The following is a 68,519-nucleotide window of genomic DNA, read 5'->3' as shown; positions in this document are numbered from 1 at the left end:
ACTCTGTCATGTCACGTCACACCACCAAACTCTGCAATGTCACGTCACAACATCACAACCTGGCATGTCACGTCACACCACCACACTCTGCCATGTCACATCACACCAGCACACTCTGGCATGTTACGTCACACCACTACACTCTGCCAGGTCACTCCACAACACCACACTTTGGCATGTCATGCCACACCACCAAACTCTGCAATGTCACGTCACACCAGCACACTCTGCCACGCCACGTCTCACCAGCACACTCTGCAACGCCACGTCTCACCAGCACACTTTGGCATGTCACGCCACACCACCAAACTCTGCAATGTCATGCCACAACACCATACTCTGGGTCACACCACCATACTCTGCCATGTTGTATCACACCACCACACTCTGACATGTCACGTCACACCACCACACTCTGCCATGTCACATCACAGCCGCACAATCTGGCATATAACGTCACACCACCACACTCTGGCATGTCACGCCACACCACCAATCTCTGCAATGTCACGTCACAACACCACACCCTAGCATGTCACGTCACACCACCACACTCTCACATGTCACGTCACACCACCACACTCTGCCATGTCACATCACACCAGCACACTCTGGCCTGTCAGGTCACACCACCACACTCTGCCACGTCACGTCACACCACCACACTCTGCGATGTCACGTCACACCACCACACTCTGCCATGTCACGTCACACCAGCACAATCTGGCATGTCCAACACACCACCACACTCTGGCATGTCACGTCACACCAGCACACTCTGGCCTGTCACGTCACACCACCACACTGTGCCATGTCACACCACAACACCACACTCTGGCATGTCAAGTCACACCAGCACACTCTGGCCTGTCAGGTCACACCACCACACTCTGCCACGTCACGTCACACCACCACACTCTGCGATGTCACGTCACACCACCACACTCTGCCATGACACGTCACACCAGCACAATCTGGCATGTCCAACACACCACCACACTCTGGCATGTCACGTCACACCAGCACACTCTGGCCTGTCACCTCACACCAGCACAATCTGGCATGTCACGTCACACCACCACACTCTGGCATGTCACGTCTCACCAGCACACTCTGCCACGCCACGTCTCACCAGCACACTCTGCCACGCCACGTCACACCACCACAGTCTGCCATGTCACGTCACACCAGCACACTTTGGCATGTCACGCCACACCATCAAACTCTGTAATGTCACATCACAACACCACACCCTGGCATGTGACGTCACACCACCACACCACACTCTGACATGTCACGTCACGCCACCATACTTTGCCACGTCACGTCACACCAGCACACTCTGCCACGCCACGTCTCACCAGCACACTCTGCAATGCCACGTCTCAACAGCACACTTTGGCACGTCACGCCACACCACCAAACTCTGCGATGTCACGTCACAACACCACACCCTGGCATGTCACGTCACACCACCACATTCTGCCATGTCACGTCACACCAGCACACTCTGCCACACCACGTCTCGCCAGCACACTCTGCCACGCCACGTCTCACCAGCACACTCTGCCACGCCACGTCTCACCAGCACAGTTTGGCATGTCACGCCACACCACCAAACTCTGCAATGTCACGCCACAACACCACACCCTGGGTCACACCACCATACTCTGCCATGTTGTATCACACCACCACACTCTGACATGTCACGTCACACCACCACACTCTGCCATGTCACATCACAGCCGCACAATCTGGCATATAACGTCACACCACCACACTCTGGCATGTCACGCCACACCACCAAACTCTGCAATGTCACTTCACAACACCACACCCTGGCATGTCACGTCACACCACCACACTCTGCCATGTCACATTACACCAGCACAATCTGGCATGTCCAACACACCACCACACTCTGGCATGTCACGTCACACCAGCACACTCTGGCCTGTCACCTCACACCACCACACTCTGCCATGTCATGTCACACCACCAAACTCTGCAGTGTCACGTCACAACATCACAACCTGGCCTGTCACCTCACACCACCACACTCTGCCATGTCACGTCACACCACCACACTCTGCCAGGTCACATCACACCACCACACTTTGGCATGTCATGCCACACCACCAAACTCTGCAATGTCACGTCACAACACCACACCGTGGCATGTCACGTCACACCACCACACCCTGGCATGTCACGTCACACCACCACACTCTGCCATGTCACATCACAACACCACACCCTGGCATGTCACGTCACACCACCACACTCTGCCATGTCACATCACACCAGCACAATCTGGCATGTCACGTCACACCACCACACTCTGGCATGTCACGTCACACCAGCACACTCTGGCCTGTCACCTCACACCAGCACACTCTGCCATGTCACGTCACACCACCACACTCTGCCATGTCACACCATCACCACCACACTTTGGTATGTCATGCCACACCACCAAACTCTACAATGTCACGTCACACCACCACACTCTGCCATGTCACGTCATACCAGCATACTTTGCAATGTCACGTCACAACACTACACCCTGGCATGTCACGTCACACCACCATAGAGGCAGTTAAGGATAGAAAGCTTGGCGTCCTCCACGCCCTTCCCTGCCTGGTAAGCAAACTGGAGTGGGTCCAGTTGAGTGGGTCCAAACTGGAGTGGGTCCAATCATGTTCTTCATAATTTTGTCAAAGACCTTCATGCACAGTGGTGTGAGTGCTACTGGTCTAAAAACATTGAATGCCTCTATATTCGCTGACTTCTCCTCAGCCTTCAATTTGATGCAGCCGCATCTTCTGCTTAAGAGGCTAATAAGTGATTTTAATCTCCCCCACCAGGTTGTTTTATGGTTGTTGGATTTCCTAACTAACAGAAAGCAGAGAGTTTCTGTAAATGGCTGTGTTTCAGACTCCTTAGCTCTGTCCACTGGCTTACCACAAGGGTGTGTCCTCTCCCCCTTACTTTTTATTTTATATACAGATGAATGCAGAAGCGTTAGGCAAGGAAGATTCCTGGTCAAATTTTCTGACGACACTGCACTGCTGTCTCTTCTTCAGGGATCTGAATCAGGACACGGAGAGGCTCTTGTTGATTTTGTTTCATGGTGTGACAAAAACTACTTAGACCTAAATGTTTCCAAAACTAAGGAGTTTTTAATTGATTTTAGACGCGGCAAAAACCCAGCCGTAGATAGCACCATCCGTGGCAAAACCGTAGAAAGGGTCACTTCATATAAATATGTTGGCACCTTTTTTGATGAGAAGCTGAAATTTGATGTGAACACTGCAGACATTGTGAAGCGAGGGCAACAGAGAATTCATCTTCTCGGCAAACTGAACTCTTTTACTGTCAGCCCTGTTATTCTTTATCGTTTTTATCAGTCCTTTATTGAAAGTCTCCTGTGTTTCTCCTTCATCTGCTGGTTACCCAGCCTTAAACTCCATCCATCCATCCATTTTCTTCCGCTTATCCGGGGCCGGGTCGCGGGGGCAGCTGCCTGAGCAGGGACACCCAGACTTCCCTCTCCCCGGATACTGCCTCCAGCTCTTCCGGGAGGACCCCAAGGCGTTCCCAGGCCAGCTGAGTGACATAGTCACACCAGCATGTCCTGGGTCTTCCTCGGGGTCTCCTCCCGGAGGGACATGCCAGGAACACCTCCCGAGGGAGGCATCCCGGGGGCATCCGAAACAGATGCCCGAGCCACCTCAGCTGGCTCCTCTCGATGTGGAGGAGCAGCGGCTCTACTCTGAGCTCCTCCCGGGTGACAGAGCTCTTCACCCTATCTCTAAGGGAGCGCCCTGCCACCCTGCGGAGGAAACTCATTTCGGCCGCTTGTATCCGGGATCTTATTCTTTCGGTCATGACCCAGAGTTCATGGCCATAGGTGAGGGTCAGAACGTAGATTGACTGGTAAATCGAGAGCTTCGCCTTTCGGCTCAGCTCTCTCTTCACCACGACAGACCGATACAAAGACCGCATTACTGCGGCCGCTGCACGATCCGTCTGTCAATCTCGCGCTCCGTCCTTCCCTCACTCGTGAACAAGACCTCAAGATACTTAAACTCCTCCACTTGAGGCAGGAACTCTCCTCCCACCTGGAGGGAGCAGGCCACCTTTTTCCGGTCGAGAACCATGGCCTCGGATTTGGAGGTGCTGATTCTCATCCCAGCCGCTTCACACTCGGCTGCAAACCGCCCCAGGGCATGCTGGAGGTCCCGGCTCGAAGGAGCCAACAAGACCACATCATCCGCGAAAAGCAGAGATGAGATCCATTGGCTCCCGAACCAGATCCCCTCCGGCCCGTGGCTGCGCCTAGAAATTCTGTCCATAAAAGTAATGAACAGAACCGGTGACAAAGGGCAGCCCTGCCGGAGTCCAACATGCACTGGGAACAGGTCTGACTTACTGCCGGCAATGCGAACCAGGCTCCTGCTCCGGCAGTACAGGGACCGCACGGCCCTTAACAGAGGGCCCCCGACCCCGTACTCCCGGAGCACCCCCCACAGTATGCCACGAGGGACACGGTCGAATGCCTTCTCCAAGTCCACAAAACACATGTGGACTGGTTGGGCAAACTCCCATGAACCCTCGAGCACCCTGCGGAGGGTATAGAGCTGGTCCAGTGTTCCACGGCCAGGACGAAAACCGCATTGTTCCTCTTGGATCCGAGGTTCGACTATCGGCCGAATTCTCCTCTCCAGTACCCTGGAATAGACTTTCCCGGGGAGGCTGAGGAGTGTGATCCCCCGATAGTTGGAGCACACCCTCCGGTCCCCCTTTTTAAATAGGGGGACCACCACCCCGGTCTGCCAGTCCAGAGGCACTGTCCCCGACTGCCACGCGATGCTGTAGAGACGTGTCAGCCAAGACAGCCCCACAACATCCAGAGACTTGAGGTACTCAGGGCGGATCTCATCCACCCCCGGTGCTTTGCCACTGAGGAGCTTACGGACTACCTCAGTGACTTCGGCTTGGGTGATGGATGGGTCAGCCTCTGAGTCCCCAGCCTCTGCTTCCTCTATGGAAGGCGTGTCAGTGGGATTGAGGAGATCCTCGAAGTATTCCTTCCACCGCCCGACGATGTCCCCAGTCGAGGTCAACAGCTCCCCACCTCCACTGTAAACAGTGTTGGTGGAGGACTGTTTCCCCCTCCTGAGGTGCCGGATGGTTTGCCAGAATTTCTTCGAGGCCGACCGGTAGTCCTTCTCCATGGCCTCCCCGAACTCTTCCCAGAACCGAGTTTTTGCTTCCGAGACTGCCCATGCTGCCGCACGCTTGGCCTGCCGGTACCCGTCAGCTGCCTCAGGAGTCCCCAGGGCCAGCCAGGCCCGGTAGGACTCCTTCTTCAGCTAGACGGCAACCCTTACTTCTGGGGTCCACCACCGGGTTCGGGGATTGCCGCCGCGACAGGCACCGGAGACCTTACGGCCACAGCTCCGGACAGCCGCGTCAACAATGGAGGTGGAGAACATGGTCCATTCGGACTCTATGTCCCCAGCCTCCCTCTGGATCTGGTCAAAGCTCTCCCGGAGGTGGGAGTTAAAGATCTCCCTGGCAGAGGGTTCTGCCAAACGTTCCCAGCAGACCCTCACGATACGTTTGGGCCTGCCAGGTCTGTCCAGCTTCCTCCCCCGCCAGCGGATCCAACTCACCACCAGGTGGTGATCAGTTGACAGCTCAGCCCCTCTCTTCACCCGAGTGTCCAAAACATACGGCTGGAGGTCAGATGACACGACCACAAAGTCGATCATTGATCTCCGGCCTAGGGTGTCCTGGTGCCACGTGCACATATGGACACCCTTATGCTTGAACATGGTGTTCGTTATGGACAAACTGTGACTAGCACAGAAGTTCAGTAACAAAACACCACTCGGGTTCAGGTCGGGGAGGCCGTTCCTCCCAATCACACCCCTCCAGGGTAACACTGTCATCGCCCACGTGGGCGTTGAAGTCCCCCAGGAGAACGACGGAGTCCCCGGTTGGAGCACTCTCCAGTACCCCTCCCAGGGACTCCAAGAAGGCCGGGTACTCTGCACCGCTGTTCGGCCCATAAGCCGAGACAACGGTGAGAGCCCTATCCCCGACCCGAAGGCGCAGGGAAACGACCCTCTCGTTCACCGGGGAGAACTCCAACACATGGCGGCTGAGCTGGGGGGCTATAAGCAAGCCTACACCAGCTCGCCGCCTCTCGCCGCGGACAACTCCAGAGTGGAAGAGAGTCCAGCCTCTCTCAAGGAGTTGGGTTCCAGAGCCCAGGCTGTGCGTGGAGGTGAGCCCGACTATTTCTAGTCGGTACCGCTCAGGCTCTTTCCCCCCCAGTGAGGTGACATTCCATGTCCCCATGGCTAGAGTCACCATCCGGGGATCGGGCCGCCGGGGCCCCCGCCCACGACCGCCACCCATATCCCTCTGCACCGGCCCCTTCTGAACCCTCCTGCGAGTGGTGAGCCCACGGGAGGGAGGGCCCACGTTGCTCGTTCGGGCTGCGCCCGGCCGGGTCCCGTGGGCAGAGACCCGGCCACCAGGCGCTCGCCTGCGAGCCCCAACCCCAGGCCTGGCTCCAGGTGGGGCCCCGGTGACGCCGATCCGGGCGACCGATCTTAGTCTGACCCGTCACCTAGGACCTGTTTGCCTTGGGAGACCCTACCAGGGGCATTAAGCCCCGGACAACATAGCTCCTAGGATCATTCAGGTGCTCAAACCCCTCCACCACGATAAGGTGCCGGTTCAAGGAGGAGCCCAGCCTTAAACTGAACGATAAAAACAGCTTGTATAGCATCATCAAAACATGTTCCAAGATCACAGGAGTGAAATTTAGGGACCTGACCAGTTTTTGTGACCAACAAAATCTGAGGAAAACAAACAACATTTTGTCTTTTCCTGGAAACGTGCTTGCAAGTGAATTCTCTCTGTTGCCCTCAGGTCGTCGCTATGTCTCACCAGTCGGTAAGACTAACCGCTTTTTAAAATCTTTTATCTCCTCTGCTATTCGTCTCTTAAATTCTTCATGATGATTTTATCTTATTCCTTTACCATGTACATCGTATAGGTCAACATGTGTATCCATTTATCTACTTATTTATTCACTTTACTCAACTGTTCATTCTTGATGACATTTTACTCCTTGGCATTTTATTTATTTATTTACTCTACCTTATTCCCTATTTATTATTGTGTGTACTGTGTTGTTTTTACTGTGCCATTATGCAAGCTGCTCAAACCAATTGCCCCTGGTGGGATTGATAAAGTTGTCTGCGTCTGAGTCACGTCACACCACCACACTCAGCCACGCCACGTCTCACCAGCACACTCTGCCACACCACGTCTCACCAGCACACTTTGGCATGTCATGCCACACCACCAAACTCTGCAATGTCACGTCACAACACCACACCCCGGCATGTCACGTCACACCACCACACCACACTCTGACATGTCACACCACCACACTCTGCCATGTCACGTCACACCACCACACTTTGGCATGTCACGCCACACCACCAAACTCTGCAATGTCATGTCACAACATCACAACCTGGCATGTCACGTCACACCACCACACTCTGCCAGGTCACATCACACCAGCACACTCTGGCATGTCACGTCACACCACCACACTCTGCCATGTCACGTCACACCAGCACACTCTGGCATGTCACGTCACACCAGCACACTCTGGGTCAAACCACCATACTCTGCCATGTTGTATCACACCACCACTCTCTGACATGTCATGTTACACGAACAACACTCTCCACTGTCACGTCACACCACCACACTCTGGTATGTCATGTCACACCACCACACTCTGGTTTTTCACGTCACACCACCACACCATACTCTGTCATGCCACATCACACCACCATACTCCGGTATGTCACGTCACACCACCACACTCTGCCATGTCACGTCACACCAGCACACTCTGTCATGTCACGTCACACCAGCACACTCTGCCATGTCACGTCAAACCAGCACAATTTGGCATGTCACGCCACACCACCAAACTGCAATGTAACGTCACAATATCACAACCTGGCACAAGACAGGTTCCAGCAGTAGGCACGGCAAGCAGCAAGTCATCCACATATTGAATCAGTATGACGTCAGCCGGCAACTCCAAATCATGGAGGTCTGCACGTAGTGCAGCGTTGAACAGTCCTGGGCTGTCTCTGAAACCTTGAGGGAGACATGTGTAGGTAAACTGTTGTCCTCTGTATGTGAATGCAAACAACTGCCGTGATGCAATGGACAGAGAAAGGCAGAAGAAGGCGTTAGCCAGGTCATTCACAGTGAAGTATTAGTGTTCAGGTGTCAGGTTCTGGGAGCTTGATACTAAAGGGTTTTCTGCAACCTCCAATCTGTGTTTCTGCTCCAGGTCAGAAATGCGGTGTATGATGTCTGTCATTGTAGCAGATTGTGTCTCTTGAAGAAACTGGGTGGCGTCTCGGTTAGGGTTCTCAACTTCCAGTTGCCCTCCTGTGATGGTGAGGGTGGCAGTCTGCACTGGGGTCTGTATATCTGCCTGTATTGGGGTGACAGGATTTGGGTCACAGCTCAAGACTGGATAATATTGAAATGGGTCAAGGTGGCTGTGCCCGCCATCTTGCCGCATTGGCTAAAGCCATAACAAAGACAGAACACATGGTGATGTGTCACCCACTCAAGATCAACACAAACCATGGTGTAGTGGCATTTCTAAACTCCAGTGCATTCACTTTCTCAGCAGCAAGGAGAATTAAAATCACAGAAGCACTAACGCAGCCACATCACCTACACCACAGGAGGAATTAACATGGCTGCCAACATGACAACAGCAGAACATCTTCCACACAGGGTTCGTACACATTTTTCAAGGTCAAATTCAAGCACTTTTCAAGCACTTTTAAGGGTCATTTTCACATTTTTCCAGCACCTTCTCGCTGGGGTAAAATACATATCTACAGGAATATACACTCATTTTCATTTTTTTCCACTTTTTTTTATCACAATTATGTATATTGTATTATGCTGTAAATTATGTTTCATGATAGCGAAAAGTTTCGAAATTAAAGGAGAACACAAAGTTTTATCCAAAAAAATGGAAGCCACTTGGCGTTCTTCAGGCACACTTGCACCGAGACAAAGAGAGACCTGAGAGCCCCCTGTAATTTTCTTTTTTACATACATTTTTATGTTTCAAAATGCAGTGTTGGGAGTAACGCGTTAGAAAAGTAATGCAATTACTGTAATGCATTACTTTTTGCTGTAACGCAGTAATGTAAGGCATTACAAAAAAAACTATTTTACTCGTTTACGCGTTACAATGCATTTTAAACCCGAAATTAAGTGGTGTGTTGTTTTTATACAAATTCGCCAACAACTTCCTGTTAGTGCTAGAGAACTATTGATTGAGGAGAAGACGACTGCAGCAGCAGACAAGTTGGACTCTACGTTCGCGAGATGGACATACGCTCATTATTTTCAGTTCCTCAGAGACAAGGATGTGAAGAACATCATAGTTAAGTGCACTTAATGTGCAAAACCAAAAGATCTCTCTACCTCGCGAAATAGCACAAGTAATTTAACAAAACATCTAGAGCGGTGCCACACTAACATTAAGCTAATAACCAAAAGAAAGCAAACTGAGGATGAGAGCGGAGAAAAAAATAAACAGCAAAAACTAACATTCTCCCGTTCTGCGAAGCTTGAACCTCGAGAAGTGAGGAGACTGTGGCAGAGTATGTTGTCATAGATACGCTGCCACTTTCAACAGTGGATTCTCCGTCTTTTAGAAAAATTGTGTGCAAGATCCCCGTCCAGGCTAGCAATAACAAGGTATGCTATCATTGCCTCAACAGGTTAGTGCTGCTGGGCTACTGACTATAATATAAACAGCCAACAGAACGGCGACATAACGTCAATCTGTTTCATGTCAGTCTGTATCCAGAAAAAAAAAAAAAAAAAAATCATAAACTTTAGCTAAAGGGCCTTACAATGTAGGCCACACACACACACACACACACACACACACAACCAGCTGCTTTTGAAAGGTCTGCCCAAGCTAAATTTGAGTGTTAACATCGAACATTTTGGGATGCATGACCAGCTTCTGCCCCATGAATAGATTCAGGCTACATTGAAAATATATGTGTGTGTTTCAAAAATGTTCAATACAATGTAGATGCATTATAGGAATCTGTACTGTCCCTGATATATAGAGGAAGGTGGGACATGTCCATGCATCATGCATAATCAAATCTAGAGGACATAAGCTTTTAGAAAATGTATGGAACAATCAGCTTTCCCTTATATTAATAGATACCAGGGTGTTGACATACAAAACGTTTTGACACATATTGATGATGTAAATCTTCTTATGGGACTGAAACAGGTAGTGCACCCCAAATGTTTCAATTTTAACACTGAAATTCATGTTCAGCATGGCCAACCCTTCACAAACTGTTGTTTTAGTGGTGGTGGTTATGAATTTTGGTGAAAGTAACTTAAAAGTAAGTAGTGTAATGCCTTACTATTCAAAGACAATTATATTATAATGTAATAAAGTTACTGAAATGACAGTAACAAGTTAAAAAAATAATGCATGACATGTTTGGAGTAACTTGCCCAACACTGTCAAAATGTGTCATCTATCTGTAAGAAATCTTGGCTTGCCATCCAATCTTACTTTATTAGAAGTAAGTCATGAAAAGTGGAGAAAAGTGAACATTTCCTTTTCACACGTGACTAGTGTGACGTTACAGAGACAAACTGAACAGTCCCGTTTCTGACGCTGGCACTTTCAGCTCTGGTGTTACTGTGCTGCACAGAGCATCTCTCCTGCTGCTGACACAGAGCGCTGGTCGCTTATTCATCAAAGTTTGTTAATATTGAACGTGTCATCAGTCCAAATTGCATCAAATTTGACCTTCTCCTCAGCCATCTTTCTACCAGGCTGCATGTGTAACGACACACCGACATTCAGGCGCTAACTTAACGAGGTCACTTAATGTGATTAATGGTGCATCAATTACTCTTTAGCGTGTTATGGTTTAGCTAACGTTAGCGGTTAACATAAAGTGTTAATGTGCAGCGTTGGCCTAAGTTACTCAAAAAATCTTAACTTACATTTCATGTGACTGGAGAGCGCAGACTCTCCCATTGCACAAATCTGCAAATCTTTTTTGCAGACCTTGCATGATGCCACTCTTTGATTCAGTCCTTATCTTAACCATTGTTTGTAGTTATCATTTTCAAGCCAATGCTCATTAAAACGGCAGCCCCCTGGCATTCTGTCATCTCCTGCTGTCTGTCTTCGGAGGGGGCGGGGTCACACACAGACCGGCAGGTCGCAGAGAGGAGCAGAGAGGCTCAGCGGAGCCCAGGAGAAAACATCTCCACATATAATACGGTTGTCTTACTGATTTTATTTCTCCTTGTAATAAGCAAGCTATCCAATCTGATCCCAATTTTGTGAAAGACAGAATTATAATGTAAAGCACTTTCAAGCACTTAAACTTAAATCCAAGCACTTTTCAGACCTTGAAAACACAACATTAAAATTCAAGCACTTTCACGGATTTCAAGCACCCGTACGAACCCTGTCCACATGACTGCGCTGAAGTGGCAGCAAAAGACATGTCAAGATTTATTATTTTTCTGTCTGATTCAAGTTCTTAACACTATGAATTGATAACTATGCACTTATATGAATAAAATCCAGCACACTGAGAAATTAACTGATTTGTACTAACAGACTGTATTATTATTATCATTGCACTGACAATCGATATTATTTAAGAGTTGTACTTATCCTGTTGATCAAATGAGATTGAAACAAGCATAAGCCCCATGTTATGAAGGGTTAATACATTGGAGAGAAAAGCCAGGATATGAGAGAGAACACAGCTCCATTCTTGTTTCAAACAGAAAGTGTTTTCCACAAGAAAAGGCCAAGGTCACATGAGATTGACGGAAGATGAACATGCTACACTAATATTGTTCTTAATGTTCTTGAAATATAATAAGTAACAATTAGGCGCGCAGGTGGTCGAGTGGTTAGAGCGCATGCCATAAAATGCAGCCGACCCCGGTTCGATTCCGGCCGGAGGTCCTTTGCTGCATGTCACCAACCCCTCTCTCTCCCATGTTTCCTCTCTGTCTACTGCTAATAAAGGTGTCTATGCCACAAAAAATCTTTAAAAAAAAAAAAAAAAAAGTAACAATTAAAAGCACGAGGCACAGCCAAAGGTCAGGGATGCTGACAATAGAGTGATAAGGAAAGCAGGACAGATGGAGGTTTTCCCAATAGATTGATGAGGAAGTTAGACAGTAGAGGGAGGTTCTTTCAACAGGGTGCTGTCTCCGGAGATTGGACTGGACAGTGCAAAGAGGTTGGGACCAACCTAAACGCACCAACAAGGGAGAGCCAAGTCTAAACCACAGTCACTCCCCACCTGTTTGAACCAATAATGTAATCCACACTGTTGTTGGAAGATGTACTGTAATGTGAAATTCTTCATCTTTTTCTGGGCGACTGTGCCATGTCAAACAGAGAAGATCCTTGATCAAGCTTTGCTTAATGATTCTATTCTAAAATAAATGGTAAAAAGTTCGTCGTAGTTTGTCTTCTCTCTCAAATAAAAGAACACGCCTGACACTTAACACCACCACACTCTGACACGTCACCTCACACAACCACACTCTGGCTTGTCACGTTGTGATATGACATGCCACACTCTGGCATGTCAAATCAAACCACCACACTCAGCAATGTCGCGACACACCACCATACTCTGGCATGTCACATCACAACACCACACCACACTCTGTCATGTCACATCACACCAGCACACTCTGGGACACACCACCATACTCTGCCATGTTGTATCACACCACCACACTCTTGCATGTCACGTCACACCACCACACTCTGGCATGTCACGTCACCACACTCTGGGTCACACCACCACACTCTTGCATGTCACGTCACACCACCTCACTCTGGCTTGTCACATCACACCACAACACCACACTCTGGCGTGTGACGTCACACAGCCACTAGCCCTTTTTAGATAGAAAAGGCGGCACGTGTGCCTTTTTAAAATGGAGGCGCACTGTAACTTCTTTCCCAAAAGCCACCACCGGGGCAAGCGTAAACATGTAACGTACTGTGAAGCATGACGTATGGCTGTGAACGGTGACAACGAATTTATATACACCTGACTGACATATGCATCTGTTTTTGAGTCTAAGACACTGTGACTATCATGCACCAACAAACTGTTCATTAAAAGTGGGTTACTGTGACTGAATTGGTATTTACCAATAAACTATATTATTAATTCTGTTTTACCAATAACCTTTATCATTAAAAGAGTTGTACATATCCTATTGATAAATAAGATAGGTCGAAAGCATTAGTCCTTTTTATGAGGGGCTAATACATTGGAGAGAAAAGCCAGTGTATGAGAGAGAACACAGCTACATTACCGGTGGAGGCCAAGGTCAAAGATAACATTGTTTTCCCAGAACCATTGAGGTGTGATTTAGTAGGTCAGCCGAGAACTTAAACAAGTGCAGATAAGCATGAGCACAAGCCTGTGCACCCATGATGGGAGGGCCAAGTCTAAACCACGGCTCCACCCCACCTGTTGAACCAATGAAAGTTATTCACCTTATCTATCTGCTTTAACCAATTATACGTCTTCTGTAAATGAAAATATAAAATACAACGCAGAGAGAAATTGTGCATCTTTTTCTGGGCGATTGGCTGCAGTTAACGGCTTTGCTGCCTGCGATTTTCGAATAGAAAGTCCTTAATCGATCAAGATTTTCTTAATGATACAATTCTAAATAAATGGTAAAACGGTACGTCGTGTTGAGTGACAGAACAGTAGACACTATAGGAGCAGGAGGTATACTAGTAATAGAAATTTTTCCTACACCTCTATCGGTATTTGATTTGGAAATGGAAAAGCAAGTAAGAAAATATTCTTTTTAGTTTTCATCCCCGCGGCCCTATAATTTTGATGGCTCATGATTTCATGTGTGAATTTTTTTTATCATAGTTAAGTGTACAGAAGAGGGTTTGCAAATAAAGCATGGAGATGATGCTCCAGTTGACCATTTAATGATGGATTTCATTGAACTGTCACCATGTGAATGAAAGAAATTTTGTCTGGTGATAGCTGATGTGTTTTCTGAATAGATTTACGTTTTTCCTACTGCAAAAACGGATGCTACAGTAGTAGCAAAAGTGCTACTGGGAACACCATGTTCAGCAAACCAGCCAAGAGGCAAAACATTTTACTCAGTTTTTTTCCCAACAAACCGTGTAAGCTGAGTAATGCTGCTGCATGTAGATAATGTTTAGCTAAATGATGACAAATTGATAGATGTCAATATATCAAGTTAAGCTAGTTAACAATTGTTAACTGTTACCTATGTTAAAAAGCTTGCTCGAGGCAGAGGTGGTAGTAACTAGTTACATTTAGTCTATTACATTTACTCGAGTAACTTTTTGGATAAATTGTGCTCTAGAGTTGTTTTACTGCAAAATATGTTTTACTTTTACTTGAGAAATATTATTCTAAAGTAACAATACTCTCACTTGAGGAATGTTAACATGTTTGGCCACTCTAACGTTACCCATTTCTGGGTAGAAAATAATATATGTAAGAATATAAATGTATTTGGGTTCCTTTGACTATGGTATTTTTGTAAAGATTTCATTTATTTTGTGGTAGTTTAAAATACATGAATTTGCTGATTATTATTTTTGATTGAATGATTACATTAATGTTCTTATTTGATGAATAAATCAGACGCTACTCAAAAGTTACACGGTACTTCAGTAGTTTTTTCACCAAATACTTTTATAGTCTTACTCAAGTAATTATTTGGAAGACTACTTTTTACTTCTACATAAGTAACATTGTTCTAAAGTAACAATACTCTTACTTGACTACAATTTTTGGCTACCTACTCCTTAATTTCTGCACAGAACTTGTGCTCGCTATTGTTTTGCACAAATTTTCTAAAATCTTTATACAGTAGAAAGAGCAGGGTCAGGGATGAGAAAGTGGTCCAGTGGCCAGCAGCAGCCGGAATGAACATGGAGGTGACAGGTCACAGCAGGTGAGGCTACTTACCCTGTAAATCAGCGGTACTCAAATACAAATCTTAAAGGGCCACAAAGATTTTTTTCAGTGACTCATGTATTGAGGTTGGTCAGGCCACATGCAATAATACTGTACTGTATATATATGTATATATATATATATATATATATATATATATATATATAAATATATACATATATATGTGTGTGTGTGTGTGTGTGTATGTATTATATTTGTGGTTATGTGGTTCTTTAGCCACTAAGGAGAGGTGCAATTGAATGCGAGAGGATGATAAATCATTCAATAGACCTCTTAACAATTTGTCCCCCTCACTTCTGAAATGATGGCTATGCCTCTGCACCAACGCAATGGAATATTGCGTAGAAGGGGATGCAAAGACCTTCTAACCCCCACTAGTCCCACTGGCAGTCAAGTTATTTCAGCCTGAAATAAGCAATATGTCTCTGCAGGAGACTGGAGAGTGACACTGGGGAAAATGACTGTTCCTTAATGCCCATGGATAATGTAGCAAAAACCAGAGATGCAGGGACTACGTATTTGTATCCACCATGGACAGCAGCTGACTTGAGAGATGTCATGGACGGAATTCCGAAACCCTCAGAAGCTGGAGGAGCTGAGTTTGTGGAGCTTGATCCAGCAAGCCAGCAGTCTGGCTAAAGTGCTGGCACATGCTCGACATGCAGAAAAAGGAGTGGCAAGAAATGAGAGAGAAGAGACAAGAAGAAGGACTTGAAAGTTTTGTCAAACTTAAACAAGCACTGACTGTAGCCCCAACTTTGGGCTTGCCTGACCCACGAACAACCTTTTTAACAGTGTGTGTGAAAAGGATGGATTTCATGTCATCCGTGTTGCTGCATAAACATGGGGGAAAACTTAGACCTGTAGCTTCTGTTTCAACAAAGTCGGAACCTGAAACAGCAGGATTGCCGTACTGTTTGAAACCTGTGACTGCAGCATCAGTAGCGGTGCTAGCATCAAGAGGGTTGGTTGCGAAATCAGAAACAAAATGTTTTGCTTCCTTGTGCAGTGTCATTGATCCTTTCAGAGCAGAGTACGTGACTCTGGCAATAATGATACATTACCATAATGTATTACTCACACTTCCTCTCTTTTTCAGAACTGGTTGAGCCTCAGAAGAATGGTCCGATGCAGGAGCGAAAACAATGCAAAGACACTGGTTGTAAATATGTAAACAATGTTTGGTGTGGTCCTGATAGCAACCCGTGTTTTCCTAAATGTTTCTTTCCTTACTTGGAAAAACTGACACATGAAAAGGATTATGTGTCAAAAGAAGGGATGGTGATTACAATTAATTGTTACTGGTACAAGTCTTTTCAAGTTACTCACAAATGTTTTATTTAAAGTGCCTAGTGCCTCGTGACCTCTGCCTCAGATGCAATATCGTCAGAGGTCACCATGTGGGACCATGTGAAGGAAAGAAATGTTGTTTGGTGATAGCTGACGTGTTTTCTAAGTGGACAGGGCATGGGCCACCCGCTCTACCAGCTGAGCTAAACAACAGTTTAGTTTTAACAAATGGCTGCATGACAAACTTGGTCCATGGGTATGGTTTAACTTCTCATTCCAGTGTTGATGGAGTCTTGAGTATCTGTATTTGTACTTTGACAAGTATGAAAGCGTTGATGTAGACAAAATGGATAGCTAGTGTTGTAGGAGGAATGGTTGAGCAATATGTTCAATTCTGATAAAGAAGGAAATCTTGAGTATGAGAGGGATCAAGAGAGGTTGCCAACTACTGAGCAATTGCTTCATTTGGCTTAAATGTGATTAGTTTTGTGAATTACAAATTAATTAAAGTGGGGATATGAGAGAAATTCTCAGATTTCCCTTACATATGAAATTGAATTACTTAATTTATCATAAAGGGCAAAACAGGCTTATATCGCCCTGAAAGCCTGAAAATTGAGAGGAAAGGCTTCTGACTGAAACGAATGACGGAACTACTTAAGACATGTTTGCAGCACTATAATTACTCAAAGTCTTCACACCCTGCATGGAAATCCCTTTGAAAAATCACTTTTGAGTGAAAGACCACTTAGTTTGTGGTCAAGGGCAAAAACACGCTCCTGTCGCTCTGAAAAGCTCAAAGATGAGAGGAAACACCTCTGACCGAAACGAATGTTGGAACAGCTGAAGACACGTTTGCAATATCATAATTAGGTAAAGTCTGGACGTTTTGAACAGAATCTCACTTGAGAAAGCATTTTTCAGTGAAATATTGCTTAATTTATCTTAAAGGACAAAACAGGCTCATATCGCCCTGAAAGCCCGAAAATTGAGAGGAAAGGCTTCTGACTGAAACGAATGATGGAACTACTGAAGACATGTTTGCAGCACTATAATTACTCAAAGTCTTCACATCCTGCATGGAAATCCCTTTGAAAAATCACTTTTGAGAGAAAGGCCACTTAGTCTGTGGTCAAGGTGTAGTGTCTGTGTGTTTCTTACACATCCTGGGTTCTAAGAAAATAGTGAATAGGGGGAAGACAGGATGGGACAGGACCAGATGCTCCCCTGTAGACAAGTGTGGGAATACGACAGGACAAAGGTCCCCCAACCAGGAGCCCTGATCAACCTTGAGGTGAGCATCAGAGATAAGTTATAGGAAGGAGCCCACACCAGAGTTTCAGAGCTAACTCAACTATACATTGTCATCTAAGTATAGAGAGACCATCCTGTCTACTTTAGCTGACATATGCAAAGTTAAGTAACAAACACAAGAGTTATTTTATAGGGCAGGGGTCCCCAAACTTTTTTCGGTGGGGGCCACATCAACTTTCCTTTCTGTGGTGGGGGGCCGGTGTCAGTCTATGACAGGAAATGATATGGGCCAACTACCACAGTTCAGCTATTAAACACCAAGTCCTTACCACGGTACAGAACAATTACCCATTAATCTCAATGTCCCAATTCAAAATGTTACACCATAACTGCATATGAAAAACAATACAAAGGGATCTACCATGTTAAATCAAGTTTATTTAACATTTAATTTATTTTCATTAATTGTATATATTAGGAATTGAGGAAAATGCAATACTGTTGTTACATGACTTTTCCCAAAAGTGTCTGTATTTTAACTTGGAATAGTTTTTATATAAATTACACAAAATATGATATGTTAACCTGTTTCGGCCATAAGTGGTCAAACTGACCACACATCACTTCGCGGGGTTTCAATGTTCCATTTTTTGTGCGGTTTGCGGCTTTCATTGACTCTCTTGTCTCTAACTGTGTTAGCGGTCTCCAGCTGTGCCTCTTTGTGAATTTACTTGTGAGTTAATAATTATATAGTCGTATTAAATAGCCTGGTTGGCACCATGGGCAAACAAAAATGGGAGTTCCTCCCTCCATGAAACAGCGAGCGGAACTGTTGACAACGTGGTGCTGAAATGATGCGACTCTGACTGGGTACCAGCCAAGGAAGAATGTCTGCATCCTGAGCACCTGCACACAGGTGTGGGCACCTTTAGTGGGGCACCAGAGTCAACATCATAGACTCTGTACATCATAGACCAGAGTCTATGATGTACTACAACAACACAGAGTACGGCGTGGATGTCCCGGACCAGATGGAGAGGCCGTAGGCGGAAAGATAGCCAGTGGCGGAAAGATAGCCAGTGGCGGTCTTCTATAACTTCCTCGACCTGGCTGGGATCAATGCCCGCATCTCATTCAAGGAGAACCAGCAGAAGAAGAGGCCGGAGGAAAGTCCTGCAGCAGCTGGCAGAGGAGCTGAGGGCAGAATACATGGAGAGGAAAGGGGCCGCGGCAGTCGGCACAAGGTGGGCAGCAGCGGAAGCAACCACCGCAGCAGCAGCAGACACGGACACGGAGGCAGTGCCGGTCCGAAAGAGCTGCAAACGGAATCAAACCTCCGACACTTGAAATACCACAAGCCCGTGTGTGGTGACTGTGTGAGGAGAGCGGAGGTAATCTGAGTAGACTGTGACCAGTGATCACAACAGCTCTTTTTTTGTTTGAGATCAGCTCGTTTCCAGGTTTTTCGATTATTATATATTTTTAACTTATATATTATCATAAAATCATTCATAATCAAATAAGTTACTTTTAATTGTTCTAACTTTTCTCTATAAAATTCTTGTGTAAATATGCAAAAATAACGGTTTGCTATGTTATTAATAAATGTATAATTAAACTTGTTAAAATGTACATTTTGGTGTAATTTAGTTTAAGATTAACATATCATGACATAATGAATGCATTCATCACTCAATCAGGTATTTACATGAGAGATTATAGAGTTTAAAATCTAGCGGTCCAAATGACCACTTATGGCCGTTCAAGTAGTTGTGGATTTCCGGCTTTCTGATGTCCAGCTGACACTTTGGTCAAATCAGAAACATATAATTTGACCGGATCTAACTCTTGGGTCGTGTAAAGTGCACTGTTATGCCTTAACCAGATATAGGTCATTAAGATTAAATGGATCAGATCTGACTGGAAGGAATCCGTCACAGTTGCTGGTAAACTGATTCAATTCACCCACCAGGCGCCAGCACACAAATTCCCCCGCATTTGGCGGATGGCGGGTGCTAATTTCCATCCCTGCAGTGTAATGAAGACATACATTCATTCTTTCCCCGTTACATAGTTAGATATGATTATCGAGAGCTCTCTCTCTCTCGCTCTGCTCTGACATCTTGCAACGAGGATGGCGCCCAACACTGCGGCACGTTGCCAGGCTCTATAGGAAATGCAATTGACATTGGTCTTCATTAGCTGCATGGTTCAGTTGTCTCAAATAGTAGAAAAGAGTAGAAAAGACCGGCCAGGAAAAAAAAAGAGAAGGGATGAATACACAAAGAAAAAATTTGAATAAGAGAGAAGTGTTATGTCAATCAAACTAATGGTTTGCCAGTAGAAAATTCGGTAAGTCCAAGGGTGCGTGTGATGCCCATGGACTCTAATATAAATAATGCGGTGTGGCAATTGGTGGACTGTTAGAGGCTCCGTAGTCTGAGTCCAAAAACCAAGTTGCAGTATGTGTCATGTGTTGTGATGAAATTTAGCTGAATAAGTGTTTGTGTTTGTGAGTATAAAAAAAAATAGAGGGGGGGCGGCCAGGTGGTGTGAAACTTTCAGTGCTTATTGTGTCCTCTGAAGCTGTATGTGGGCAATGAGATTCAGTTGAAGTGGATGTGAAAGCTGATTGTTAGTCCAAATAATTATAAGTGATCTATATTAAATGCGCATTATTAGAATATAATATATACAATGCATAGGTATTGGAATTGATAACATGATATATAAAAGATATCATATTAAATGGATGAATTATAGGAATGTATTAATGGGGAATTTTCATTCTTCGGTTAAGTGGTTACACTTTCATCTTACAACCTAGAAGTGCCAGTTCAAATCCTGTCTTGGTCACAGTTTCAAAATGTTTATAAATGAGTGAAAAAGTTATGTATCACCAAGATTTCCTTGCCTCCATTCTAAATTGAGTAGTAGATAGATAGATAGATAGATAGATAGATAGATAGATAGATAGATAGATAGATAGATAGATAGATGGATAGATAGATAGAATTACTTTAATTAATAATTTAATTATTTTGTTACAGCAGCAGTAGTGGGTCTGCAAATAAAACACTTCGTACATGACATAAATAGAATCCAATATATACATAGTGTATATATACAGTGCACAGTGTGCTATAAACAATAAACAATAATAATATATACAACAAAACAAAATATGCAAAATATACTATAACAATAATATATACAACAAAACAGTAGAGAGACCAGAGTTCTCTGTCAGGCAGAGGTGAGAGAGTTGTTGTATAAAGTGATGGCTTGTGGCAGGAAAGATTTCCTGTATCTGTTGCTACGACAGCGAAGCTGAAGCAGCCTTCCGGAGAAGGTGCTCCGCTGTCTGACCAGTGTGAGTTGGAGAGAGTAGGATTATCTATGATGGATGAAAGTTTTTTCAGTGTCCTCCTCTCCACCACAGCCTCCAGAGTGTCCTGTTTGCAGCCAATCACAGAGCCAGCCTTCCTGATCAGTTTGTTGAGTCTGTTGGTGTCGCTGGCTCCGATGCTGCTTCCCCAACAAACCACAGTAAAGAAAAGTACACTGGCCACCACAGACTGATAAAAGATCTCCAACATCTTGCTGCACACGTTGAAGGAATCTCAGCTTCCTCAGGAAGTAAAGTCTGCTCATCCCCTTCTTGTACACAGCTTCAGTGTTAGATCTCCAGTCCAGTCTGTGGTTGATGGTAACACCAAGGTACTTATAATCCTCAACCGCCTCCACATCCCTTCCCAGAGGTTGGAAAGCCGTCTTCCTCTTCTTCCTGAAATCTATCACCATCTCTCTGGTCTTGCTGATGTTCAGCCGCAGGTGATTCTGTCCAGTCCACTCCACAAAGTTGTCTACCAGTGCCCTGTACTCCTCCTCCTGTCCCTCACTTATACACCCAACAACAGCCGAGTCGTCAGAAAACTTTTGCAGGTGACACGACCCGGTGTTGTACTGAAAGTCAGTGGTGTATAAGGTGAACAGGAAAGGAGACACTACAGTCCCCTGTGGAGCTCCTGTATCACTAACCACCGCATCAGACAGAACACTGCCCATACGGACAAACTGTGGCCTGCCTGTCAGGTAGTCAGTAATCCAGGAGATCATTGTGTCGTCTACACCCATCACCCGCAGCTTCTCCCCCAGCAGCAGTGGCTGAATGGTGTTAAAAGCACTAGAGAAATCAAAGAATGTGATTCTCACAGTGCCTCCTCCACCATCCAGGTGCGAATGGGCTCGTTGCAGCAGGTAGATGACAGCATCATCAACTCCCAAGTGGGGCTGGTAAGCAAATTGCAGAGGGTCTAGCAGGGCTCTCACCTGCGGCCTCAGGTTGGCCAAAACCAGTCTCTCCAGCACCTTCATGATGTAAGATGTGAGGGCCACTGGTCGATAGTCATTGAGGTCTGATGGTGTCGACTTCTTTGGAACAGGAACCAGGCAGGAAGTCTTCCAAAGCACCGGTATTCTTTCCTGACCCAGGCTCAGGTTGTAGAGGTGTTGTAGGACAGGAGACAGCTGGCTGGCACATGTCTTCAGGATCATGGGGCTGATACCGTCAGGGCCTGCAGCCTTCTGATGGTGGAGTCTCTCCAGCTGTCTCCTAACCTGGCCTGCAGTCACAGTCATGCAGGGGAGGCTGCCGGTGTCTTCAGTGGAGGACGAGGAGGTGGAGGAGGAGGAGGCAGAGGAGGAGGAGGTGGAGGAGGAAGAGGTGGAGGAGGAGGAGAGGTGCTGCACAGGAGAGCTCACAGCAGGGGAGTGAAGGGGGAGGGGAGGAAGCATTTGGGGCAGTGAGGGTGTGTGGGAGTCTGGAGGTGTCATGGAGACGACAGATGGCTGTGAGCTGAACCCATTGAAGAATCTGTTCAGCTCGTTTGCCCTCTCCAGGCTGCCCGATGACTGTCTGCCGCTCACCTTACACCCAGTGATCTGCTTCATACCAGTCCAAACATCCCTCACATTGTTCTGCTGGAGTTTGGCCTCCAGCTTCCTCCTGTAGGTGTCTTTACAGGCCCTCAGCATATCCCTGAGTTCATGCTGCACTCTCCTCAGTTCTTCCCTGTCTCCAGACCTGAACACCCTCTTTTTCTTGTTAAGAAGGGCTATCAGGTCATTGGTGATCCAAGGCTTATTATTAGGGAAGCAGTGTACAGTCCGGGTTGGCATGGTGGTGTGTTCACAGAACCTGATGTATTCTGTGATGCAGTCGGTCATGCTGTCAAGATCCTCTCCATGTGCCTCAACAAGTGCATCCCAGTCTGTCGACTCAAAGCAGTCCTGTAGTGCGTCAGCAGCCTCCTGAGTCCACCTCCTCACGCTCCTAGTGTGGACAGGCTGCCACTGAACAAGGGGGATATACTTAGGGGTCAGCAGGACCAGGTTGTGGTCAGATCTTCCAAGAGGGGGGAGGGCTGTAGGACTGTATGCATCCTTAGCATTTGCATACAACAGATCCAGTGTGTTACAGTCTCTGGTGGGGCAGTCAACATAATGGTGAAATGTTGGGAGGGTTTTGTCCAGTGAGACGTGATTAATATCCCCAGTGATGACAATAAATGCGCTAGGATGCTGCGTCTGTATCTGGGCAACAGCGGAGTGGATGACGTCACAGGCCAGCGCTGCATCAGCTGAAGGAGGAACGTACACACCGATAATGACGGCGGACGAGAACTCCCGGGGCAAATAATAAGGCCTCATCCCCACAGTCAACAGTTCAATGTCCGGGGTACAGAGACGTTTCTTCACATGAACATGTCCGGGATTACACCACCTCTCACTCACATACAGTGCAATCCCTCCTCCTTTCTTCTTTCCGCTGCTTATCACGTCCCTGTCCGCCCGAACAGTGCTGAAGCCGGGAATCGCCACGCTGTGGTCCGGGATGTTTGAGTGAAGCCATGTCTCCGTGAAACACAACACACTGCACTCACGATATTCCCTCTGAGCCTTCATCAGCGCGGCGAGCTCGTCCGTCTTGTTCCCCAGAGACCTCACATTCCCCATGACGATCACCGGTACAGCTGGTCTGTGTCTCCTCTTCTTCACCCTCCATTTCACTCCGGCTCTGCAGCCACAGCGTCTCCTCCGCAGCTCTTTCAGGACCTCAGGCCTGGCTCCGGGTAAGAGTGCAGGTTCACACAGCGCAATCAGCTGGTCGCTTGTGTAAACAATGCGCTCAATGATGCGCTCCTGACCCTCCGTTGCTAGGGCTAGCAAAAACATCACAAAAAAGTCACAAAAGTCCAAAAAAGAAAAAAAAAGAAAGGTGTTCGTCCTCTCTCAGTCTCCGGAGAAGAGCCGCCAAAGTTCAGCGAGAATCAGAACAGAGATACAACAAAAACTACGAAAAAACTTGAAAACCCACAGGAGCTGCTGTTACAGGCTGCCACCTTGTACGGCGCCACAGCAACAATAGCAAGGGAGCATAGTATGCTTTATAGGTGTTTTTTCACCTTCAGTTAAGGTTGTTCCTGTAAATCAGAACTAGGTCTTAAAGGACCTGCTTGATAAAAGTAGTAATTTCAAAGTGCCTTTGCGCGTACATGTGTAAAAAAGATGTGAAAATATGAGTGCGTGTGGGTGTGCGTGTGAGTGTGCCCCCAATTTATAATGTGATTTATGACAGCCCTATGTGATTTATGACAGCCAAATGTTCCTCATCCTGGTTGTGTATTCTCGAGCCTCTCTTGACCTCCTCTCCTCTCCCCTCCTCTCCTGTGAGCAGCATGTCGTGTGTGCCTGTGTGTGTGGGGAGTGATGTGTTTAATTAGTATTTCTAAGATGTTTGGCACCTTCATGTGAGACAAGAAAAACCCTTCAATTCTGCTCGTGTGCATGTGTGCATGTGTGTGTGTGTGTGTGTGTGGGGGGGGGTGATGTATTTGATTTGTATTTCTTAGATTTTTGTCACCTTCACGTGAGACAAGAAAAACCCTTCAATTCTGCTTGTGTGAGTGTGGTGATGTGTTTGATTTGTATTGTTATGTGACGGGAGCCGGTGAGTCTCAATGTACTGCGCAAATATATAAGACCCCGCCAAGAGTAGCCTTGCATGGTGAAGAGAGAAAAAATGCATGGTGAATTTGCATGGTGAAGAGAGAAAAAATGTTTTCCCGGGCTACATGACCCCCTAAGCATGTGAAGTTTCACAACGTCTGGAGACACACCCTGTGTGAGTTGAGTTACCTGGGTCTGTGTATCAATATTACAGCTTAGTATTTAGGTGTTCCTCTGTATTGTTCAATATAAGAAACACATACATGCTGATCCAAGTTGAAGAAAGGAATTGTGTGGTAATTGCTAGCTGATGATTTTGTTTTAGCCACTAAATGATATTTATCTGCAGTATAGTTAATAAATGCCTGAGTCATGATTTTTTTTTTCCTATTGTTTCTTTAGTGTACATACCATCAACACCGCAGACCTCCTCCAGATCAATACATCCACCGTTTGCCATGATTGCGAAGGGGTCCATTGTTGCTCAGAAGAAATCCAGGGGGTGAAATGACCTGAATGACCAGGACTTATATACAGTTTTTAGATAGTGGGAGGGAACAAGGCAGGAGGTGTGCTCAACCGCCCAGTAGGGGAGGGTGGCCACCCACCCACAAGGTATGGATACACCCACCCAGAAGGTGTGGTCACACTCACTAGTGTGGGTGTATATTTTCACACCTTTTTTTACACCTGCACATGCAAAGGCACATGGAAATTACTACTGATAAAATATAGGCGAAATAGAATTAAATTTTCAGCGCTATACAGGACTTCACATAAAGGGAATATTAAGTGAGGTAAATTGGCTATGTAAAAAAGAAAATGAAGGATGGTGGTATGAAAATGCACTCATTAATGAAGTTATTTATATGCATAAATAGCACGATAAATCACATAAAAGAGAAAGAGTAGAAGTAATAAGGGAAAGCTAAGAGGATATTATTCGGAGAGAAGATGAAGAAAGCAGGTGTTTAAGTGATAGAAGGTTGAATATAAGGTCGAATACATTTATATGATTTGTGTGCTAAATGCAATGCGTCGTTGTTGAATTTGGATCAGAGGGATCCAACTTAGCGTTCTTTGTCACTATCGAGCGGTGTTTGAGTAATTACCGGGGGATGCCGGTTTATTTGTTTTAGGTGGAGAACTACAGTGAATACGCTAAGTAGGCATTTGTGGACGTACGGACAATTGTTTATTTGGTCGACTGGTACAGCTGGTCCAAGTATGAAATTGTTCTTTTATTTATTCCAACTTCCACATATCTGAGAGGGAAGGCCTGATGCGAAGTAAGGGAAAATTAGTTAAATAAAAAAATGAAAAAAAGGACTTCCGGTATGGCGGCGAGCTGAGTGGACGTGTGTTAACCTGCTCTGCTACCCTGTGGACTAAATCCTGCACATATACTGTTCTTGAGCTGGTGAAATACCTCCATTTCGTCGACAAGCCTTACCCTAGCCTTTCGACAAGGCTAGGGTAATGCCGGTGTCACAAAAAAAAAAGTTAGTCAAGGGCGAAATAAAACTCTGCAAGCCAAATTGTCGGACTTCACGAGGCCGAGTGCTAGCAAGAAATCCTCAGCTAACACGGAGGGCATGGACTCCGACGCTAGTTCAACTCCTGAGGATAATTCGCCGAATAAAAGCAAGGATACAGCGGCTGGAGAGCCTGGCCCCACGTCGGCTGCCATTCTGACTGCTATTAACGACATGAAAACAGAATTTTCCACCAGGTTTGACGGTGTATTGTCAGCTATTGAAAGTGTCAGGAAAGACATCACTGACTGCGCAGAGCGTGTCACCAAGGCAGAAACAAGGATTTCAACTGCTGAAGACAACGTCATCTCCCTCCAAACAAAGGTACAAGTCCTAGAAAATAAAAAGAAGGACTTGGAAGTAAAGCTATTGGACCTGGAGACAAGATCGAGGCGCTCCAATCTGAGGCTTGTAAATTTACCGACATTTACGACACATGTGCCTTTTGGAGAGCTGGCTCCCGGACGCACTTGAGCTGCCGCCGGGGCGCACAAAACTAACGGTGGAGAGGGCGCACAGGATCGGGCCAAGAGCACACAACAATCCTTCCCCCCGAACGCTGATAATAAAGTTTTTAAACTTCAGAGATAAAGAATTGGTGTCGAGAGCAGCCAAGGCAAAAAGAGAAGTGAGATACAAGAACCAAACAGTGAGGTTTTACCAAGACGTGGCGGCAGATGTTCACAAGAAGCAAAAAGAGTTTGACGCGGTGAGACGGCAGCTCCGTTCAATGGGACTCCGATACGGCATCATCCCGCCTGCCCGACTGATAGTGACCTACAAGGAAAGGTCCTACATCTTCAACAACCACGTCGGGGCGGAGGACTTCATCAAACGGATCGGGTCAGAAGAGGGACCAGACTGAACTATTATTGATCTGAAGTGCCGCGGCCTACAAAGTAGAAGGTAACAGCTGACGAGGAAATAAAGGCTCATGATTGAGCAAGCCGACAAAAACTACAATGTGTAATATAAACCGCTGTTTAATAGTGTTTAATACAGTACGTTCAGAGCTGAACTGTTATACCGCTGTGTTAATCTCCACCTCCTACTCACCTCATGTCTAAGCTCTTTGGGTATTCATTTTACCTCTTTTTTTCCCCCTCTCTCTTCAGAAATGCCAGTTAAGAGCAGAATGTATCTTTACAGCAACCACGTCACTTTGTTAACTTTACAGTATTTGGAGTTGTATTATCCCACTTGTTATTTCCTGTTCAGATTTTCTTAGAACAACAGTGATTTCCGAGAGTAATACTTGACTTAGTTCATAGTAAAAGGAGGACGTTTATGAAAGAAAGTTGTAAGGTTTAATTATGGTAGCATAGAGTGTAAGGTTAGTGTTACAACAAGTTATTTGGTTTTTTTTTTGTTAGCTCAGTGATGCTGTTTTACCCTTAAGGTGGAATAGTTAACAGCTATCTGGAAGTTTTGAAATTACAGGGGAAGATATTCAGGCTAATTGGCCTGGATATGGGTGATTGTTTGGATGTATGTATAGTGTTTGTCAGTATTATTTATGTTTGTCTTTTGTTTGTTTTATTTTTTCTTTTTCTTTTTCACAGATACCTTATGTTTAGGGAGTACAGCTATACAAACTATACCAAATGTCTAGTGAGATAAAAATCTAAATCACATCATGGAACTGCAGGGGACTACGAAAACTTGAGAAAGTCAAACAAGTCATGAACAGGATAAAATCAATGCAGTCTAACATTGTGTTTCTTCAGGAAACACACCTGGCGTACAATGATGATCTGAAAATTTGGAGGAGGTGGGGAGGCAAGGTCTTTTCTGCATTGTTTAACTCACAAGCTAGAGGTGTCTCTACCTTGGTGCATGAGTCAATACCACTCCAGGTAAATAAGGTTATCAAAGACAAATTTGGACGATACCTTATCATTCAGGGAACATTACTAAAAGAGCAAATTATTTTGGCTGACATATATACACCAAATTCAGACGACCCCAATTTTTTTCAAAATGTATTCCTTGCTTTGTCCACTCTTCCTGGTAAATGTGTGGTGGCGGGCGACTTCAGCTGTGCATGTGGAGTCTCACATTCGTAGCAGGGCAATTATACAACACTTCATGAAAGAACTGAACTTAATAGATATCTGGAGGGAAGAAATCCAGATGATTTAAAGTTTTCGTGTTACTCTGGTGTACACAAATCCTATTCAAGAATTGACTTCTTTTTGATTTCTGCAGAGCTAAGGCATAAAATCAAGGAGTGCTCTTACGATGCTATTCTAATTTCGGACCATGCTCCCAACTCATTGGTATACCAAGACTCAAAGCTATTGAAAGATGCTAGGATTTGGCGTTGCAAACAAAAATTGCTGGCCGACTCTGGCTTTTTCTCTTTTCTGGATGAACAAATTAGTCTGTATTTTGAAACTAATACAACAGAAACTTCAGCAAGCATGAGATGGGAGGCCTTTAAAGCTTTTATCAGAGGCCAAATAATCAACATCACAAGTTCCAAAGCTAGACTGACTTTTCAGTAGGCAAAACATTTAGAGACAAAAATAAGAGAAATAGAAAATGAGCATTACAGAACAAGGTCAGCAGAATCTCATCAAAAGCTATTGCTGCTTAGAGCTCAGTACAATGAACTATCTGCATCAAAGGCATTGGCCAGTCTGTTGAGACTGAAGCAGTCCTTCTATGATCAGGGTGAAAAACCTGGGAAAGTACTTGCATGGCGCCTCAAGCAGCTACAGTGTGAAAGGGCTATTACCTCACTGCAGAGTGATCAGGGAGAGACCATTTTTGATCCAACAGAAATAAATGAATCTTTCAGGAATTTTTATGAAGTTCTTTATAGTTCAGAAATAATTAATGACAATTCGGAACTAAAAGTATTCTTAGATAGTATAAATATACCCAATGTATCAGAAAACCTTAGGATAAATTTGGAGAAAGATATTACGGTAGAGGAATTGTCTGTTGCAATTGATAGTATTAAAGCAGGAAAAACTCCCGGACCTAATGGCCTCCCAATTGAAATCTATAATAAATTTAAAAATAAATTGCTGATTCCAATTTTAGAAATGTTTACAGAGTCCTTCCAAAAAGGCATCTTGCCATTGTCTCTAAGAGGAGCATTAATTACTCTGCTCCCAAAGGCTGGTAAACCTAATAATAAATGTGAAAATTGGAGACCCATTAGTCTGCTAAACGCAGATTTGAAAATACTCTGTAAGATTTTGGCAAAAAGGATCGAAGAAATAATACCTAAGATAATTGGGGGGGATCAGAACGGGTTCATTCGTGGCAGACAAGGCTTCCATAATGTCAGAAGGATTTTGAATATTCTTCATCACCAAAAGGGGGCGCCAGACACTGCTTTGCTGTCAATCGACGCTGAAAAAGCGTTTGACAGAGTGGAATGGTCCTATCTGTTTCAGATTCTGGCACGCTTTGGTTTGGGAGAGAATTTTTGTAATTGGATAAGATTACTTTATAAAGAACCATACGCACAAATTTTGACAAATAGCAATATCTCAAAAACTATAAAAATAAATCGAGGGTGTAGACAAGGGGACCCTCTGTCTCCATTACTTTTCATTTTGGCAATCGAACCTTTGGCAATTGCAGTGAGGTCACATGATAACATTTCTGGGATAACCATAGGACAGACTGAGCACCGTTTAGCCTTATATCCAAAGACATAATTGTTTTTCTCAAAAATACCAATAAATCCATCCCGGCCCTGTTAGATTTGATTGGGGAGTTCGGTAAGATTTCAGATTATAAGATTAATAAGTCTAAAACATCTATCATACTATTAAATCAAGTAGACAGGGAAAATCCATCCAGTGTAGTTGCGCAATTTAAGGTAGTCAATTGCTTCACTTATTTAGGCATTCAAATTGTTCCATTGCTTAACAATATCATAGAAACTAACTATAGGCCAGTTATGCAAGATGTCTCAAATTCTTTAGATAGATGGGCTGCTTTACCAATGTCATTAATGGGGAGAATAAATACTCTCAAAATGAAGGTACTTCCTAAACTGTTGTATTTGTCTCAAAATTTACCTCTGCCACCACCAAGCAACTTATTTTCTCAACTGAAGACACTTTTTATCAAGTTTCTTTGGAACAAAAGACGCCCCAGGCTGCGCCTATCATTGTTGTACTTGCCGTATGATAGAGGAGGGCTCAAATGCCCAAACCCACTTTGGTACTACTGGGCAGCGCAACTGAGAACACTGATGTTCTACTATGCGGAGGAGAATATGCCAATGTGGAGAGAAATGGAAGGTTATTCACTGAAGCTGCCTTTGCCCACTTATCTGTACTCAGCCAATTTTTAAGAAGTTAAAAAAGAATACCAAGAATCCTATGACTAAAAACATGATTAGTGTGTGGCAACAAGTTAAGAATTATCTCAAAGTAGCTGACTCGCTCTCATTATTTAATCCAATTTGGGGAAATGATCTCTTCCCCCCAGGAGGAGGTGAGGGTGGATTTAAAATTTGGGCAGAACAGGGGTTAGGAAAAATAGGAGATCTTTATAGGCCAGATGATAAACATCTGATGTCTTTTGATGAAATTGTTGCCAAACACAACATAGCCCGTAGCCAGTTCTTTAGATATTTACAACTGAGAGATTTTATTGGAACACAACAAAAACAGTCCCTGTCTATTCCTAGCCTATCAATACGTGAAGAAATGATGGTGAAAGACTGCCAGGGGAGAGGCTTCATCTCCAAAATATATGAGGAACTGGTTGGTGAATCTTCAGAAACATCAGTAAAAAAGCTTGAGTCCTGGAGAGAGGACCTACAGGAGAATATCTCCATCGAGGAGTGGGAGAGGGCGTGTACCAAAGCACAGTCAAAAAGTGAACACACGTTTAGATTTCTGCAGTACAACTGGTTGATGCGCTTGTATATAACTCCAGTTAAACTTAATAAATTCAACAGTGTCGTACCGGATGTTTGTATAAAATGTGATAAGGAAAAGGGCACGATTTTCCACTGTTTGTGGCAGTGCTCTCAAATAAAGAAATTCTGGAATGAAGTGAAACAGTGTATTGAGGAAATTTTAGAGATAAATTTGCAGTTGGAACCAAAACTTTTTCTCTTGGGCATTTACCCAGCTAAGTGTAACATAAGAAAGAAGCATAAAATATTTTTAGATATAGGCCTGCTGTTGGTAAAAAGAGTCATTGCAATTGCTTGGAAAGAGGTAAATAGACCAAGGATAGGTAAATGGCTTTCAGAACTAACAGCAACTCTGCCCTTAGAAAAGATTACGTATGCAATCAGGGGTAAGCAACCAATTTTAGATAACATCTGGGGCCCCTTTAGTAATTTTCTTGCAAACAATGATTTGTCTCGTTTGGTGGGACCATCTGGGGAGGACCCATAAGTGGCCCTCTGTAGCTCCTTTGGGAAAGGATGAGGTCTGGTGTTGAAAGATCACTATCTAATTTATGCAGCATAATGCTTACTTGTGAATATGAGCAGGGTGTGGTTGGTCTTGTACTTATTCCCTCCTCTCTTATTTACTTTCATTTTCTTGTGTATTATTTGTATGTATTTAATTATTTTATTTTATTTATTTATTTTGTTGTTGTGTAATCAAGTTTTTTTTTTGTTGTTGTTTGTTTTTTTCTCTGTGGTTGTGTTTTGTCGTCAAGTCTTGGTTGTGTTTGATGATCATGGGTTCTCCATGGTCTGGGGCAAGAGTTTTGAGTCCCAATGTTTGTGTGTGTGTTATTATGTCTGAAATAAATAATGTTGTTGGAAAAAAATAAAATAAAAAAAGTAATATCTCAAGGCCTAAATGTTTGTAAAAAGAAATTTGACGCAACATTTGAAAACATAAACCATTATAGATCTGAAGATAGGAGATAGCTAAAAATGTATGAGTGGAGTAGTGTGATGAGTATTTAACCAAAGCATGTATATAACTGGGTATTTAAATATATTGGGGAATTTTGGAGTATCCAAAAGCCGTTTAGTTGGACATATATGTAGTAGAGTGCAGATGTTTTCCTACGGAGATTGAAACCAAATCATACATATTGATTTTGCTCTAAAAACACCTCCTCAGAGCAAATGCTTGAATTGAAATTAATTAAGGGACAAAGTTGCCGTGGGCTTGTCAATATTCTTTCATTTAAGGCTAAGTTGTTGTAATAAACTACCTGTTTGAATGTTGGCAAATAAAAAGGGTTGATTTATGATTGACAATGAGTCTATCCAGCTGTCTTTGTCTCTCGGCGGTTGAGAGGAGTTCAGAGTGTGCGTGTCCGTGGAGCAGAGAGAGAGGGGAGAAGAGAAAAGGAGGGGCTGAGCAGCTGGTATGTGAACATGCAGACGCAGACCTGTGACCTGCGACCTGTGTTGGATCGTGTTGATTACTCCTCCTTCCACACTTAGATACAGATAATCACCATAGCTGTTTACAGCTTTACTGATTTTACATTTGAGTTCTTTGAAATAAAACAGATCTGCATTATGAAATAATAATGATGTTAAGCCGAATCTCTGTAATATTTATATTACGTGGATGATGATAAAGAAGTGACATTTTTGGCGTGTGCTTAGTATGGACGACTTAATAGTCTTTATTTGTGTTCATCTTCTTCTTTCTATACACCGGGGACGCGAGACTCCGAGAAAGAAGATATAACATCCAGGTCGGGAGACGTACGGCAATCACCGGACACCGGAGAGTGTCATCCGCCTTTGGGACCCACACTAAATCTGTCATGCTAGTGCAATTTTATCCACAAACCCTTTACGGACACAAACACGGATACTTCCCCATTGAGGTAGTCCTATGCATATAAAAACACACACATACACTTCCAGGCAAACACACATGCTCATACACTCACATACGTTTAAAGCTACAACAAATACATGCACACAAAGTTTTTGAGTACTAATCAGGGAAGAATCACAAGTGAAGTTTGGTAACTGATTGACCGACTATAAAATATCATTGGTTGTTAACAGTGATTCCATTATCTGAGTATATAGTTCAAATTAAGTTTGGATGATTCAATGTTTGATATCGGAATTGTTTTATAATTGTTGGAGGAGATAAACGTTGTGGAGTAGACGGTGGGGAGATTGGTGCAGATGTTAGAGACAGTTATCGGTTCTCAGTGGGTACTGGTGGACGTTTAAGTCACTACTTTCATTGTATCCTCCCAGACGTCCGAGTTAAAAAAAGTTATGATTTTATTAGGGCGATACATTACTGGTTTTCTCTGAGGTTGGCAAATTTACTCCATTTTCTTTGAGAAGTGAATTGGTGTTCTGAAAACACATCTTTAATCGATTATATTTGATTTAGGTGTCTCCCTTGGATGGAGTATATTATCTTTACTTTAATATTGTTTAAGGGTTTATGAATAAAGACGTGAGGGGATATTATTTTACAATGCTGAAAATTATGTTAGGAAAAGTAACCCCCTTAATATAGGGATTGCAGAAATATCAAAGTAATGGCCGGAAACTGATCAACCCTGGCCGGTGGATAGGACCCTTAATGAATGAATGAATCCTTTATTTTTCAGTGAAGGTTAATTACACAATATGATCATAAATCACGATACATTCAGACAGCCGAACATTGAACCATAAGATGATTTATTGTAAGATTATGCTGTGAGTCATTTCACTTCTGAGGGGGATAGATCTGGAAAGCAGCCTTTCCCATTACGTTTTTTACCGTGGGAATATTTAAAATTAAGGACTCTTGTGAACAAGCGTGCACATTACAAGTTTTAAATGAGATAAAAATGTTAAGATAGTCAGGTAAAACATGCAGCAGGGCCATGTAGATAAAAATCATTCAGTACTGTTTCCTCCTTACGAATAAAGATGGTCATCCAACTTTGTCATAAAGAACACAGTGATGAGTTCTAAACCTGTACTAAAACAAAATGCAGAATGATACCCTGCAGCAAGGGTCCTCAAAGTTGAAAGAGTAGTGTGCATGTAGATGACATCTGCATAATCTACAAATATAAAAGTTGCCTGGACAAGTTCTTTTTTACATTTTAAAGTAAAACAAGCTCTATTACGATAAAGTTAGTTCAAATTAGTTTGTTCAGACATATGAATTTTAAAAGATAGCTTTTAAATTGGAAACCCTTTCAATAGCAGTCCCATTCTATATAGTGACACTGCTGTTTATAAGAGAAGAAGGTGACAATCTTGTGAATAATATGCATTTGTCTTTTTGGGATTAAATAGTAACAGTCAGAGCTTGAAGTATAAAGTGAGAATTGGACGGTAATCCAGAGGTAATTAAAACACTACAGGTGCTTGTGGCCACGTCTAAGGTGGAGCAAAAGAAGGGTAAAAAGGGACAGAAAAAGCTAATGATATCGAAAGAAATGAGTGAGAAGCTTGCGGAGGAGTCAGGGTACTTGAGGTGTGCGGCCCAATCGGGTTCAGATTAATGGTTCAGTCAATAGCCAAAACATGCTCTTCTCAGCTCTGGTTGCATAAATGTGGGACCACAAGGAGCTGCTATGAAAATATACAAGGAAGAGTACCTTGGCAAAGGATATGACATTGAAGGGGGCATTCCACACGTGACTCTGATGATGATGGCCAACGCTGATGAACAGAAGCTTGTAGAAGATGCCATTTTTGTTCCAGTGAAAGAAAACCCTGCCATTTGGGGAGAGTAAAGATTAGAAGTTCATACAAATTATGATCTCCGCCCACTAAATCAGTGTTCAGTGTCAAGTCAGATGTAGATCGCCTGAAAGAAGAAATGTTGCGACGGGTTCCAGAATACAGCACTGACATTGAACTCACGAAGGTTCAAAAACAATCCAGGGGATTGACCCCCAAACTAAAGGACTGCTACCAAGGGCTTAGAATTGGGTAGGGATGCTAGGGACACATCCCTACCAATATTCAGCCGCTACTGTGTAGTCACTCTCAATACAACTGCTGTCCGTAGTGTTTAGTCAATCATTATGGCACACAAAGGTTTAAATGTCGGTCTCTGCTAGAAGTCCCGCCTCTTACCTAAATATTGCTCCCTGATCGGTTGCCTGTTTCTCGCTAACTTACATGTGATTGGCTGTCCCCGCTGTCACTCCTTCTGCTTGTTGTTCTGCTAGTTGGACCGAACGAGAGGCAGTGCATGTTATCTGCAACTGCGAGTGTAAGTGGTCAACATGTTCAGCATTTGTTCTTCCTGGGTCACGTCAGCTAGAAGGATTTTAATATCAGTGGTGTCATTTACATTTGTATTTGTGTCTGTTTGCGTGCGTGTACGTGTATGCATGCGTGTGTGCTGTATAGGATTTGAAGGATGTCAAAGAAAAGAAAACTGGATATAAAAGACTTCTTTAGGTGTCAAAGTGTAAATTACTTCAAGGGTGTATAGGTAGAGGCTCAACAATACAGATATTGAATAAAAGAGAATATTTAATGCCAAAGAGATACACTTTTTAAAAGTCATTTTTAATTCTTATTTTCATGTATTTGTGTAGAAGTGAGCAACGGTTTTAAAACACAAATGAAGAAACTTTGTGTTGGAAATACAATAAAACCTCACATTCTAGATGATCATGTGATTTTATAATTATAAAATATAATTAATTAATATTAAGTAATATTAATATTTAGTAAAAGCCTTTTTGCTCAGGAAATAACTGTACCATCAAGCTCTATGATCATTGTGTCCCTATTGTATCTGTTCATATGTCATGCATCAACATATTTTTGTAAGGTGACAGACAGCAAAGAGGCTGGAGGAGATGGAGGAGGAGAGGCCAGAGAAGGTAGAGGAAGAGAGGCTGGAGGAGATGGAGGAGGAGAGGCCAGAGAAGGTAGAGGAAGAGAGGCAGGAGGAGGTAGAGAAGGAGAGGCTGGAGCAGATGAAGGAAGAGAGGCTGGAGGAGATGGAGGAGGAGAGGCCAGAGAAGGTAGAGGAAGAGAGGCAGGAGGAGGTAGAGAAAGAGAGGCTGGAGCAGATGAAGGAAGAGAGGCTGGAGAAGATAGAGGAGGAGAAGCTGGAGGAGATGTAGGAGGAGGAACTGAAAGAGAGGCTGGAAATTCACAGGTGAGGTAAAAATTTATGATGGATATGTTAGTCATGAGATTCAGCACTGTGACAAATGTTAGTGTGATGATGATCTGAATAGCAATGCTTCACCCATGTGGCTTTCAAACTCTTCGAAGTTGCCTCCCTGTCCTTCATTAGTTGCCTTAACCTATAACATCTGCATGTCGTGAAATTATGATTGCTAATGTAAAAAAACGTCAACTTTCAGGAGTGCTGCCTTGGAGCACTTTTGTGTCCCCACCAATCTAAAAATCAAACCTACTCCCTTGACTGCTAGAAGCAAATGTCTTGAAAAATGACTCAGACTCCTCGGAGCAACACACCAGTGTTTCCTGGAAAGGATATCGCTTGGTACGGTTTAACAGCAATGAATGCAGTTGTGGCTAACTTTCCAGCATGTGTGCCTGATCCGCATGCCTTATTTGCTTGGATTCCTCCAAAAGTTATGCACTTTCACAGTATGTTTGACACAGAGACATGTGTCATGAGGACTTAAGTCAATTATTGCAGATTTTGGCACAAGAGGGACACAAGGTGTCCCAGGAATAGCTACAGCATTTACAGGGACAGGGCAAGACAATAATTCAGGGACACAGGGAATTTCAAGTTTCACTGAATATCAAGTTTCAATTAAATAATGATTACAGGAGACATCAGCGCTTGCGCTGTCAGATTACTCTCAATGTTTTGTGTTAAATGTATCCGCATCCATGGGGAGTAGAACTACATGCGCAGTTCTTTGTCAGCCGACAGGTTGAAGTTAAGTTGCTTTATTAGTACCCATAGATAGTTTTGATAGAGCTTTGTTGTCATTGTACACTGTACAGCGAAATTCTTATATAAAAAGTTCTATATAGTGACACTGCTGTTCTTACAATAAAAAGTTCTTACAGGTCCAGATCCTACTAAGATATTAAAGGTAATTGGGTACATAAAATAAATACAGCAATGGGTAAATAAATAAAAACAGCAAGCTGAGCTGCACTCAGGGGAGAGAAGCTGAAAATCGTGTGCGATGCCTACTACTCCAATCTGCCTACTAGACCACTTTACTATTTGTTGAGTGAGCTTTTATTTTTCAATGATTACCCAAATCAGGCTGCTAGTGTAAATAATGAGATGATTCAATAAAACATGGTAGAGAAGGGTCATGCTGGACTTGTAGACAACCATAGGCTATAAGATCAGAAGGATGTCAATTTAGAGAGGTGCACCACAGTGGATTCTGCTGTATATTTGCCAACCCCAGAGGATGAGGTACCACATGATGGTGTCAAGAAGCAAATGGGCAAGCCCATGTTGCAAGGGGGGAAGTCAAGAGAAAAATCCTAAAAGAGTATGGTTTTTGGGTACCATATTTGCTTGAACAAATTGATCATGTCATAAGTAGATGTACAATCTGTCTGAAAAACAATGTTAGGAGAGGGGTGATGGTCCCTCCTGGTTATATTCTGACTCCAAGAGAAATATGTGTGAGCTAAGCGGGGACTTTGTTGATATGATAAAACCAAATGAAGGTAAAAAGAGATACCTGCTAGTAGGTGTATACAGATTTTTGCAATGGCCTGAGGTTTGTCCTACCAAGCAGATGGATGCTCAGTCTGTTGCCAAGTTCTTATGTTGGGAGGTCATAAGCCAACGGGGACTTCCAGATCACATATTTACAGATAAATGGGAAGAGTTCGTGGATAAAATGGTACATTTGATTCTACAGAAATTGGGAATTCAACAACGTTTAGGAGCGGTTTATCATCTCCTCAAAGCCAAGGCATTTGCGAAAAATGAATGGTGTGTTGAAAACTGCATTGTGAAACTCTGCCAACATACAGGTCTAAATTGGGTAGAATTGCATTAATGGCATGTCGCTTGAGGGAACTTTGAGATTTGCATATGACGCCTCATGAATTGGTCACAGGTAGACGGATGCCTACACCTTGTTTTCACCCTATCCCAGGCCCCACTACAATAAAATGGATGTTTGAGTGATGGAATATATAAACAATAAGTAAAGGGAATAAACCTTGTGGTGACATTTAGTGACTAGTATACAGCCTGTATACTACAAGGGTGTGTTGCTCAGGACGAATGTGTTAAACAAACCACCTGGCTGAATAAGTTACCAAAGGTTAGTGTCTGTGTAATGAGATCCAACCATGCGCTCATATGGGAAGATCAGAGTGATTGTGAATTTTGTGGGAATGATAGGTCCATTGGAAGTTTAAGCACATCTGTTCCAGTGAGTCAGTTGACAATATGAGGAACAAAAGGGGAAATAAGGAAATTTATCTGATTCTTTTACAGGTACTTTGAAATAAGGGCAGACAAGTGGGGAAGGAATCTGGTGGAAGATGGTCAACTTTGGCACTATGTCACCCATGAGGTGTGTCATTGAAAAGCAAAAGTAAGTACAGAATGTTTAAGAAGGTCAGAGCATTGGACAGCAATAAACAAGAGCACAATTGGACACAAATAATGATGAGACACACATGCACACAGAAACACTGAGTGCTAAAGACTAAGCATCAAGGGCGGACTGGCATACGGGGACACCAGGGATTTCCCCGGTGGGCCGGTGGGCTGGTGGGCCGGTGGCAGGGGCGGGCTGGCCATCGGGAAGTTCGAGAGTATTCCCGACCACCGGTCGGTCTGTTACAGGCCGAACCGGCCGGTGGTCGGAACGTTTTTTTACCCCATATAACGGCCGCAGGTGGCACAGAGTGGAACGTCAGACTGGGTCAGTCTCATATTTAGCATATTAAGGGAGGATACGAGCAGCCCCTCCCAACTTGAGCTGATCCTTGTTTCTATAGAGTGGCGAAGTCCCGCCCCTTCCGGTGGACCCCATGGGACCTCTGGGATCGTAAAATATACATGGGATTGAATGGACAGAAAGTAATTATTTTCTGGTCCCAGTCGTTGTATGCCTTGGATTACACAAATGTTGTTTGTGGGTTTAAATGATATTTTTTCACATCAAGAGTTTGACAGTCTATTGTGCAATTGTTCAGTTAAAGGCTGTAGAGAAAAAATGACGAGAAAGACTACATGTCGCGTATGTGACGTCACGTCATGAACTTTTCCCTCCGCTGTCAAGTGGCTAAGTCAAGGTTCCTCTATTTCAAGATGCTGGTGTGTTTTGTACCAGTCCTCATTCGAGCAGGCACGGCTGTTGTTTCTTTCGGATCCCTTCAGATGTGAAGTATCGCTGGCTCAAATTGATCCGGTAAGAGATTTGTATATGCGAATTTAGCAAAGATAACTTAGCTGCTACCCAGCTAGCAGCTAACAACTGGCGTACTTTAACATTAAGTTTAGCCTTGATTTTCATAGTTTCAGTACATCCTTATCCTTATCATTATTTTACACAGTTGGAAGAAAAAGGGTGAACCTTCTGGAATAGTGTGGATTTCTGCATGGTATGATGGTGCAGATGTTTTATGCATGACTGCTCATACGGTGTGACATGTTATTAGCGCAAGAAAAAATTGTCCCGCTTTAAATTGTCTTCATTGAAAACCCTCAAGCCAGTGCTCCTGGTGACAATCAGATATCCACATTTTTATATCCAATCAGTGCAGAAAACCACACAATTCCAAAGGGTGCACATACTGTGATAGCCATACGTTTCATCTGACTGTGTAAGAGTACTTTGGCTTCAGAGTAGTGATGAAGGTAGTGGAGTGAGCAACATGTAATGATAACATTTACTTTTTAATCCACTCTTGTAATCTTGTAAATTTAAATACAAAATCAGACTGATCAGAGAGAGTCGAAAGGGGACCAGCAGCCAGCCTTGCATGAAATTCTCCTGGATTGTTTGTTGCCTAGAGTTAGACCAATAACATACACAAATGATTACTGCAACCGTGTCTGAATCAGTCTTTAAAAAATTAATTAATAAAATCGTGATGAAATCATGTTCTGCTTTGTTCACTTTCTCTCTTTTTGTAGGAACAGCTAAAGCCCCCAACCAGGACTGATGGACACAGGAATTTTCAGGTCAAGTGTTTTATTAATTCTACTGCATCACAGTTAGCAGTGTCAGCATACACAGCAGTATCTACAACTGACCAGTGACCAAATTAAGCACTTAACAACCACGAACATGTCCACAAGTCTCCCAGTCCCTCAAACTGTGCACAATGCACCACCCCATGTCAATCAAATTACACGCAATATGTGGGATAGTGCCTTGTGCATATGTTGTGACTTTTCATCAAGGCATCATTAATGCAATTAATTATTTAAGCACCAATCAGACCTCACATGAACGTTTACACACCAAAAATGTAACAGTGTAGCTTTTTAAGTGAGTTTAAGTGAGCATTAATTCCATTTTTATCACAAGTTTATGTTTTCTATATTCTTCTCTCCTCAGCACCATCATATCCTGTTCCTCTGTGTCCTGCTTGCAAGTCAGCGCCTTGGATTTGTATACCATTTCAAATAAATTCAGTTGACTGTAGTTATGACCTTGAGCTGTGTTTCTTTGAGTCAAAAACAATGTTTGTGTTTAAAAACAATCAGACACAGCCTTTAACAGAATACGAGCTTACTTTATTCCCAATGTGAAAGATGACAGTCATTTACCTGCATTAGTGTTTATAACTTAGATTTTATTCAAATCCTCAAGTTCAATATTTATGTCAGATAAACTGTATGGGCTGTGAGTGTGATTTTATATTTTATCACCACACACACTCATTTGTAAAAATCTTACCTGATGTTTCAATGGCTTAACTATGATATTAAGCCTAATAGCAAAGATATAATTACAGTGTAGGACAAAAGTCTGGCAAAACAAAGTGTCTTGTACATGTCGCACATGATATGTCCATCTTATGAGATATTTGCTGACGTCTCCAGAAGAGTGAGAAAACAATACTCCTCAGAGCCATCTTCAGGCACACCGCTTGAAGGGACCATGCTGAAGCTCACAGTGAGGGTCATGTCTTCACTGTCCTGGCACGAGTCTAAAGGGAAAAGGAAAACAAAACACACATATAGGCAAGATTATACAATAGGACTAACGCCACTCACTACTAGCAATGATAACACACTGACGAGGGCATTTGATGCATACTCATATCGGGAGCTTCATTTAGCTACTAGAGCTACGGCAGTTAGCTGGCTAGCAAAATATGTGAGATGATTCAGACTTTGTTTGGATATATTAGTATTTGCATGTTCTGCTGGGGATAACAGACGCTAAAGAAATTGGTAACTTTGCTGACTCTTATCGAGAGCTTTAGTTAGCCACTACACTACAGCACTTGCAATTAGCTAGCTAGTTAGCTAGCGAAGACGTATCACTCACCGAAACCTTATAACGATGCTCCCTGCGACTCGCGTGGACAAGACCGACCATCTCCCCATCGGCATGGATGCAGCTACAGCTCTACATGCCCCGACTTATAATGATGTTCGCCTCTTTCTAGGCTGTTATCCTCCCCTTGGAAAAAAGCGGTGAAGTAGTGCAGAGAGATCGCCAGAGAGCGGGTGGTGACGTACATCATTCGCGTCAGGAGCGGCGAAGGGCTGTAGTTCACAAAGCGGCCTCACACAAAACCTAACATTATCAAGCTTCTTCGCGCTAAATTGTAGCAATCTTTGCATGGAAAATTATCTTTAAAAACCACAAACAACATATGTGAAATTCATAGCACAATTCAAACGGGACCAGAAAATATTTGTTATCTCTCCATTGACTGCCATTCATAATAATTCGCATCTGAGGTCCCATGTACCGGAAACTGAAGGGCGTGACTTTGCCACTCTATTGAAATGTGATTGGCTCAGCCACTCAGTCAGTCATTAAAAGAAAGTGGAGCGGGATAAATTCAAATTAGTAAACATGTTAAAAAGAAAGAAGACGGAGAAAGAGATGGGTGGAACAGAAAATTTAAGGGCAAAAAAGAAAAAACGGTTAAAACAGGATGCAGCCAAATGCGCCATATAAACAGAGCTTTAGTGGTGGAGGGGTGAAGGTCAGCGCGGCTACAGTCCGCCAGGCCAGTGAAGATATGGACCCAGCAGCGGACCCAGTGCCGGTATGTCGGGCTGAGACGGGGCGGGTTGTAATTTCAGGCCCGTTGAGAACTCTAGTTTGTGTTTTTGGATGTGTTCAAGGCACACAGAACCAGGCTGTCCGCCGATCGGATCGGCCGATATTTTGCATTTTGTGAGATTTGTGAGATTGGCCGTAATGTCTTAATTCACCGATCCGATCAATGACGTCATTGTCGTGTTGAAACTGTTTGCAGATGCTCCTGTTGCATAGATTGCAGATAGCTTGTGTTTTATCTGTCTCATTTACTCCGAAGAAGTTCCACAGCACCGACATGTGTGTTTGCTAACTTAGTGATGATGTTGCTAGCTAATGATTCAAGAATCAAAAAGCTTTATTGTCCGTCACATAGTGACAGGGCTCAAAACATAAACGCCACAAAAACATAAAGACAGAAATCATGATTTCATAGCCTATCAGCAATGTTACACCATACCTGCGTAAATCCTTTATCTTTTTGATCAATTAAAAATAAAATCCATACTGGCTGACCAGAAAAACGCAGAAATGTCCTTGTTGCAAAGAAAACATATTTCAGGAGAGAGTCTGTGTTCAAAGTTAAAAAGATATTATTTGAATATATACGTTATACATCCTGCTTTCCTGTTCTGTTTCTACATTAATATTTAGCCATTTTTACCAGCTCAAGAAAAATACATTAAAGTGAGTAATTCATTTACAGTGTGTGTGTGTGTTTGGCGCTTTTGTTGATTTTTGAATTCTTTGCAAAAGTGCCATAACATTTATCTTTGTTGCTGTTATTGTTATTATTAGCTACAAGGCCAGAGTCAGTCATGGAGTTGATGCAGAGGGACAGGATAGTGCCAGTCATAGGAGTGAGGAGGAGGAAGAGAGAGATGAGGAGGGACAGGAGAAGGAGGAGGAGGAGATGGAAGAGGATGAGGAGAAGGAAGAGGAGGAGGAGGAAAGTGGAGCAGGAACCACCAAAAAACAGTGCCAGGTACAGGTGCAGTGTGCAGGACTGGGTTGGCAATAGGTCTTTGCATAGAATTATATTAAGATCATGTCATGTTGATGTTCCACTTCCAGTCACACAGAAACAATAAGCCCATCCTCTCCTGCAGTTATTATAGTGCAAATAAAGTATTCATGTTAAAATTATGGTTCAACTTGCATCCGTCATGCGATCGGATAAAAGGCCTCTCCAAACCAAGCTCCCGGGCTGAATTTCAACCCCAGTCCGCCCCTGCTAAGCATTGTTTCTAACAATGTTTAATAGTTGATGGCTTTAAAGTGAAACTCTCGCCAAAAAGCAACCAAGGCTTTATTTGCGATTGAATATGAGTCAAACCTTCATGTATAAGCATAATTACAACGAAAGACGCACTTTTAAGATTTACTGTAGTTGGGTTTTCGGGCACGTTAATTTTGAATGGGAGTGCTAGGGGCAGAGATACGATGGAATCAAAATCGCTATTTTTAGAACACTAAGAAGGCTCAACACAACATGAAACTTTGCTCGTAGCATCACCAGGGTCTCTACTCATGAACACGAGCATTGAGAACATCGTTTGTGTACACAGAGTTTATGAAAAAGAAGATTTTTGAACTACTCACGTTAGCTGCTGCATCTCCGGCGTGCCGCAGTCATGGCAGACAAAAAGTATCGATCCCTGAGTGCAACCTGACAGGCAGGAGAGTAAGTTTCATGTTGTGTCGAGCCTTCTTAGTGTTCTAAAAATAGCGTGCCCGAAAACCCAACTACGGTAAATCTTAAAAGTGCGTCTTTCATCATAATTATGCTTTTACACGAAGGTTTGACTCATATTCAATCGCAAATAAAGCCTCGGTTGCCTTTTGGCGAGAAGTTTCACTTTAAGTAAGAGTTTAATTTGGTAATATAAAAGATATGAATTTGGTTATTGTCCAGTCAAAATCAACTTGTAGACTATGAAAAGAAAACATCCATTCAGCCCTAAAGCTGTTGAAGTCATTGCTCCTGTCGTTCAGTCTATCATATATCAAGGTACCATCACTGAATCGCTAGTCCCAGCGGTGCCTTCCTCATCTTGTCTGAAAAGAAATCAAAGGGGGTCGAGATTATTAAAACACCTGAAGCTGGTCAGCATCCAGCGGGTGCTGCAACACTAATGTTGATAATTTTATCAGACTGGGTTTTCAATTACAGATTTAACGAATGCATATTCTAGCATTCCTGGGCATCCTGACTCACAGTTCTGGGTTGCTTTCACTATCAATGGTTGTGTATAGGTATTCCTATACAAGGGCATGGTTGAACTAATAATGTCTCATACTCATGTATGACCTCGCACATGGGGGAAACATTTGACCAAGACTGACATTGACTGACTTGTGAGGTAGAGACAATCTGTACTGACTTAAATGGACTGACTTAGATCAAGCTTGATGCATTTTTGTTTAGGTCTCTCAAACCATAGATGTCCTGGAAAGATTAAATAATTGAAAGAATGAATAGTAATCTCTTTCTGAAGTGTGGTGGTTTAGTTGAAAACCCTTAGCCCCATGCTGGCAAATAGTAATTGATAGATCATAAGTTGAAATAACTTTTCACCACAGACAAGGCTATAATAAAAACGCCACAGGGCTGGAATAGCTGCTTTTTCCAAAAAAAAAAAAAGTTATGTCCATAGCTGATGTAACCATGTGTCATCTAACTGCATGCTGTTCCCTGGAAAAACTACTCACTTAATCAAAGCATGAGTATAGAACTAACAAAGGTGTTACTAACAATGTCACATGTCACTCTGAAATGATGTACAGTCCTTAATACATTAGTTTTGCTTCCTGCTGGTCCGGATGGAGAACCACATCCATATCGGAAGTGGCTGATTCTGTGTCAAACCAACAAAGCATTATTTGACACACCCCTCATTAACCCTAACTCAATTCTCTTTTCAGATGATTCTGCTGTAAAACATCCGACCAATGAATCTCCAAGTCTTTCCTAATAACAATGTCTACTTAGATAGCTGAAAAGGTTGCAATAATTCAGGTTTTTCTTTCTAGGAACAGGAAAGGACGTTGCAGCTAACGCTAAATTTCAAGTATCAGTAACCTCTACCTGTCTGTGTAGTGATATGCAAATATGAAGTCCATACAGGTTGGCTGACCTAGTGCAGCTCCAAAGGCAGCTGCTCTTACATCTCCCTCACTAGGGACAAGAGAATGAAAGGTTGACCTGTCAAAACTCTGCTCTCGCATTTAAATTTGCTCTGCTTGTGCTCAAACTGTGTGCATGCACTTGGTTATAGCTGCTTGCGCAGCTCTTCTTCTTGCGCTGAGGAAAGTTCTGCTCTCGGATCTCTCCTCTGCTCATGGATTTTTCTTGTGTATCAACACTGTCAACCAATAGAAGGCCGGCTACTGTTGACCAATCAGATTATCCCCGCTTCTTTGCGGGTGCATTCGCTGTACTTCAAGGAGTGTCGCATACGGGCGGGCACTCTTTCTACCGGGTTTATCTACTTCCGCCCGCCAGGCTGTTAAATGTGGTGTCTATTATATGTGGCTCAACATGATACAATGGTCCAACCCCAAGAGCAAATCGGCCCTGTCAGTAACACAGTACAAGCTGGCTACATATTTCCTTGGCAGTTACCCCTCAATGGTATGTTAATGAGTTTAGAGAAGGGTCTGGATGACAAAAGAGGTGATGGCCTGATTCATTATTCTTGGCAACATTATTTCTTCTCATGTAAAAAATGTATTGAATTGGGAGACTGGTTGCCAACTGTTATACAATAATTTATGTTTTAGCTTATTAGTCTTTTTGCTCTGGCCTCATTTTTCTTTTCTTCTTTTTTTACATTTCCAGATGGTGTGGATTTCCTTGCCAAAAAAAAGATTTTTGACAAGGTAATGCACATAAGAAGACTTGAGGAGGAGGTGATGATCCTTGCTACAGAAGTAAGGCAACACTAGGAGTTCCTCAAGAGAAGCGAGCAGACATTGAGTGGTCTATCCATCAGCACTGAGGGTAAGCCATTACCCATTACAATAAAAACATCAACAGATCACACTCATCTACCCATAGTGGTATTTTTCTTCCATAGAAAGATTTAAGTTGTCTGTTTTGCTGATTTTTTTAATGCCGTTTTCAGGACTCAAACAGATCTCACATGCATCTCACTGGAAGATATTATGTGATCTATGTATGTGTGTAACATACAGGAAACTTACATGTATTTCAAAGAAGAAAAATATAAATGTAATTTGTAATTTTTATTTTTTTTATTTTTTGTTAATTACTATTAAGGTAGCCACGGCAGCCTCTCTGAAGAAGGACTTCGAGGTCTGTAGCGCCGCATTATGTAATAACGCCGCATTATGTAATAATGTAATACATTTTCTCTTCATTATGTAATAACGCCGCATTTCGTAATAATCTGCCACATTTTGTAATAAAATTCTTGAATGCAATATGTAATAAACTTTGTCGCATTATGTAATAAGTTATTACATATTGGGTCAGTTATTACAAAATGCAGGTGTTGCACTTTTTTTACCAAGAAAATGTAATAAGTTGGTGCATTACGTAATAAAACACCAAATTGGATGTCTTAATTACAAACAAACATTATACCATCAGAACGACATTGACATTAAGCATACCAGCATGAATCATAAATATGAATTCATTTTAAAAACTAGTAGGATGTTTCATTTGTCAAATCTAAATCAAATATAACTGAATTCACAGAGAATGTGTTTGAAAGCTCATAGAGACAAAAACTGCACTAAATGAGTGTTACTGGCAAGAACATATCGGTTCACTGAAATGACATACATGCATGCAATCTGGATTATGATATGCAAGTATTATACGTGATAGAAAGCAGCCAAAACACGAAAACAAATATCGAACAGAAAAAAACTTTATTCCAGCTCCATTGCAATTACTCCATGCAACATTGATGTCTATTGAGAGAGAGAGCGAGAGAGAGCGAGAGAGAGAGCGTGTGAGCTTTGGTCCATAATGAAGTGAAAATGTTGATGCGAAAGATTATTTACACTGTTTTTAGTTGGTTTAATTTTGATGGTCATTTAGTTTTATCCACTATAAGAAAGGACATCAATGTTGCATGGAGTAATTGCAATGGAGCTGGAATAAAGTTTTTTTCTGTTTGATATTTGTTTTCGTGTTTTGTCTGCTTTCTATCACGTATAATATTTGCATATCATAATCCAGATTGCATGTGTGTATGTCATTTCAATTAACCGATATGTTCTTGCCAGTAACACTCATTTGGTTCAGTTTTTGTCTCTATGAGCTTTAAACACATTCTCTGTAGTGTTGTGTCGGTCGCGTACGTGTCTTTCGAACGAACAAATCTTTTGAGTGAACGAAGTGAACAGAATCACTTCATGAACTGATTCGTTCCTTTCTCAGTTCAGTTGAGCTCAGCCACGAGCATGCCGGCCGGGAGTGGGACTGCCGCGACTCACACAGAGAACTGTGAGGATGTGATTCACGTTCGCGCTGTGATTCGTTCATGACTCGTGAACCTACTGCACACAGAGAACTGTCACTGAGGACGTGATTCTCGTTCACCTACTGTGCTGAAAGTGGCGCTGTGTCACTCACTCACTCACTCACTCAGGGCAGAGGAGTTGAATTACGTTCAGTAACCGTACTGCTAAAATTAGCGCTGTGTTGCTAAAATCTGTGTAGCATCATGTTAAGTGATTTTACTGCACAGTAAAAGTCACTCACGTTCGCGAACGTGATTCTCAGCAGGTCGTTCATTGCACACTGATTCAGTGACAGCGCGAGCGTGATTCACGTCCTCAGCAGGTCGTTTGCGAACGAGGGACGCCAGGACGCAAATCACGGTCGCGCTTTTACTCACTCATGATTCGCGTTGCTGAGGACGTGATTCTCGTTCACGTACTGTGCTGAAAGTGATGCTGTGTCACTCACTCACTCAGGGCAGAGGAGTTGATTCACGCTCAGTAACTGTACTGCTAAAATTAGCGCTGTGTTGCTAACATCCGTGTAGCATTATGTTTTGTGATTGTGTACTATAGTCCGTGAACGCACCGTCCCTCTGTAAGTGAACGTGAACCTCAGGGCTGAATCATGAACTGAATGGCGGATCGTTTGACTGTTTAACAGTTTAGGGAGTTGGAGAGTTGAACTATTCGGTGAATGAATCTTTTGAACGGATTCTAGAGATTCAGTACAGTAAAAAGAACTGCCGTTCCCATCACTAATTCTCTGTACAGTAAAAAGAACTGCCGTTCCCATCACTAATTCTCTGTACAGTAAAAAGAACTGACGTTCCCATCACTAATTTTCTGTACAGTAAAAAGAACTGCCATTCCCATCACTAATTCTCTGTGAATTCAGGGCCTGCATTTTTATATGGTAAATGGTCTGCAGTTTTATAGCACTTTTCCAGTCTAACGACAGCTCAAAGCGCTGTACAAAACATTCACACACACACACGCACACACTGATGACGGAGGCTGCCATGCAAGGCGGCAACTGCTCATCAGGAGCAATTTGGGGTTCAGTATCTTGCTCAAGGACACTTTGACATGCAACTAGGGGGAGCCGGGACTCGAACTGGTGACCTTCCGATCACTAGATGACCTGCTCTACCCACTGAGCCACAGCCGCTCAAATTCAGTTATATTTGATTTAGATTTGACAAACGAAACATCCTACTAGTTTTTAAAATTAATTTATATTTATGATTCATGCTGGTATGCTTAATGTCAATGTCGTTCTGATGGTATAATGTTTTTTTGTAATTAAGAAATCCAATTTGGTGTTTTATTACATAATGCACCAACTTATTACATAATGCGGCAAATTTTATTACATATTGCGTTCAAGAATTTTATTACAAAATGTGGCAGATTACTACGAAATGCGGCGTTATTACATAATGAAGTGAAAATGTATTACATTATTACATAATTCGGCGTTATTACATAATGCGGTGCTACAAGGTCTTCAGGCAGAGTTCAAGAGAAGAAGGTCTCAGCTGCAGTCTCACCTTATCACTGTGAGAAATAAATACTTGCAAGTAGTAAGGGCAGGACTTAATGGGTTTGCACTGGACCTTGAAGAGGGAGAAGAGCAGTTTGAGGAGCAAGATCTAGCAAGTGATGTGGAGAGCTACTCGGATGAGGAGGACATGGACATGCAGGTAATTAAGGACATGAGATTGTACACAAGCAAATTACTGTATCTCATAGATACTGTCATGGGTTGACATTGTTTGATTATTCTGTGACAAATGCAGTGCTCTAGGTTTGTGTTTAACTTATTCCTGTTTATCTTCTCTTTTTCTCCCAAATAAAAAAGGGACTGGACAGTGCAGTTGGGGAATAGAATCCAGAGGACAACATGTCTCCTAATGACATGCCCATTGAAACTGAGTCTGGCACTTTGAGATTTGTTTTCATGAAAAGTGCATTACAAATCAAATGTATTATTATTATTATTACTATTTATTTCTATATGTTGTTGTTGTTGTTGTTGTTGTTGTTATTATTATAATACTCTAATAGATCATAGATAGATGTGATCTCAAGTGGACAGGTCTAAGTACAGACAGCTGTGAATCCACCTAATGTGTCTTTAATGCATCTTGAGATCAAATCACTCAGACCACATTCAGAGGTGATCCAAAAAAGTCACATATACAGTATTTACAGCAAATATTTGATATTCTGCGTAATGCTGTAGTGTCACTGCCTGTGATCTTGTCGAATGTTTATTGTTTATTTGTTTTGGTTTGCTGGTTCAATCCCAACACCCTGTATATCCCAGTCAGGGATGGACCATAACTCTGTATATTCACTTGAATACTTACTGTAGACCCTGAATGTACTTTTGACCCCATGACATGTCTATGAAGGTTCATGGTACTTTGAGCCTGTTTTGAAATCAGTGGATGAATTTTCTTTTCTTTTCTAAGAATAGGCAATAAACTGTTTGTCACAAGAGAATCACAAATTATGTTAACTACGCCTACACTGGCAGTCAAGTTTCAAGCGCTTGCATTTGTTTTTGAAAAGTTCGATTCGAACTTGGATGAAGATTCCTCACCAAAGCATGTCTTTACGGCTTTATCTCTTCACAATGAAGAAATGAAGAAAGATTCATATTGTTTGAAATGTTTGCTTGGTTTACGGCACACAAACTTTGCTACAAAGTCCTCAGTTTTATTGTATAGGTTCTACAAGGAAGTCAGTGCATTCAGTGGATTGTCTGAGTCATTAGGTTTTGCAAATGCATTGCAAGTTTGACCAGATGTACAGTATGCAGTATGTATCTATGCTTTGACTCAATTAAATGCAGTTGTGTACTTTGTCCACCTCTTTTTTGAATGTTTATTCATTGTCTCTTCATGGGTCGCATAAAAATAAATAATATTAATAGTCATTCATGCCTCATCATTCCTGCACTGAGGACACTTAATTTAGAAAGATAGAAATATTGTTGTTTAATTTAAAAACAGCTAAAGTTTGAGTTTATTTGCACATTAAAAAGGAAAATGAAGCTCACAGGCTACATGGAAAATGAGGACACAGGCCCTATTAATTTCTATTGTCTCATTGCTTTCTACAGTCAGCGCCATATTCATACTATTCTATGGCGCTGTCCACCACTCTTGGGGTATGTTCACTAGCTGCAACGTTTAGCTAACAAACGTTTGTTATTAATTGATCTGATAGATTGAGCTGTATGGTGCATCATCTCATAAGGAAGCCACATTATATTTAAACAAACTTTAAACCACATTATCACTCCACAGCAACAAAAATAGATCCGAGTCACGAGCCCCGAAAGTTCTGATTTCAAACGTTGCTGAATCAGTTTTGCCTTTGAACATACCCCCTGTAGTCGGCGAAACAGAGCGACAGGAATAAGTGTTAAATAGCACTATTAAATGTTTATATAAATGTTTTTATTGTCATGACTCTGGTTTTATGTCTCTGTATTCATGTTGTTGTGTGTCTTGTGTCTCATGTTTTGATTTTCCATGCCCTCTTGTGTCATGTGTCCTTTAAGTTCTCCTGTGTATTTTCCCAGTTGCAGTCTGTCTCCCTCTGTCTGTCAGTGTTTTGTCCTCCATGCTCCTCCCTCTCGTTACCTCACCTGGGCTCCTCTCTCCTCACCTGTTCCTTGTCTGGTCATTAGTCTGTGTATTTAGTCTGTGAATCCCCTGCACTCCTTGTCCGTTCATTGTCTCTGCCAGTGTCTGTTCATGTCCATGTTCCTGCCTTGCCTCCTCTCGTGTCTCATGGTATGTGTTGGATTTTGAGTTTTGCAATCTGCATTTTTGATTTTGTACTTTGTCCTTTTGTTTGCACTTTGTTTAGCTCTCTTGGTTGCTACTTTGCTTTTGTCTCGTTTTTGGTCTTGCTCCTTTTTGGTTTTTGTACTTCAGCTTTAGTTTTATTAAAGCTCGCCTTTTGTTCCCCTCATTGCTGCCTCTTGTCCTCTGATTATCTGCGTTTGGGTCCAACTCCTATATTTCCATAGTTCTTCCCTTTAACCCCCCGCCCTGACAGAATGAACGGACCAAAACTGGACCCAGCAGTTGATGGCTTTGCAGTAATTCGCTGGTACCAGGACTTTATGACCAACCCCGCTAGCAGGGCTCGTCAAATCGCTGCTAGCAACCTTTTTTTTCAAGCCACAGCCAAGCTACCAGCCCGAACCCACGCCACAGCCACAGCCAAGCTACCAGCTCATGCCTCAGCTCCAGCCTCAGCTGAAATGTCCCCTTTTTGTGGAACCCGCCTGGCCTACAAAATGCCTCCACCAAGAAAGCGACGTTCTCGGCAGCGCCCTGGCTCCTTGAAGTCTGGCAATGGAGCCCCAACTCCATTGTCAACTGCACAGCCAGCGCTTGCCGGGTTTGCACCGCTAAAGGTGTGGCTGACACCCACACCTGCCAGTGGCCCTCAGTCGGCGGCCCGGTCGACACCTGCCAGTGGCCTTCAGTCGGCGGCCCGGTCGACACCTGCCAGTGGCCTTCAGTCGGCGGCCCGGTCGACACCTGCCAGTGGCCTTCAGTCGGCGGCCCGGTCGACACCTGCCAGTGGCCTTCAGTCGGCGGCCCGGTCGACACCTGCCAGTGGCCTTCAGTCGGCGGCCCGGTCGACACCTGCCAGTGGCCTTCAGTCGGCGGCCCGGTCGACACCTGCCAGTGGCCTTCAGTCGGCGGCCCGGTCGACACCTGCCAGTGGCCTTCAGTCGGCGGCCCGGTCGACACCTGCCAGTGGCCTCCAGTCGGCGGACCTGATGGCGCCTGTTCCTGCCAGTGGCCTTCAGTCGGCGGACCTGATGGCGCCTGTTCCTGCCAGTGGCCTCCAGTCGGCGGACCTGATGGCGCCTGTTCCTGCCTGTGGCCTTCAGTCGACGGACCTGATGGCGCCCGTCCCTGCTCCTCGGTCGGAGGCCCGGCCGAGGCCCGTCCCTGCTCCTCGGCCGGAGGACCGGCCGAGGCCCATGCCAAGTCCCGTTCCTGCACCTCGGTCGGAGGCCCGGCCGAGGCCCGTTCCTGCACCTCGGTCGGAGGCCCGGCCGAGGCCCGTTCCTGCACCTCGGTCGGAGGCCCGGCCGAGGCCCATGCCAAGTTCAGACCCTGCACCTCGGTCGGAGGCCCGGCCGAGGCCCGTTCCTGCACCTCGGTCGGAGGACCGGCCGAGGCCCGTCCCTGCTCCTCGGTCAGAGGCCCGGCCGAGTCCCATGCCAAGGCCAGACCCTGCACCTCGGTCGGAGGCCCGGCCGAGGCCCGTCCCTGCACCTCGGTCGGAGGCCCGGCCGAGGCCCGTCCCTGCACCTCGGTCGGAGGACCGGCCGAGGCCCGTCCCTGCTCCTCGGTCGGAGGCCCGGCCGAGTCCCATGCCAAGTCCAAACCCTGCACCACGGTCGGAGGCCCGGCCGAGGCCCGTTCCTGCACCACGGTCGGAGGCCCGGCCGAGGCCCGTTCCTGCACCACGGTCGGAGGCCCGGCCGAGGCCCGTTCCTGCACCTCGGTCGGAGGCCCGGCCGAGTCCCACGCCAAGTCCTGTGTCTGCTCCTCGGTCGGAGGACCGGCCGAGGTCGTCTGCCGCCAGCGACCCTTTATTGGCTCACAGGCCACCAGCTCCCTGCGAACCTCTGTTGGTGGTCCGGCCAAGGCCCAGGAGGGTTTCCCAGTCAGCGATCCGGCCTCAAGAGGGCTTCAGCCTTCGCCTCCGCTGCCGGCCTCCAGTGGGTCCCAGCCCACGTCTTCGCTGCCGGCCTCCAGTGGGTCCCAGCCCACGTCTTCGCTGCCGGCCTCCAGTGGGTCCCAGCCCACGTCTTCGCTGCCGGCCTCCAGTGGGTCCCAGCCCACGTCTTTGCCGCCGGCCTCCAGTGGGTCCCAGCCCACGCCTTTGCCGCCGGCCTCCAGTAGGTGCCAGCCCACGCCTTCGCCTTCGTCGCGGGCCTCCAGTGGGTCCCAGCCCACGCCTTCGCCTTCGTCGCGGGCCTCCAGTGGGTCCCAGCCCACGCCTTCGCCTTCGTCGCGGGCCTCCAGTGGGTCCCAGCCCACGCCTTCGCCTTCGTCGCGGGCCTCCAGTGGGTCCCAGCCCACGCCTTCGCCTTCGTCGCGGGCCTCCAGTGGGTCCCAGCCCACGCCTTCGCCTTCGTCGCGGGCCTCCAGTGGGTCCCAGCCCACGCCTTCGCCTTCGTCGCGGGCCTCCAGTGGGTCCCAGCCCACGCCTTCGCCTTCGTCGCCGGCCTCCAGTGGGTCCCAGCCCACGCCTTCGCCTTCGTCGCCGGCCTCCAGTGGGTCCCAGCCCACGCCTTCGCCTTCGTCGCCGGCCTCCAGTGGGTCCCAGCCCACGCCTTCGCCTTCGTCGCCGGCCTCCAGTGGGTCCCAGCCCACGCCTTCGCCTTCGTCGCCGGCCTCCAGTGGGTCCCAGCCCACGCCTTCGCCTTCGTCGCCGGCCTCCAGAACGCCTACGCCTTCGTCTTCGCCGCCGGCCTCCAGAACGTCTTCGTCACCGGCCTCCAGGGACTGCGAGCCTACGTCTTCATCCCCGGCCTCCAGTGGGTTCCAACCCATGCCGCCGCCTCCGCCGGCCTCCAGTGGGTTCCAGCCCACGCCCCCTTCGTAGCTGGCCTCCAGGCCGCCTTCGTCTTCGCCACGGACCTCCAGACCGCCTTCGTCTTCGCCACGGACCTCCAGACCGCCTTCGTCTTCGCCAAAGACCTCCAGACCGCCTTCGTCTTCGCCACAGACCTCCAGAGTGCCTCAACCTTCGCCCCCGCCGTCACCCTTCTGTGGGTCTCAACCTTGGCCCTCCTCCTCCCATCATCGTTTGGACTTTGGCACCCTTCCCGAACCCCCTCCACCCTCCCGGCTTCTTTAGGTCTCTGCGTAATAGGTTCCTTTGGGGCATCTGGAAGCTGACCCTTGAGGGGGGGGTACTGTCATGACTCTGGTTTTATGTCTCTGTATTCATGTTGTTGTGTGTCTTGTGTCATGTTTTGATTTTCCATGCCCTCTTGTGTCATGTGTCCTTTAAGTTCTCCTGTGTATTTTCCCAGTTGCAGTCTGTCTCCCTCTGTCTGTCAGTGTTTTGTCCTCCATGCTCCTCCCTCTCGTTACCTCACCTGGGCTCCTCTCTCCTCACCTGTTCCTTGTCTGGTCATTAGTCTGTGTATTTAGTCTGTGAATCCCCTGCACTCCTTGTCTGTTCATTGTCTCTGCCAGTGTCTGTTCATGTCCATGTTCCTGCCTTGCCTCCTCTCGTGTCTCATGGTATGTGTTGGATTTTGAGTTTTGCAATCTGCATTTTTGATTTTGTACTTTGTCCTTTTGTTTGCACTTTGTTTAGCTCTCTTGGTTGCTACTTTGCTTTTGTCTCGTTTTTGGTCTTGCTCCTTTTTGGTTTTTGTACTTCAGCTTTAGTTTTATTAAAGCTCGCCTTTGTTCCCCTCATTGCTGCCTCTTGTCCTATGATTATCTGCGTTTGGGTCCAACTCCTATATTTCCATAGTTCTTCCCTTTAACCCTCCGCCCTGACATTTATGTCATCAAATTTCACAAAATATAAACATATATGATATGGTTTGACTTTTTTCTGTTGAAAAATGGCCCGATAGATGTTTTCTGAACCCTAATGTCACAAACCTAACCCTAACCCGGAAGAATGCTTGAAGAACTACAATTTGTACAGAGTTGCAATATGCTGACTACAAAACATGTGTCGCGTGTTGCGACACGTGTTTTGTAGTTGTATTGTCTTTTCCCTTTTCTGTGACAAGATTACAAGGAAGCATGGAGGCCCTCCAGAGCTTTTTGAAGGTGGAGAACACATATTTTTATTCAGATTTGATCTTTCTTATCATTTAAAGGGCAAAATTGTGTTTTTTCCAGGTTTTGGCCCCACACAGTAATCCCCCCCCCCCCCCCTTGGATTACCCTCGATTAAGGTAGTAGAGGTCAAGAGCTTTCCAAAACTGTTGAACCATGTTTGTAGCACATTTTGTTGCTGTCCTGTAAGCCTTCATAAGTGTCTCAATTTCAAGGTTCAAAGGTCACTCCTCACACAGTTCTCATACTGATATGTTACTCTCCAGGCCAAGACCTTTCCAATGATCTCTTCACTGTTTTCATACGACAAAGTTTAATTTTCATATTGCTCCAAGCCAGCCCCTTTCAGGTGTAGTTTCTCACACCCTTTTCAGGGCCAACTTGGATAAAATCAGAAAAACATGTTTTTATCGGTAGTTAGTGGCCAAATGTGTTATAATGATTGGCCTATGCACAATCATACATCTCATTTTGGACCAGTTTAAACCCATTTTTCCCCCATTAACAACATAATTCTTTATATGAATGTTTTCCCATTAACTCAGTATGGACGTTTAGAGCCACTGTATTCCCTTCCCCTGACTGACGGGATGATCTGGGATGATCGAGATTATTCTAGATTGTGGTACCTATATCTCTCAGTACACATTTTTGTACACATATCTCCTAATTTGACCTTGTACCCCGATAAAATATAACTTTGAAGTTATAAAACCGCATTGACTTAACACTGCCGTTTTGAGTGAATTTAGTCCATTTCCCAATCCTACTTAATGGTCTTATGTGGTCAGGATTGCATTGGTATTATTGTACATGTGTGACTGTACAGTTATTTTTTTTATTTTGACATACTGTATTAACACAATGGACCTAAAATCACAAAAAAAACCATAAAATCCGAGTAGAAAAACTTAGATTTTTTTACTGTGAAAACCACAAATATGTTTAACAAACCTTTTTTTTTTTTTTTACTTATAATGCAAATATAAATTGTTGTTTGCCAAATTTGTGCATACATTTAAACATTTACGAAGTTATATGTAACTATTTACATTTAAATGCAGGCAATGCTCAGGTCTGCCTGTGCTCCTTCCAGCTGAATAAAGAGCTGCACTGCCTGCTCCACATTCAGCTTCTCCTCATTGTTCTGACTCATTAAACAAAAAACCGACTCCAATACACAAACACACTACACCAAACAGTACATAACACACTAACTATACACTCCAAACACGCTAAATGTCACAAATCTCTCAACTCTCAATATCGCTGTCTATACACCGACCGCCGTTGCCTGTCAATCATCCGCCTATGTCCCTCCCACAACTTCCTGTTCCTCAACAACCAAACTTGCTGCTTGGACACTTTTGTGACAAAAGCCTGTTTTTACCGTTTCTTCCTGCACCAGACACAAAACAAACGTGACGGCAATGTTCGCGAAAAAGCGTGGCGGACATTATTTACCCTAGGTCCGGTTTTGGACGTGCCGATGCGTCCGGTCTGTCGTCTCGGGAGGTGGGCCATGTAGCTAGCAGCTAGCTACACACAAACAGCCACAGATTCAGATTCCACTTTGTTGTCCGTGCATCTCCGGATCTCCTCAGACCCGAACAGACTTGGTCCGGGCTCGTTTAATCTCATTAATCCGGGACCGAACCGCCGGCAAAATCCCGGTCCAGCTCGCGCCGCTGCAGGTATAAATCCGCTTGTTTCTTCAGGTATGTCATGGGCTTGAGCTCTGCAGTGATTGGCTCTGGTGTGCACGTGGCCACGGTGTGCAGTGATTGGCTCTGGTGCGCATGTGACTGTGGTGGCTCCGGTGGACAATGCTTGGCGGAATTTGTAAAGCATTTATGAAATAATTTATTCACGGTATCATTGCAGTCCAAGCAAATGCTTAGATGCACACCACTGACCCACGCAGCAGCCATGTTGAAATCCGCAGAGATATTTGACTAACAGAAACACACACACACAGACAGATAGACAGAGATTCCTTGCTTTTATAGAGAGATGACTGCGTTTGACTTTCTTCTTGTCTGGTTGTGTCAATGTTGCTGTGGCTGTGTTGGTGACGTCTGATCACTGTTGATGGTTTCTCCGACCTGCCTTTCGCCAGGAAACAGTCAATCATACTACTGTATACAATCGAGTGAGTTAAGCCCTTGCTTCTCGTCCCCCTCCTACCAACCAGGATGGGCTTAGATACAAATGCTCATTAAATCATCCGATTTCTGAAATAAGGCAACCTTTTTCATTAAGAAAATAAGTGTTGTGTCAGCTTCATTTTTTTAAACCATGTTCTTCACTTAAGAACTCAAGCAGAGAGATGAGCCTGCAGCAGTATAACTTTAATAGCAAAAACAAACCAGAACATTACAAAATAAAGAACACATTAAAGGAAAGTCTTTGACATCTAAGTGAGGTCATCTTTTGTCACCTACGAATCGGCCCATCTCAGGTGGCTACAAGAAAGAAAAGATGGGAAATAGGGAAATTCATTTAGTACGAGTTGATTCAGTGTCAAGAGATCATAAATGACTTCCATGTATTGACATATGAACAGAAACATGAGGGGCATTCATTGGGTTATTTGGATGTCCCGTTTTCACTCAGTAATCAGAGAATGAACTGGTAATTAAGCAGAAAAAGCAAAACCACTAAAATCAGTATTATTGAATGTGGTTGTCTTGCTAGTAGGTCAGGGGTGTCTGCGGGATTGAATGTCATGGTAAGGACAAATAAATAGTTCCAAGAGCCTCTCTTACAGGTGATGTCTATGTGTGTGTGTGTGTGTGTGTGTGTGTGTGTGTGTGTGTGTGTGTGTGTGTGTGTGTGCACATGTGTTGGGACATAGGAGTGTGAGTTAGAGCTAATAAGAATGTTGAAGGAATGATCCCAGACCCCTGCAGTCTGCATATTGAAGTATCTAAGGCAGGACACCCTAAATTGTGTTTGTGTGTGTATGCGGATGGTTATCAGTCTAGTGGCACCTTGCATGATATCCTCTGCCACCAGTGTATGATTATATGAGTAAATGGGTGAATGCCTAGACTAAAAGAAAGCTACATAAATGCAGTGCATTTAACCATCCATCCATCAGATTGTAAGAGGAATGTCATTCTTTTTAAAAAAAATGGCTATAGGGCTGGTGTCCAGTGTTTATGAACTTTGCACTGAACTATACTTGGATCCTGTATACTTTCACAGCTACCCTGCATCGAACAGGTAAGTACAAAATGATGTGTATGATGAAGCTACATACATATCATACCAACTCACCAGGGAAGAAGGAATTAGAACAAGATCGGGCAGGAAGTTGGCCGCCAGCAAGGCAGTTAACCAGGCAGAATCTTCTCTGAGGACCAGAGACATCATCGGAAACCCTTGCACTGGAAGGCAGGGTCTAGGAACATCCCACTTCCAGCAGTGGTCGATGTCCACTCCCAGGGAAAGGAGGACCTTGATCCAGGACGAAGTCCGAACACTTTAGGAAGAAGGAAGGAGAGCTAAATCCATCAAGCTCGGAACTCAAGGTGCCTGGACAAGGTGGAACCTTCCCAAAAGGACAATCACGTGGAGTGAGATGTGGCGGCTGGAGCTGTTCCGTATCTCCTTTATGCTCCGAGCAGTGTATGGCACGCTACCGACCCCAGTCAACTTGCACAGGTGGGGAATGAGGGAGGACTCACTGTGCAGGCTGTGTGGCAGTAAAGGAACAATGGCGCACATCCTATCAGGGTGTAAAACAGCATTGACCCAGGGGAGGTATAGGTGGCACCATGACAAGGTGTTGGCACAGCTCGCAGATATCCTGGAGCAAGAGAGGAGAAAGAAACATCCAGCCAAAACAAAGCCACTGTTGAGTACCATCACCTTCGTAAGAGAAGGCCAGAGACCAGGCGTCCAGGGCCAAGCCAGGCAGAATCTCCTGCAGTCAGCCCAGGGATGGGAACTGGAGGTCGACTTGGGGAGAAAACGCCACTTCCCAGAGGCAGTACTATCCACAACTCTGCGACCAGATGTTGTCATGTGGTCTCTAGAGGGGAAGAAAATCATCCTGGTGGAACTAACAGTCCCGTGGGAAGAAAATTGTGAGGAGGCGGCAGAGAGGAAGAAAGCAAAGTACCAACAGCTTGTACAGGACTGCCGGGACAAGGGGTGGACAACATGGTTGATGACAGTGGAAGTGGGTTGTCGAGGATTCCCAGCCCAATCAGCGTGGAATCTGTTGACAAAGATTGGAGTGAGAGGCCACTTGAGGAAAACAGCCGTTCGTAGGTTGGGAGAAGCGGCGGAAAGAGCCTCCTGTTGGCTCTGGCATAAAAGAGAGGACACTAGCTGGAAGCCTGGAGGAGGGGGGCAGTGACTTGGCCAAGCACTGCTGGCCCGCCAACTGGAGAGTGTTGTGGTTAAGGGTCGAAACACTCTAAGAAGGTTGGGGACCAGGTGATGACCCCTCCCCCAGGTCAAGGCTGCATCCATGAAAATGGATTGATAAAAGCATCACTGATGTATTATAGAACCGAGGGCATGGCACCCACTTCACTTTGACCTTCCGTATTACCTGAAAAATAGCCTGGACATGAGCATGGACTCCACAGATGTACCCAGTTCAATGTTTTTCCATATTTACTGTAACATGTACTGCATTCATAATACATCTTGCTCCTCCCTGTACTGCTAGACAAAAATGTACAGTATTCAATTAAAAACAAAAACAACTTACATTTCGAGTCCTTCGTGACACGATTCTGGAATATGGGAAGTTATCCATGGCGGAATGGAATTCACAGTCTGAAAATGAAAGGTAGCCCATTTAAGTTATACAGAAAAGAGTATTAGAGGAGTTTGCATGAGGATTTACATACTGTGTGTGCCTGTCTGTACATGAAATCTGTGCTGTTTTGAAGGGGTTATAAAGATTGTCATGAATATGAATTTCATTTCACTGTGGCAAAGACATTGGGGGTGAGGTACCACTGTGATGATTTGTGTTTATCACAACAGGGTCTTTCTACATGACCTCTCTCAGCTTATATCTGCAGTTAAACAAGTTGTAATAGGATTTTTCGAAGACACGTATAACAACAAACCTTATCAATAATGGAAAATGTTGCCAGCATATCAAGGATAGACATATTGGTACTGGAGTTAATCACATTAAGGCAAAATACCATATCTAGATTTGGCTTAACTTGAGTGAAAAAGTGAAGGATATCAGAAAAAAATAAAATTTACGTGATACAGATGCAATATTACCTGCTGGATTGACTGGCTTGGGTCTTTTTCTACGACCTGGGGAGGTGAGGGGCAAATAAAGAAAATGGTTAGGACACAACACATAAAAGGAGGTTATTAAATGTTTATTCAAGGTTATACTATTTAACTCTCCCAAGGCTGCTTTACATCAATTGGTGTAAAATGGTTTAATTCAGAAGTCAAATGATCACTTTGTTGTAGTTTTTGATCTATTGAATCTGTTTCCCCTAGGTCAGTGGCAAACTATACTTTCAAATATAGCTGACCAATTAATCAGAACAAAACAAAATTATAACATGGACTAGTGCAAGATCCAAATAGCAGGAGGAGCAATATTTGTTAAAGGCAAAACATGTGTGAAAATAGCACTCCACAGACAGAGACACAACTTGGAGACCTCTCAGCCTCTTGATGTGAACTGGAGACTCTGTTAAAGCTCCAGCAGACTCTCTGTGTTTCCAGTGCAGTCTGACAGCAGCTGTTCATTGCTGGTCAGTTCTGACTACCTGCTCTATTTGCCTACAATGAGCACTGATCAGTGGGTCACACTAGCCGTTTTTAGACAGAGCACCAAGCCGCCAATTTGCCCATCCTTTTGGCAGCTCGGTCCGCGGTTTTAGACAGAGGACGGCAAATTGGGGGTCTGTTGTGGCCCGCCGATTTTCCGCCTTGGAGGGTACACTTATTTCCGCCTTGACTGCTATCTAAAAACAAGGCGGAAATGTGCCGGCCTCTGCGTGAGGTGGCCGTAGGTGTCGTTGACCTGCACCGTTGTGCGACCCACAGCCGGGGAGTTTTAAAACCAGGAAACAGCTGATCACAGCAGTCAGTCCATCACTTCATCCGCAGACATTAAGATGAGCAACTGGACAGCCGCTGAGATCCAGGAGATGCTAGCATCTCCTCGGTCTCTGTAGCTGTTTTGTTGTGTTAGGACGGTCACTACTTTCAAATTAAAAGCCCCCTGCTAAGAACCCAGTTCTAAACTCCAATGGGGTGCAATGTAAAGCTCTTATTTTGAAGACATATTCGTTGTCATTTGTGTACAGCACATCTTCGAGCTTCACGGCACGTCACATGCTTACGCCTACCTCAGAGGCGGCTTTTGGAAAAGGAGGAATATTACGCCTCCGTTTTAGAAAGACAGGCCGGCACATTGCCGCCCTTACCATGGGGCAAATGTGCCACCTTTTCTATCTAAAAAGGGCTACTGTCTGGTCAGTGTCTTCTTTCCTCACACATCACACAGTACTAAGCCCGCTACTGTGGATGTCCAGTGCAATCCCCCCTCAGCATCTTGCCATCTTTTTTAGTATTTCTCAGAATTATGCAGTGGGTAGTGGAAGGCTCAGACCTGGGGGTTAAGTTACACTGCAGGCGCATCGTCTACAAATTTACCAATTTCAGTTAGAGGTGGGTAGAGGTGTGTTTGTACTTTAATATAGTTTTCAATGGAAATGATAATGAAAAAAATTTAGCAATCAATCACATCAACTCTTCACATTCCCTTTAAGAACAGTGCATGCCAAATTGCAGCATGTTGACAATTTCGTCCAAGAGTCACAATGAGGCTCCGTTACACTAACTTCAACAAGGGACTAACAGGGGGGATCCAGCCACACTAATAACAGCTAACAAAAACAGCTTTTGCATTTAGACGTGGTCTGAGTGGGGGGTGCAGGCATGAGTTTATGCCAAATCTGCACTGCCAGGGGAATTGTTTGACACAACCCCTGGAAAGTACCTCGTCTCTTGCAGATATTTTTCATGAAGTCTTACCTGTTTGCTTGAGTGCAGAGCACAGCTTAGGGGAATGGGGCGAAGCAGAGTGTAGGGGAGTTGGTTCAGGAGGGTTTTGGGACACAATATTGGGTGCAGGCACAGGGTCTAGTGTACAGTGGGGATAGAGAAAACAAACAATGAATAAAACAGTTAAGACATTTTACTGTATCATGTAAGGGTGACAAAAACTTAAAAAACAAGTAATAGCATTTTGTATGTGACCAAGTATCTCAAGTTGTTATGGCTAAAATATTCACAAAAACAAGATCCAAAATAATTATAATGCCCTCTTTATTACGAACTCAAACTTCCGTGAATCTTATATGAAACCTGGCAAAATGGATTAGTCTTTGTTCTATGATCAGGGTGCAACATCCATATAGGAAAAGAAAATACTGGACACACATTCTAGTCCACAAAGTATCTTGTCTCTTGCAGGTGTTTTTCATGAAGTCTTACCTGTTTGCTTTTGTGTAGAGCACAGCTTAGGGGTAGGGGGCTTGGTCATGGGGGGTGGGGATGAAGTAGAGGGTCGTGGAGGTCCAAGTGAGGAGGAGGTAGAGGGTGCAGGCACAGGGTCTAGTGTACAGTGGGGCAAAAGAGAATAATCAACTGATACTGAGTCATTCAACAACATTTTTTGCATCATTGCTTATTCATAAGTGCCAAAACAGACATTGCAGGGACTAGTGTAGTGACACTATCAAGTTTCTTCAGAATTGTATAATATTGAGTACCTGCCAATACAGATGCTTGATCAGCTCTCATACCGATCTTTGAGATTGATTAAGGACATCCCTACAGCATATAGTATATATGTCTTAGAAAACATTTTGACACAAAATATTTCTTCCTTGGATTTGGGAACAATAGAATAAACAATGACGGAAAGAGTAAAGAAAATTAACTGTTATTAACTGATGTTATCTGAAAGTTAGTGGAGATTACACTTGTAAACATACAGGAAAATCATCTAAAGAATGACTGATTATTCAGTGATCCACAGGCTTAACCCTTATCACTGGGTATCTAAGTGGCCAGTTTGCATGAGCATTCAACCTACCTCGAAAAAAGAGACTCGGGCCGGTCAGAGACTATGCAATGTCATACATCTTTAGGCTTTACACGATTAATCCTGTTAAATTGATGCAATGGTCTCTGTCACCTGCCCAAATTGTCATTTTCTTTGCATTGTCATTGTGGAGAGATTTCGTACCATAAAGACTAAGGACACCCTTCAGCTGTTGAAATAAGCATTTCAGCCTATTTCTCTATTTTTTCAGTCTGTCATTAGAGTGATTATCTGCTGCTTATATCTGACATCTAGCAAAACTGGAGTGAGATGTTAAGGAAAACATCTGCTAGTATTTTACTATCATTTATTCATAAATAATTTCGCCTAAATCATTATTTGTCTCCTATATGAATTCCACCATAGTGTCTTATGAGCTTCCGAGGGTGTTCCATGAGAAACATGCTGTTGCCCACTGTTGTCAAATGTGTTGCGCATAAAAATTACCAGCAGTGAGGCGAGTGGCTGGTATTGTTTTCACTTCATTAGTCTTTACAAGGTGTTCTTTGTCTATTGACAAATTTTGTCACAGCAATAGCTTAACAACCTTGAAAGATGCAGTGTATAGTTGAAGGTTTTAGTTCCAAGATGGGTGTCATCCAACCAATAACTACTGAGTACTCATGTAATAATGTACTAACAGATCTTTATGTTGTGAAGTTCAAATGTTGTTTTCAAAAGGATAATGTTGTCCTGTTGTTTTTTGCAAGTCGTATAAATGTAGGTAACGTTACATTGCAAGCTTGCATTACATCCAGTGCTTTTTACTTCCAGGCTTAAGAGAAGGGGAACATAATCACAATCCTAGAATTTGTGCTTCCAACCCTCTTCCCTCTGTGTTTAAGCTGTGAGGCAGTCAGGATATAAGACAAGACACGCTAAAAGCCCGACAGAGAACAACCATACGGGTCTTCTCTCCATGCAGCATGAAGAAGAGAATTAGAAACTCTCAACATTCAAGAAGAATTTCTTCCACAGTCCTCTGAAGTGGACTCAAAGTGTTTTACAGTAACAAAATTGTCATGCAGTCCTTCTTACCACAAGGTGTTAAAGTTAAAATAACAGTCCCATCCTCCTCTGTGGTGAAGGCCCCATCCACAGCCTCAGGATAAAGAGAGGGCTCACCTCCCTTTTAATGATCACTGTTTGGAAAAGAGTTATCTGCATTGTCGTTCATTCTGTATTATTATCATCATCATACATTATGAGATGTGTGGACTGCAATTTCATCAGCGGGCAAGCATTTTTAAAAAATATTCTTGAAATTGTTACTATTATACATAGAGTATCTTGCTTGTGTTTGATATAATATATACACTAATTTATAGCAGTTACAAGTATTCAAGTGCACTCAGTTGAAAAATATTTGCAGTGATAGGCTTTCTCAGGTACCATTTGTAAGCAGAGTTGAACATCTTCAGCATAACCTCATTGTTTGAGCATTCGCCTTTATCTTGCTCCTTTATGCTGCAGGAAACAACTGATACTGAGTCATTTGACAACATTTTTTGCATCACTGCCTATTCATAAGTGCCAAAACAGACATTACATACCTACAAACAGATTATGCCCTTTTACACACATGCAACAGGACAAACACATACAGACTTTCTATTTTCATATTCTTCATACACCTGCACGGTGCTAAAATTTAGAACTACTGTGTGCTGGTCTTGTTAATCATAATAGAAAGCCAATTTGTTAATGTATTGGACCCCAACATTTCAGTCAGTCTGTTGTCATGGAACAAGTTGTAGATCTGATTGTTGTGATTGTTCTTCATTTTACCATTTGTCCTTGACTCAGATAATGAGTCTGATCATAATTTACCCAGGTCCTCTCATTTTAAGTTCAGGATACAAGACACTTGTCAGCTCAAATAAGTACATAATTGAAACATGACAGATTGATAACTGAGATTGTGAACCAATGTTGTGAGAACCAAATGCATCAACAAATCTAAGCTAATGGTTCCCACAAACAATTCCTAGATATTTTGCTGCTCTTTGAAAATCTGCATTTTTTATTTCTTTTGCATCCATTGTGTGTTCAGGTGACTGTGAAGTCCTAACATTACCTATATGAGTGAGTGGAGATGAACATCATTACAATTCTAATTATTTCTAACCCTGTAACTAAGAAAGAGGGAGCATAGAAGAAAAAACTGTTACAAGAGTAAAGAAAACCAGGAAAAATGGCAGAAACTACAGTGTTGGCATGATATTATTCATCACTCCAGAAGGTACTGAGCAGGTCTTCTTTGGTGCCTGGTAGATGATATAAACCAGGGGATTCATGTATAAATGCTACATATGCACAAAACAGGGCTCAGACAATACATGCACGACTCATGCAAGTTTAACCCCTCTGTACGGGTGGTCTGAAATATCTTGTGCTGAATCAGTGATGCATGACGGTAAGATGAAATATGAATAAAAAAGCACCAATAAAACATTCTATGGACTAGCCTTTCAAGATTCTCTCATACAGAGTGTCGATGGACTGAATGCTCCCCTCTTCGGTCCCGTGACTAAATCCAGCCCACACAGCTTGCCACAAGACACATTCTGTTTTTTGGAGTGACCATATAAAAGCAGTGGGTGTAAACCCGCCATTTTGAACTTGTGAATCTGCAAATAAATTAGGAACATTGTCAACATAGACAAACTAAAAACAAAACAACTTATGTTGTCAGTGAATATCCCTGAAATGCCCTAAATCCTTACGATATCAAACAGTTTGGCCTACCAGCTGCCTTAATTAGTAGTCAATAGTCAATGCTAAAATAACACTTTGCTGAGAATCAAATGAACAGCTTACGAGGCGCAAGAAAATATGTGTTCTTGAGAAATCCAGATTTTGTAAGAGTAGCCAAATGAAGCCAAATGACTCAAAACTTCACAGACCTCACAGCTATTGTAGTTCAAAGACATGTTTAGTTTGGTGCAAATCTGGAGAATTGGGGCGTTCACAAGTAACAAGTAACTTCCTATTTACCATATGTTTTCCTGAAATTCTATATGGTGGTTATACTATCAAATTTCTCTATACATTAAATTGACTGGCTGGGATGTCTAGCTGGGATTCATGTGCAAGTTGGTTGGTGCATCAATACTGAACCAGAGGAACTACAGCTTACCAGAATCCGTGCAGCATCAAAAAGTTTGGCAATATTGCCCCCTTTTTTCAGCTTCTCTCCCCATTCCTTCGTAGCCTTGTTCTTTGCCCTGATGATTTTTTTTTTCATGGGCTGCTGTGCCCCACAAAGCTTGCATAGAATAGAATAGAATAGAATAGAATAGAATAGAATAGAATAGAATTACTTTAATGATCCCAGACTGGGAAATTATTTTGTTACAGCAGTAGTGGGTCAGCAAATAAAACACTTAAAACACATAAATAGAATCCAATATATACATAGTGTATATATACAGTGCACAGTGTGCTATAAACAATAATAATATATACAACAAAACAAAATATGCAAAATATACTATAACAATAATAATATATACAACAAAACAGTAGAGAGACCAGAGTTCTCTGTCAGGCAGAGGTGAGAGAGTTATTATATAAAGTGATGGATTGTGGCAGGAAAGATTTCCTGTATCTGTTGCTTCGACAGCGAAGCTGAAGCAGTCTTCCGGAGAAGGTGCTCCGCTGTCTGACCAGTGTGAGTTGGAGAGGGTGGAGAGGATTATCCATGATGGATAACAGTTTTTTCAGTGTCCTCCTCTCCACCACAGCCTCCAGAGTGTCCTGTTTGCAGCCAATCACAGAGCCAGCCTTCCTGATCAGTTTTTTGAGTCTGTTGGTGTCGCTGGCTCCAATGCTGCTTCCCCAACAAACCACAGCAAAGAAAAGTACACTGGCCACCACAGACTGATAAAAGATCTCCAACATCTTGCTGCACACGTTGAAGGATCTCAGCTTCCTCAGGAAGTAAAGTCTGCTCATCCCCTTCTTGTAAACAGCTTCAGTGTTAGATCTCCAGTCCAGTCTGTGGTTGATGGTAACACCCAGGTACTTGTAATCCTCCACCGCCTCCACATCCTTTCCCAGAATGCACAGAGGTTGGAAAGCCGTCTTCCTCTTCTTCCTGAAATCTATCACCATCTCTCTGGTCTTGCTGATGTTCAGCCGCAGGTGATTCTGTCCAGTCCACTCCACAAAGTTGTCTACCAGTGCTCTGTACTCCTCCTCCTGTCCCTCACTTATACACCCAACAACAGCCGAGTCGTCAGAATACTTTTGCAGGTGACACGACCCGGTGTTGTACTGAAAGTCAGTGGTGTATAAGGTGAACAGGAAAGGAGACAGTACAGTCCCCTGTGGAGCTCCTGTATCACTAACCACCGCATCAGACAGAACACTGCCCATACGGACAAACTGTGGCCTGCCTGTCAGGTAGTCAGTAATCCAGGAGATCATTGTGTCGTCTACACCCATCACCCGCAGCTTCTCCCCCAATAGCAGTGGCTGAATGGTGTTAAAAGCACTAGAGAAATCAAAGAATGTGATTCTCACAGTGCCTCCTCCACCATCCAGGTGCGAATGGGCTCGTTGCAGCAGGAAGATGACAGCGTCATCAACTCCCAAGTGGGGCTGGTAAGCAAATTGCAGAGGGTCTAGCAGGGCTCTCACCTGCGGCCTCAGGTTGGCCAAAACCAGTCTCTCCAGCACCTTCATGACGTAAGAT

General features: G+C 44.0%; 3 long non-coding RNA genes across 3 annotated transcripts; 2 read left to right on the top strand and 1 right to left on the bottom strand.

Annotated features, from left to right (window-relative positions):
• Nucleotides 1-39,283: 39,283 nt before the first annotated feature.
• LOC115573687 (uncharacterized) lies at nt 39,284-40,786 on the top strand. The gene is made up of 2 exons (XR_003982327.1): nt 39,284-39,544; nt 40,273-40,786. It is a non-coding gene; the product is annotated as an uncharacterized LOC115573687 (long non-coding RNA).
• Nucleotides 40,787-40,856: 70 nt separating this feature from the next.
• LOC115573686 (uncharacterized) lies at nt 40,857-42,064 on the bottom strand. The gene is made up of 2 exons (XR_003982326.1): nt 41,639-42,064; nt 40,857-41,294 (listed from the first exon to the last, which is right to left on the bottom strand). It is a non-coding gene; the product is annotated as an uncharacterized LOC115573686 (long non-coding RNA).
• A 59-nt stretch (nt 42,065-42,123) lies between these two features.
• On the top strand, nt 42,124-50,721 carry LOC115574377 (uncharacterized). The gene is made up of 6 exons (XR_003982476.1): nt 42,124-42,371; nt 43,163-43,349; nt 46,206-46,367; nt 46,647-46,682; nt 49,349-49,548; nt 49,707-50,721. It is a non-coding gene; the product is annotated as an uncharacterized LOC115574377 (long non-coding RNA).
• The last annotated feature ends 17,798 nt before the right edge of the window (nt 50,722-68,519 follow it).

The sequence above is a fragment of the Sparus aurata genome, chromosome 22 (assembly GCF_900880675.1).
Source record: "Sparus aurata chromosome 22, fSpaAur1.1, whole genome shotgun sequence".
In the NCBI taxonomy this organism is placed as follows: domain Eukaryota; kingdom Metazoa; phylum Chordata; class Actinopteri; order Spariformes; family Sparidae; genus Sparus; species Sparus aurata.
Note: the sequence above shows the minus strand (reverse complement) of the source record. Positions and strands in the feature narration are given on the sequence as shown.